We start from the raw sequence: 72,089 nt of genomic DNA, 5'->3' as shown, positions 1-72,089 counted from the left end.
CTTATAAGAGAGGACTGAGAGCCTGTCTGCACTTCTAATCACGGGATAGGATATATGGAGCTCCTGGTCTTATTGGCAAGAGAACCTAAAACCATCAGGGCCCGCTGGATTTCCTGCTGTGGTCTGAGATGTTTAGCAAGTCTCAGTTTTTCAGAGGTCGGTAAACATAGCAAACATTCCACACCCCTCAATGCCTCCTTTTCAGTCCTTTTCCAGCTGCCTCCTAACAGAAGTTTATTTGGGAAATTTTGGTGAGGGGGTGAGGTCCATTTTTACCACTTAGGAAGACCAGGGAGTGTTCTGAAGTAGGAGAGGTTCATTTTTAAGGTAGATATCTCCTTAGCAAGGCTTGGATGGGCAGAAGCAACACTGTCCAAGGAAAACAGAGAAACCTTAAAGGAGCTCATTTCTATACAGAACAGAGACAGACAGTGGCGATCCTAGGTCGGCTGACACCTGGAGCGGATCGCCGCTGCGCACCCCCTCCCCCCGGGTGCAGCACGACACCCCCCGGTGAATCAACCTCCCCTTCCAGCGCATGAACTCCCCCCCCCCAGCAAATCAACCCTCCCCCTTCTGGCGCATGAACTTCCCCCCTCGGAGCATCAACACCCCCCTAGCAAATCAACCTCCCCCCTTCCAGCGCATCAACTCACCCCCTCGGCGCACAAACACCCCCCCCCCCCCGGGTGCCTTCTTGGCTGCTAGGGGGGTTGCTGCGTGTCTGTCGTCTCCGTTGGCCCTGCTCCCTCTGCCCCAGAACAGGAAGTAACCTGTTCCGGGGCAGAGAGAGAGCAGGGAACCACGCAGATGACAGGCGCGCAGCACCCCCCCAGCAGCGTGCACCTGGGGCGGACCGCCCCCCCTTGGTACGCCACTGGAGACAGATAGACAGGTGAGGACAGAAAGAAGACTGTTATGTAGACAGGAGCAAAGGAATACAGAGCCTTTCACTTCTAGGACTGGAAGGATCAAGAGATGGACACAGGGATGCAGAGCCTGTTACCTCTAGGACTGGAGGGTTCAGGGGATGAACACAGGGATACAGAGTCTGTTACCTCTAGGACTGAAGGGTTCAGGGGATGGACACAGGGATACAGAGTCTGTTACCTCTAGGACTGAAGGGTTCAGGGGATGGACACAGGGATACAGAGTCTGTTACCTCTAGGACTGAAGGGTTCAGGGGATGGGGCACAAGGATACAGAGCTTTTGACCTCTAGGACTGGAGGGTTCAGGGGATGGACACTGGGATACAGAGTCTGTCACCTCTAGGACTGGAGGGTTCAGAACATGCAGTATGTGTTTATGGAATTTGTAGGCAATTTGTGGTATTAGGTTCTCTTTGAAATGATTCCATAGGGTTCTGGCACTTTTCCCCGGGAAATAACTTGCTAATTATTTTAATTAGAGGATTGAAATACTGGGCTTCCTTCGAGCTTCTGACCCCATCAAGGTCAGCCAGGGTATTTCTGTAGCCTGTTTTTCGATGCTGCCCTGAGTATGGTATGGAAGATTCTGATGGGTAGGCACAGCCCTTCCTCCCACCTCTCCGCACCCACAAGTACTCACGTGTATATGCACACACACACGTGCACACAGGAACACGCATGTATACTCACACACAGGCACCACGTGCATGCACGAATGCATCTTCAGTATTCATACACCATGGAGGAGATGTAGGTTTGGAAGCTCCTGGCGCAGAGGACAGCATTACAGCACTGGGGAAGAATGGAGCTGTGTGTCATTGTTTAGGCGTGAAAAGCTGAATGAATCAGCCTTGCAGCCTGGACATCTGCCACCCCCCCCCCCCCCCCCCACCAAATACTCTCTCCTTTCTGACTCAGTAGCCTCTTTCCATGCTGTCTCACTGAAAAATACCTTCTGGGGAGAAATAACAAACTAGACAACTTCAGATCATAAGAGACCTGCTGAACCGCCTCACAGTGTGTCCATGGACTTATACTGCTGGAGCCTTAAACAGTTTTTACCATGTGTAATGTACACCATAAGAGACATCTCTCCCAGCCCCTAGTAACTTCTATTACACACTATAAGAGACATCTCTCCCAGCCCTTAGTAACTTCTATTACACACTATAAAGAGACATCTCTCCCAGCCCCAATTAACTTCTATTACACACTATAAGAGACATCTCTCCTAGCCCCTATTAACTTCTATTACACACTATAAAGAGACATCTCTCCCAGCCCCTAGTAACTTCTATTACACACTATAAGAGACATATCTCCCAGCCCCTAGTAACTTATATTACACACTATAAAGAGACATCTCTCCCAGCCCCTAGTAACTTCTATTACACACTATAAGAGACATCTCTCCCAGCCCCAATTAACTTCTATTACACACTATAAGAGACATATCTCCCAGCCCCTAGTAACTTCTATTACACACTATAAGAGACATCTCTCCCAGCCCCAATTAACTTCTATTACACACTATAAGAGACATCTCTCCCAGCCCCTATTAACTTCTATTACACACTACAAGAGACATCTCTCCCAGCCCCTATTAACTTCTATTACACACTATAAGAGACATCTCTCCCAGCCCCAATTAACTTCTATTACACACTACAAGAGACATCTCTCCCAGCCCCAATTAACTTCTACTACACACTATAAGAGACATCTCTCCCAGCCCCTATTAACTTCTATTACACACTATGAGACATCTCTCCCAGCCTCTATTATTACACATTATAAGAGACATCTCTCCCAGCCCCTATAATCTTCTATTACACACTATAAGAGACATCTCTTCCAGTTCCTACTAACTTCCATTATACACAGTAAGAGACATCCCTCCCAGCTCTGATTAACTTCCATTCTACATGCTAAGAGACATCCCTTCCTTTCTGTATTAACTTTTGTTATTCAAAATAAGAGACATCATCTCAGAGCCTGTTAACTTCAATTATGCACAGTAGGATACTTTCTCACACTGTGGACTTCCAGTCCTGGAGTCCCATGCCCTCCTCTAAACAGGGCAAGGGCAACCTGCCTCTTCTCCTGATATATGATAGAGAAGAGCTAACCCCGGAGTCCCCTCTCCCCATTCTCCTTTTACTCCCCCCTTGCAAAATAACAGCAAAGTATACCCCTCCCAATCCCTTAAAGCAAGGCATTTCTCTTATGGTAAATGGGGGAGTGGGGGGGTGGGGTCTCACTTCCTTTGGCTCATACCATAGCAATGTGACTTAGATTGGCAACCTGGTGAGAGGGGGGGTCTCTCTGCCCCCACATCTCCAGCTGCTCAGCTGAGGGATGCTCAATGGGAGGGCAGTGATACCAGAATCCTCCTTCCCCAATTACCAACTGGGGGGCGGGGGATACTCAATGGGGACAGTGATCCTGGGGGGGGGGGGGGGGATCCCCTTCCCCACACCATCTCCCAGCTGGGAGGGGGGATACTTAGAGGGGATTCCAGAGATCCTCCCCTCCCTGTCAGTTTTCCAGAGACTCCTGTCTGTGCATCAGCCTCTCCCCCACACCTTTTTTCACAGGAAAGTTTCTGCCTTCTGTGTTTGTACTGACATGTTTCCTCTCTCTTTCCTCTCTGCATCACACCTGATTAAACATTATCCCTGCACGGCACACAGCTCTTTTATTAAACATCTGCTACAGCGATACTTAACCCTTCTAAGGCTCTCTGTAATATTACACTGCAATGGCAAAACCCAGCTCTTTAAAATTGAAGTGAATTCCTTTTTTATTTTTCAAAAATGAGTTCATACCAGAAACAGAATTCTTTTCTAGACGGCCATAAGATGTGTGAAATTTGCACTATAAGGCAGACGATATTCAATGAAAACCAAGGGCTCCTTTTACAAAACTGCACTACCGATTAGGGTGTACTGAGGGGGCCTTTTTAACCAAACTGCGGTAAAAGGGGACCTGCAATGACTGCAGTGGGATAAAAAGGCCAAAGAAAAAAGAAAAGAAATGGCCTTGCAGTAAGTTTGAACTTGCCGTGTGGCCATTTCAGGGGGGAGCACTTACTGCACCTGTTGAGGTGACGGTAAGGGCACCTGCACTAACTCGGCGGTAACCAATTACCACTGGGTAACCCCTTGAGGAAATATGTTTTAAATATTTCTGCTAGCACTGGAAATACTGCCGGCACCTGTGTTGGGCTGGCGGTAGTTCCGGGTTGCCGTGTACCAACCCTTTAGTAAAAGGGCTATTGAATGAGAAGAAGCCTCTGTGAATAGAATGAGACCCAAATATTGATATGTTGGCTAGGATTCTTGAAAATAAAAGCGTGCACAACCAGAGAGTAGCATTTCTTACTTAACAGGTTTTGGAACTTTCAATTGCACTGTGATGTCATCCAAGTATTGTGAAGTGATGTGACTTGATTGCATAGGCAGCCATTGTGATGTCATCCAAGTATTGTGAAGTGATATGACTTGATTGCATAGGCAGCCATTGTGATGTCATCTATGTATTGTGGTGACTTGATTGCATAGGCAGTGGAATGGGTTGAGCAGCCAGGGCCATGGGATAGCCAACCTTTTGCCCCACATGGCACCAGAAATACGAAGTTTGGGGAGCAGAAGAAGATGGTAGGTTTGTGCCCCTCCAGTTAAAAAAGGTGGTCTGCTCCCTCTGCTTAATCAACTGGTTTTATTGTCAGTGGAGAATAAGGAATAGGGAGTAGTTCAATAAGGGGACGGGATTGTGAGCTATTCAGGTAGGAAGAGATGACCCCATTAGGAAAATACACAAACGTAACAAAGAAAATGAGAGAACCAAAGCTACAGGCAGGACTCCTTGAGAGTAACCCAAGGTAAAAGAACTGAAATGTCCCCACTTCGACACATGGCTGTGTCATCCATCTTTTCCCTATGAATCCCAGCTTGAATCCCTTCAGAAAAGAAGTCAGCGCTAAAGAATTCTAGTCCTGTCCTGGTTTTCTTATGTAACTATCCTGTGTACTGTATTCTGAGACTTGTAGTTGAGGAGTCCCCCTCCCCCCTTCCCATAGGATGATCTCTATACACAAAATCTATATCAACCTGGACTAATGATAGCATGACCCAAGGCTGGGGTCAGCTCAAGGGACTCTGGCAACCTGAGACAACTTTTGCACTGGTGCCCCCTCTCCCGTAATCTGGTATTTCTCCCTCTATTCCCCATCTCTCCTCCTGATATCTCACTCTCTCTCAATTATTTATTATTATTATTACTAGCATTTGTATAGCTCTACCAGACGCACGCAGTGCTGAACACCTGATCCAAAGAGACAGTCCCTGCTCAAAAGAGCTTACAATTTAAATAATACAGACAGACAAGACAGTTACGGGGGAGGGTAGTAATGGGTGAGAAGGGAGGAAGGGACAAGGGGAGGGCAATTGTGGCTAGGAGCTAAAAGCAGCAGTGAAAAGGTGGGTTTTCAGCATAGATTTGAAAACAGGTAGAGATGGAGCTAGACGTATAGGTCCAGGAAGTCTATTCCAGGCATAAGGTGCCGCGAGAGAAAAGGAGCGAAGCCTGGAGTTAGCAGTGGAGGAGAAGGAGGACGACAAGAGAGACTTGTCCAGTGAGCGGAGTTCACGGGGAGGAATGTAGGGAGAGATGAGAGTGGAGAGGTAATGGGAGGCTACAGAGTGGATGCATTTAAAGGTCAGTATGAGAAGTTTAAACTGAATGAGGAAGCAGACAAGTTCTCCCCTCTTGCTGGACCAGCCGAGGCAGAGGCTCAGGGCACTGATGATAAAATGTGCAAAAATCCTAGACTGGCATCTATCTCTTTAGGAGTTTGAAAGTAGACCAGACTGGGATTTTGGTGTCCTGGGCCAATGCCTCACCTGGTCCATAGGTTGAGCCAGAGTCATTGCCAGAGAATGTGGTAAAGGTGATTAGCTTAGCGGGGTTTAAAAAAAGGTCTGCATGCCTTCCTAAAGGAAAAGTCCATAGACCATTATTAAATTGACTTGGGGAAAATCCACTGCTTATTTCTGGGATAAGCAGCATAAAATGTATTGAACTTTTTTGGGGGGGGATCTTGCCAGGTATTTGTGACCTGGATTGGCCACTGTTGGAAACAGGATGCTGTCCCTGCTGCCACATCAAAAACTCAGGAATGGAGGCGTTACAGTGTGCTCTGGTAGAAAAAGACTAGTGACACAGAAAATCTGTCACTCCTCAAATGATACCCATACAAAACACCTTCCCAGCCTTAGAGAATGAAAGTGCTCCAGAATTGAGTGGTTCTGTGTATAATTTCCATTAGTCAATTTTCTGTAAGTTACATGAGCACAACATATCACATGTAACTGCGAGGAGGGTGTGGACCTGGAATGGACATGGGAGGCTCAGGGGCACGGCCAGTACTTACACACACAGGCTATATAGTAACATAGTAAATGACGGCAGATAAAGAGACCTGAATGGTCCATCCAGTCTGCCCAACAGTCATACTGATTATAATTCATGATTAAATCAACAATGAATATGACATAAAATATTTGATCATAGTCTTTCTTTGGGGTTTCTGGGACATAAAGTCCGCCCGACCCTGTCCTTAGATTCTAACTACTGAAGTTGCCGTCAAAACCCTCCCAGCCCATCCTAAACCGGGTTGCCATATATGAGACACAGGCCATACCAGTCTGCCCGGCACCGGCCCTAGTTCATTACAGCCAGAGTTGGGGAAGGGAAGAGAAAGGGGACTTGATATACTGCCTTTCTGAGGTTTTTGCAACTACATCCAAAGCGGTTTACATATATTCAGCTACTTATTTTGTACCAGGGGCAATGGAGGGTTAAGTGACTTGCCCAGAGTCACAAGGAGCTGCAGTGGGAATCGAACTCAGTTCCCCAGGATCAAAGTCCACTGCACTAACCACTAGGCTACTCCTCCACTTGCCATCTAAGCGTCACTTGACACATCCACACACATGCAGCCATTTAAGTTTTGTTTTTTAATACCGTCCATTTTCCAATTAGAGATCCTCTGTGTTCATCCCACACCTTTTTGAATTCCACCACTGTTTTTTTCTCCACCACCTCCCTCAGGAGGGCATTTCAGACATCGACCACCATCTCCGTGAAAAAGAATTTTCCCTGACATTACTCCTAAATCTACCACCCTGCAACCCCAATTCATGTCCTTTAGTTTTACCATTTCCCCTTCTCTGGAAAAGATTTGTTTCTATATTAATATCTTTCAAGTATTTAGACATCTATATCGTATCTCCTCTGTCCCTCCTCTAGGGTCTACATATTCAGGTCTTCCAGTCTCTTCTCGTATGTCTTTTGGCGCAAGCCCCATAACTTCTTTGTCGCCTTCTTCTGGACTGCTTTAACTCTTTTCTGAACATAATACTCTGGGTGGGGCCTCATCAATGACTTGTACAGGGGCATCAACACCTCCTTTCTTCTGTTGGTTATGCCTCTGTCTGTGCAGCTTAGCATCCTTCTGGCTATGGCCACTGTCTTGTCGCCTTCAGATCCTCAGTTCTAGAATACTATTAGTTATGAACAAGCATTTACACAAGCCATTGAGTGAGAATAACTGCCCACGCCTAAAGTTAAGAACATAAGAATAGCCATACTGGGTCAGACCAACGGTCCATCTAGCCCAGCATCCTGTTTTCCAAACAGTGGCCAAGCCAGGTCACAAGTACCTGGCAGAAACTTAATTAGCGGCAACATTCCAGAATCCCAAAGAGTAGGAATATTTAGAACCCCAAAGAATAGCAAAATTCTGGAATCCTAAACAGTAACAAGATTCCAGAATCCCTAAGAATAGCAAGATTCCATGTAGAACCCCAAAGAGTAGCAACATTCCATGCTACCAATCCCGGGGCAAGCAGTTGCTTCCCCATGTCTACCTCAATGGCAGACTATGGACTTTTCCTCTAGGAATTTGTCCAAACCTTTTTTTCAAACCCAGATACACTAACCGCTGTTACCACATCCTCCGACAAAAAGTTCCAGAGCTTAACTATTCGTTGAGTGACAAAATATTTCCTCCTATTTGTTTTAAAAGTATTTCTATTTAACTTCCTTGAGTGTATATTAGATCATGGACGTTCTAGAAAATAATTAAATATTTATTGCTTCAGAGTGCAACCTAAAGGGCTCTTTTATTAATGATACATGCTAATGGATATTGGAGTGTGCTAAGAAGTCCATTTTATACCTATGGACTTTTTAGCATTTAGAGTGTGCTCATTCTCTTAGTGGGTCTTTTACAAAGCAGCGATAAATCCATTATGGGCTTACTGCATGCTAAAATGGAACCACTGCCAGGCTGGCATGGCCACCAGCGGTAGTTATGGCTGGAGCGTGCGCCATTCCTGTTGCTTCAGGAAATATTTTTCCCTAGTGTGGTGCTAACCCAGCAGTAATGCAGCATCGCCACACGCTGCCCGGTTACCACTGGGCTACCGTGGGAGCCCTTACCGCCATCTCAATGGGTGATCGTTAGATGGCCACGTGATAAGAGTTATCTTACTCCATGGCCATTTTGGGGGGGAGGGCAGTGGCGTTCCTAGGGGGGGGGTGCGGTCCGCCCCGGGTGCATGCCGCCGGGGGGATGCTGCGCGCACCTGTCCTCTGTTGTTCCATGCTTCTTCTCTGCCCCGGAACAGGTTACTTCCTGTTCCGGGGCAGAGAAGAAGCATGGAACAACGGAGGACAGGCGCGCGTGGCACCCCCCCTGGCGGCGTACACCCGGCGTGGGGGGTTCCTTCGCGGGGTGTCCTTTCGCCGGGGGGGGGGTGTCCGCGCTGCATCGGGGGGGGGGGGGGGCGCTGCACCCGGGGGTGGGGCGCATCGACGATCCGCCCCGGGTGCCAGCCCCCCTAGGAACGCCACTGGGGGAGGGGCATTTTACCAGCTGTGTTAAACAAATAGCTGTGGACTTATACTAGTGTTCTGTAATGGTGACCTTTTGAGATTTATCCCCAACTACATACAATTATTGTGATTTTTAGCTTCGTCCATTTGTAGATTATCTGTCCAACAGTAGACAGATGGAGCCCAAAATGTTTAGACCATGGTCTTGTAACCCTTGTGCAGACGGTTACACTTTTTTGAACGTCTTCTAGAATTTCTGTTGATGGTGGAAGCTGTAGTGAGCTGTTCATGCAGGGAAGCCCTCAAATGTTTTAGAGTTGAAACAGTTCTGTGTAGATCAAAAGAACGGACCCAAATTCCTCAGGGGTTATGTGACAGACTGATGGACAGTTATAGGAAACGTTGCTGAAGGGCTCAGACTTTCCACACAAGGATACTTGTTGTCGAATGAGTCCTTCAAGCATATCCCTTTTGTTGGAATTATTTACCCAGTGGGGTTAACTGGGTTTAGATTAGGATCTAATCATGTTTTTAATATAAATAGCAGTACAACTCAGACCATCCTAGGGAATCAGACTCTTTAAATATCTTGAGTGGGAAAAATCAGGTTATGGTAAATATTTTGCTTTGGGACATTCTACTGGTTATAACCCACCTTCAGAGGACTCTGTCTATTACTGTTATTAACATTTATATAGTGCTACAAGGTGGGCAAATGGAACAGTCCCTGCTCAGTAGAGCTTAATCAACTGATGAACAAGGAGGGCAGAAGAAGGCTGAGAGATGGACACAGTAAGGGGGACACACGGATTAGGGGTATAGTCGGAACAATAGTACTGCATGTCGTCTCTCTCTTATTCTCCATCACCCAAGTCTATAAAGCAAACAAGGGGTCAGTGCACTTGTACGTTACATGGAGGATTCTTAAAGAAAAAGATAACTGCTGTAACAAATAAGCCCCAAAAGGGCCCAGGGAAGAGAGAGACCTCCACCATTATTATTTGTATTGCACAAATCATCCAGCTCCTGAAAATATGTGGGTGCCAAGTTCAACTCAACCATGAGGCAAAACTAGGCAGTTACCCAGGGCTGCAGCTTCTGAAGGTGGCAAAGAGCAGCTGCAGTCAAAGCAAACACAGAAACTCAAAGAACCATCAATATTTACTTTCCCCTGCAGGAAAAACAGGGGCAGTTTTCAAACAGCTCATTTATCTAGACAAACAACTTATGCAAACTGCCCTCATTATTTGTGTGTATTTGATGCACACCTGAGCGTGATAAAGTTTAATATTTTAAAACATGATGTCTTGGGGTTGGGGGGGGGGGGCAGATTGGGGGCCTGAAACTTAATTGAGTTGGGGGTGGGGATCATAAGGCTGAAAAATGTCCTGGGGTACCTGACAAGGTAAGTGCAGACTTTAGCTGACTCTCCTTCTGCTGTTGGAGCCATCCCTCCTGCAGATGCATTAATAGATTCCAGGAAAAGAACACAGCTGGTGCTTCGAGAACAGTGACACTCACACTCTCATCGAGAAGCTCAGAGGTTTTCTTTCTCCATTTTCCTAAAGTGTTGTTAGAGAAATCCAGTGTTTGCACAAGACTCTCCTTATGAGAACCAATAGCACTTTGCCATATAGGAACTCCTGAGGCAGGCCTGAACGGCCGAAACACGACTCGTGTCGAGTCCAGCTTTTTAAGAATAAACTCTTGCTGTGAACTTTTTTCTGAGTCCAGTAGAAGTTTGTTTGGCGTCATCCATCTTGTCACCTTCGCTGTGTTCTTTTCTTGGTTTTTCCATTGCGGAGGTCCGCTTTCTTCTGTGTTTGCCATTTAATAGATTCCAGAGCATCCCCCCTCCGAATCTTGAATGCTCTCTTGGGGTGGGGAGAGGTCATAGGAGTGAGTGGATTGGGTGTTGTTAAAGCCTCATTACCCTCTTCTGGCCACCCAATACTGCACATCAAGAATCCAATGTGCGGTTCCGCCTGACCTGCATCCAACAGATGGCAATACTAGAGAAAAAGGTAAATTAGATAGAAAATTCCAATGAGCTACAGCCATCATTCCATGAACTGTCCTCTCAGAGGCCAGTGGCGTGAGCAGCAGTCCAGAAGTGGTGATGATCTGATGGCTTCATTATTCAAAGCTGATCTGGACTGCTTTATCGCCCATGCTTGCTCATGGCTAAGAATGCCAGCTGCTGAGCTGGGCTGACTTTCACCTTCTGAACATGCCAGCCCAGGCTGCTCATAACTGCTCTGCCCAAGAAGAGTCCATTAAATCCTGAGCACTCAATGAAATGCCTGTCAACAGACTCAATGACTTGATTTGGCACAAGGAGCAAACCTTGCTCAGAAGGGTCATGTATATCATGACATGCCGTTTCCAAGCAAGTGATATCCCCCTCCTGCAAATCTGTGCACCTTACTTGTGATTTTGTGTGTGTAGGTTATAGAGTACTAGCAATTGTGTGTATGATGCCATTAATAAGGCCATAATCGGTGCTAACCATCAATAATGATGTTAATTATAATCTAATGTGTCTGTACACATGAACCTTATTCTACCACAACATTACTGTATTTGTCCATACTGGAATTGGCGAACGCCTTTACGGTACTATGTAAGCCACATTGAGCCTGCAAATAGGTGGGGAAATGTGGGATACAAATGTAACAAATAAAATAAATAAATAAATAAATAAAATCATTTAGGATTTGCTATCATCTTCAAAATCTGCACCTTTGTCCACAAAATTATCTACAACGTAGTCCCAGGACACATGACAGATCTCATAGATCTACCAATCGGAAACAGAATCGGACCATCACGATCATACCCAAACTTACACTACCCAAATTGCAAAGGACTTAAATACAAAACAACTTACGCATCCGGCTTCTCCTACGTAAGTGCACAACTATGGAATGGACTCCCAAAAGCTGTAAAAATAATTTATGACCATCTAAACTTCAGAAAAATCACTAAAAACGAACCTCTTCAAAAAGGCTTACCCCACCGATCCAACGTAAATCCCAACACCCAGCAACACAGCACAACCAATGATCATAATGGACAATATACAATATAAGTACATAAGTACATAAGTAATGCCATACTGGGAAAAGACCAAGGGTCCATCGAGCCCAGCATCCTGTCCACGACAGCGGCCAATCCAGGCCAAGGGCACCTGGCAAGCTTCCCAAACGTACAAACATTCTATACATGTTATTCCTGGAATTTTGGAGTTTTCCAAGTCCATTTAGTAGCGGTTTATCTTCATCCCCTTCGACTTTCAAGGTGCCTGACACACACCTACCTCATTCGACCACAATACAACCTTGTATTTGTTATCAACCGACTGGTGAACGCCTTTACGGTATGATGTAAGCCACATTGAGCCTGCAAATAGGTGGGAAAATGTGGGGTACAAATGTAACAAATAAATAAAATAAATAAATAAATAAATAAATAAATATTCTGCCTTAACTAACTCGTAGATCCAGGAGGACCACAATCCTAAATCAAATATTCCAGAGAAGAACGGAACTACAAGGCACATCATTCATTCAAGAAAAATGAAGACAAAACTTTGTAAAAGAGATAGTGGGTCACACAGGGAGGGAGATTAAGTAAAGGGAGGGAGAAATCGGCAAGGACGGTAAAGTAATGGAAGGCTGGTAGGGTGATAGCAGCTATAGTCCTATGTGGGATGTTTGATGAAAAAGCCAGGTTTTTAAGGTTGACTTAAATTGTTTAAATCAGTGATTTTCAACCTTTTTCATCTCATGGCACACTTACAAGGTACAAACATTGTCAAAGCAGACCACTGTTATCTAACCCATACCAGCCTGTCCCTGCTAAGATCCATTCCATCCCCACCCATACCTGTAATCTTCAGAAGTAGTTATTTCATTTAAATATGCTACTTGATATACATTACAGCACCAATATACCTGAAACAAAATGGACTGTTACAGATTCCTACGCAGAAAGCAGAATCATTTACTTCAGCTGCAAGTACAGAACACGACTCTCACCTGATACAAAATACGGAACCACAAAAAACCATACAGACGCAAACTGAAAGCAGAGATACAGGACTCTGCATGTTGTGCAACCTCCAGAGAAACAATGAAATGCATGTCCTCCTGTACAGTGCAAAATAAAACAGACACATGCAAATTCTCGACACCAACAGAATTCGATCACTAAAACTGAAAATGAAATCATTTTTCCTACCTTTGTAGTCTGGTGATTTTTATTATTCCATCATCTTGTTCCCAATCTTTGGTTCTGCTTTCCTCCGACTGTGCTCTTAACTCTGTTTCCAGGGCCTCTTTTCCATTTGCAATTTCTTTTCTCAGCTCTTGCCCTATGTCTGTTTGGCACTGATTTTTCACGTTCGGCTTTCTTCAATTTCTCTGCCTCCTTCTCAAATTTATCTTGTCTCCCCCCTCTTTTCTTCCCTATAGAGCAGCCTGTCTCCCCCTTTTTTCCTTCCCTTCCTTATCTGTGCAGCCTCGCTCCCTTCTTCCCTTTATGTGCAGCCTCGCTCCCCTCTTTTCTTCCATATCATCCATCTTCCCTTTGTCCCTGTCCAGCCCCCATGTTCAGCATCTCATTTCCCCTTCCCAACATCTCCATTCTGTATCCCTACCCCCCTTTTTCAGCATCCCTACTCTGTGTTGCTATTCCCCCATGCCTAACATCACCCTTTTTTCTGACCATAGGCTCCCTTCTGTGTCCCTAACCACCCCTCCGCCAAGTTCAGCGTTGGTTCTCTGTGTCCCACCCTCTCTCTATCCAGCATTGACCCTTTCTGTCCCTGTCCTTATGCTCCTCCACTATCTCCCTTCTGTGTCCCTATACCTCCCCATGTCCAGCTTCTTCTTTCTCTCTACCCACCATGCCCAACATGCCTCCCCCTTCTTCCCTCCATTTCCACAGACCCACATCTCTCCCCACTATGGCATCTCATCTCCCCCTCTCTCTGGGTCCCCCTGAGTAGTTTTGCATCTTCTCCTCTCTACTACTACTACTAATATAAATCACTTTTATAGCGCTACCAGTCATACACAGCGCTTTACAACTCTGCCTCAGTTGCCCCCTGGTAGTTAATCACAACCCACCTGGGTAGCTTGGCATCTTCCCTCCCTAGTCCCCCTCCATAGTTCATCATTCCCCCCTCCCCTGCAGGTCCAGATTTTCTTTTGCCCCTTCCCCTGCCAGTCTAGCATCTATCCGGCCCTCCCCTCCCCTCACCTAGCCCTGTAGCTCTTCTAACAAAAATTACTGACACTGTCCAGGCTCTACCCGGGCTATGTTTTGCCTATATGTCTTCTTCAGGGGTCACAACTTGGCTGATAAACAAGGGAGCAGGCGCAGCTGTGGTCAGTTATTGAAGGGAGGAAGAGATTACACTTGGACATCTTGAAGAACCCTGGGTAGTAAATATGGAGATATTTACGCTTCAGTCTGGGCTACTGCTGGTGCTCTTACCTGATTACTGTGTGAAAGGAAAACGAGACCCTGTGCTTTACTGTGGAGGTTATTCTCCATTTTGGTTTTGTTTGTCGGCCAAGTTGTGACCCCTGATGTAGCCGAAACATGGCCCGTGTAGGGTCTGGACAGTGCTAGCCATTTTTTGTTGGAGAATAAACTTTGGATTTGAAGATTTTGGATTTCTGGAAGTTCCTGGAACTCTCTTCCACTCTTTTCTTTTCTTTGTCTTATTATGGAAGCATTTTCTTGCTTTGTTTTGATATTTGCCTCTTGCCTTTTTCCCCTAGTGGTTGTATGGGACAGAATTCTCAAGAAAGTGATAGGGAAGGACAAACCCTGTACTGGAATGGAAAAAAATATGGGATGGACACAGAGGATCCTTTGCTCTGGGAGAGTGATGACGGAAGCTTGGGATAAGCACTGAGGAACCTTGAAGGAGGAGCAATGGGAAAAGCCAAAGATTAAGTAGCCTGCAGTTTTTTCAACCATCACACAACTGCCATATCTAGTACTGGGACATAGATGTCCCAGGAAGTAGAGATCCTTGGCTGTGATCCCTGAGCGAGGTAAAGTGAGGTGATGGTGGGGTGTGGGGAGAAGTTCAAGGCTAAAAAAAATGATGGAGAAAACTCGTGTAGATTTGAATGTTTGGCACCATGATCCTAGGGAAAATAAGTCGTGCCATTCTTTTTTAAGATTTACATCAGTGAGTTTCCAGTGTATAAAACCAAAGAAATTACCTTTTCAATTGAAAAAGAAACCCCTAACTAGAGGCACTTCATGGATAAATCGGTGAGCTTCCACCCTCCGAGAAAATCCTTCCGAGCTGATGCACTGTGGATCCTGTGTCAGAACTAAAAGCTGCCGGCTGCAGCGCAAACAGCCGGATCAAAGGATTTGTACCGCTTCCAAAAAAGGAAAAGGGGAACATTTTCCTTCCAGTGTCCCTTGCACGACACCTCTGTGTGTATGTGTTGGGGGTGTGTGTGGAGGGAATGAGGCTCACCATTATCTGGATGTAGCCTTACTTTTTGGGGGGTTTTCCCCTTGTTCGACCGGTAGTGTCCAGCCTTAGTGGAGGAGGAAGGACATTTATCTACCCGTTTCCTCTCCGGTGGCCCAGGAATGTAGTAATTCCCTCAGTTTTGTGAATGACTCTATTCATGGGAGGGCCCGGCCCCGCCTTTTGGAATTATTTGGCTCGCTGCCCACCTTGCTATTGGCCGAGGAGCGTTCCATTGGAACGTTGCCCGGGACAGTGGGCGGGGCCGAGCTGAAGCCGCTATAAGTATGAAGGTGGGCGCGCGGCGGCGAAGCATTGACTATGTGTTTGTCAGTGAGTCTGGGGTAGAACTTTGTTTGTTGTTTACTGTAAATATTGGTGCTCGATTTATTTCGTTTGTTTTCGGAGGTGTGTTTTTCTTCAAAGCTATGGAACATCCAGCTCTGATCATCTGCATGATGATGGCATGGTTTACTCTGGTAAGAAGAGATGAGTCTTGCATCTGGGCAGGGGGGTGATTGGATTTTTGTCCCCTCTCTAAAGCGACTTTTTAAGTAATTGTAAAAACGACACCAGAAATGTACATATATAATAAAACAGTATCGTGAAATAATCTGACAAGAGCTGTGATGGCTGATGTGTGGTGAAGACTTATTTTAGTGCCGGGTATGCGCCTCGCTCTTGGTTTCAGTCTTGGCTGTGACAGTCATGTCATTATAGCTGCGGAAAGGGCCGTGTCTTCAGTGATCTCTTTCCAAAATATTTGCCCTGTCTATTTTAATCGGCAGGTCCCTAGTGTAACTACATGTGCAAGGGCTTTGAAAAATATTTTTGGCCCAGGTCCTGCTGCCGGGAACGGAAAATATTTGGGACTAAGTATAAAGTGACGGGAAGTTTGTTTACTGAAAGATCTGCTTGTATGGTAGACTCTTTTTATTATGTTCATAATTTCTGATCCTTCTCTCCCTGATCAGGTTTCCTGTGATTGCCCCCTGGTGTGTACCTGTCCCTCTGGCCTGCCCCACTGTTCCCCTGGAGTCAGCAGGGTGCTGGACAGTTGTGGCTGCTGCAAAGTGTGTGCCAGACAGTTGAACCAGGACTGTGGTAAGCTGTGGCCCTGTGACCCCCACAAGGGCCTGGAATGTAACTATGGTGCGGACCCTCTGGCTACCAAGGGCATCTGTCGAGGTAAGTTGGGGGGGGGGGAGAGGTGATGATTCCTTGTCATCCAATCATATGAGGGCAAAGAGGTGCTGTTGCTCCTTTCAGGGTGTACCTATACATGCACACACCTAGTTTGCATGGTGTTAGAGGGTCCAGTGTGGCTGACAGCAAACTGCAAAGGCCATAGCTTCAACGCCAACATCCAGGCTTCCCAACCTGTGCTAGTGACCCCATGACCAATCAGGTTTTCAGGATGTCCATTGAGAACAGAAAAATGCTGAGATGTACCAAACAAGCAGAGCTAGAAAAGACACACCATAAAGTCTTTAACAATTATCATAAGACCAAAGTCTGGCACGTTTATCAATGTAGCACATAGAACCCGACACGGCCGTGTTTCAGCTTATCACATTGCCAACCAGATCCTGTGGTTTAAAGTTAATAACCAGACTGATTTTGTTTTCTGTGGAAGGAACTAATATGAGAGTTTACACTTCTAACAGAATCTCTGTGATCTGCTTTATTTCTAATACACCCCTGAAACAGGCGGAAGCCGAAACATGGCCATGCCGGGGTTTATGCATTACATTGATAAATGTGGGAGACTTTGCTCTTATGAGAGTTATTAAAGATTTTGTGGTTCTTGTATCTCTAGTTTTACTTCTTCTGCTTATCCATCCTGAATATGCATGACAAACCCCATGTAGATGTCAATTTCTCTCACATATATATGCAGGGGAGAGATCCTGAAGCCCTGGCTGGCTGTGAGGTCACCGAAACAGATTTTGGAATGCTCTGCCTTAGAAATTGTATGTTCCTCTGAACTGCAATGGGGTTTCTTGGGCATTTTAAATAAGGGATGGGGGTGTGGAGCTTCACCCACTTTTTCAGCTCCAGTTTCAGTGGAATCCACTCCCAAAGGGGAGGGGGCTGGACGGGTAAAATGGTTGCTCAGTCCCCTTTGAGATTGTTAATCTACTTCAGTCCCTTTTGCAGGATGATATGAAGTCTCGGCATTTTTCACTTTGCTGGCCAGGATCAGTCTAAATTGATATTGTGGTAGGGAAGCCTGGGGAGGGGTGGGAAATCAGGTATCGAGGAGAGGGGGGGGGGGTATGTTTCTCAACTGAGGAGCACCAGTCATAGGCTTCTGCCTGATACATGAAAAGATGCTCCCAGACCTAAACAAACACTGTTCCCCTCTGCAAGAGGGATGAAGTAGTGTCAGGTCTGAGGTGGTAATAGAATACCCTGATTAAAAAAAAAATGAACACAAATGGTTTTGCAATCTGATCCACTAATGAAATCAAGCAACAGGGTTGAGGAGCTGTTGGGTATTTAATAGGTGGGGGGATGTCCTCTTCTTCCCCCCCCCCCACCTCCTATAGATCATGGGGCACTTCTAGGTTGCTATCACTTGTGGAATATGCAGAAGGGTAGTTTGACAACTTTCCAGGGGTTAACTCTTTACCTTCTGTGCCCTCTCCAGAGAGGGAGGAGCCTAAGACAGCAAGCTCCTGAAACTAGGGGAAAATGGATACCCCAAAAAGTTTGGCAAGTGCTGTTCTCTAGGCAGATCACCTGGCCTCCTGCTCCATAGGGCAAGGGAAGCTCCCTTCAAGGAGCAGGGGCATGGCTGGTACCAAGTACACGTGTGTTTCTGATGGTGCTTCTTGGCTGCCTGCAGTGGAAAAGCCCAGCGGCTGGATCTCTGTGATTATTTAGGTTGGGCCAAGTCTCTGGACACAGGAGAGGGGTGGAATTTGGAGTCTGTTAAAAGTAAATACAGGAGGGGGCTGGGGAGGGGAGGCAACACAGAAGCCGATTCATATCCCATTTCCTTCAAGGCGACAGCCTCTCGTTTTGAAGTTCTGGGCAGTTTATTTTTGTCTGCCTCACTTCTCTTCCCAGCTGCCCTCCTCCCCCCCTAGACATGTACTTCCCTAAGCTGTCGGAGCCTGGGTGGAGGGGCAGGGATGGGGGGGGGGGGAGAAGGAAAGTGGCGCCTCCTTGGCCCCCTCCCTAATGGGTTGCCTGCGGCACTTAATAACATATATTGATAAATCGTTCACCAGAGGTTAAGAGGTTGTTACTGTGCTGTTTATCACAGAATCTGCACTTGGAGAGGGGGGGTTTATAATAAAGGTGCATATCTATATCTTAATCAAAGAGGCATATAGACCCATAATTTGTAAAAATGAATTCCGTCGAGGGACGGAACAGAGCTGAAACGAACAAGCAAAATACCCTATCAATGTAAAATCCTAACAGCCATGTAACATTTTTTAAAAATTCACTTTTTACTAGTAAAATCTCCAGCTACTGGTTTTGATCTAAACCTGCCAGGGAGAGCATGTGATCGGATTGAGACCTTCCTCTAGCCCAGTACAGCTCTGTAACTAGATAACCTCCCCTCACCCAACTCCTGCATTGGCCCTACTGGGATGTATCCTGTTCTGTTTTATTTAAAGTACTATCGGTGCCTCTTCTGCTTCTCTTCTCTAGACCCTCTGTAGCTTTGGGGGGGGGGGGGAGGTGATTTTAGCCTCTTGTTCTGTTTCTGGAACACACAGTATCTGTCACTTTAACATTTGAGATGAACTGAAGGGAAGAAGAGTTCATTTTGGTCCATGGATGGGAGGGGGTTTCAGGCAGCTTGGGGCTTTCCTCTGCTCCTTGTATCCCCCCCCCCCCACACTACCCATTAGACTGATATTCTGGCTTTATTTACAGCTCTTTTGATGAATTTTGCACACTTGCAGGAACTGGTGGGGGGGGGGGGGGGTGGGGAGGGGTGTTTGGGTTCTGTATGTCCCTTGGTGACAGTTGACTGAAGATCGGCTTGGTCTGTTATCAGGGATATGATCTGTTATTTGGGGAGAGGTTGGAGTTATTTTTGGGGGGGGGTTGATTAATCAGGGGTCTGTATTCTCTTTGCAGCCAGGCAGGAGGGCCGGAGCTGCGAGTACAACGGACGTGTTTACCAGAATGGTGAGAATTTCCAGCCCAGCTGCAAGCACCAGTGTACCTGCATTGACGGCACGGTAGGCTGTGCCCCTCTCTGTCCCCAGGAGCTGCCCCTGGCCTCTCTCAAATGTCCCAACCCCCGCCTGGTGAACGTGCCCGGCCGCTGCTGCCAGAAGTTCATCTGCATCAAAGGGGCAAAGAAGCCCGGCGGGGTGACCTTTGATGATGACTTTGACTGGGATACCAAAGCCAATGACCTTATCTACGTGGGCAAGGAGCAGCACTGGAAGAGTGTGCCAGGTGAGGGTCAGGTGTCACCTGCAACATCACCCCTCCGTCACTTCCCCATAAGGCAGCATGCAGCCCCCCCCCCCCCACTGGGATGGATGGGCCTTGAAATGTGTGGTGGCATGCAGGTTTGATGGATTCTTCCAGAGGAGGGTAGGGGATGTTAAGAGACATAACCACATAAGACTAGCCATACTGGGTCAGACCACTGGTCCATATAGCCTTGTATATTGCTATCAACAGTGGCCAATCCAGTCACAAGTACCTGGCAGAAACCGAAATGGTAACAACATTCCATGTAGAACCCCAAAGAAGAGAAAGATTCTGGAATCCTAAAGAGTAACAAGATTTCATTCAGAATCTCAAAGACTATCAACGTTCCTTGCTATCAATCCCAGTGCAAGCAGTGGCTTCCCCATATCTACCTTAATAAGACTATGGACTTTTTCCTCCCGGAACTTGTCCAAACCTTTTTTTAAACCCAGATACACTAAATGCTATTACCACATCCTCCGGCAGCAAGTTCCAGAGCTTAACTATTTTTTGAGAGAAAACATATTTCCTCTTATTTGTTTTAAAAGTATTTCCATGCAACTTCATTGAGTGTCCCCTAGTCTTTGTACTTTTTGAATTACTAAAAAATAGATTCACTTCTACCCATTCTACACAACTCAGGATTTTGTAGACCTCAATCATATACCTCCCCCCCCCCCCCCCCCAAGCTGAAGAGCCCTAACCGCTGTAGCCTTTTCTCATAGTTCCATCCTCATAATCATTTTGGTCGCTCTTAGTTCAAGTGTACTAATATTTGACTAGCTGCTTTGGATTTTATAGGAAGGTTTTGACATTCTCCTAGTTGAGCACAGTATCCTTTAATTTGTACCCACCTCCCAAGAGATGCAGATTGGTTGTTGAAGTAGGAGTCTAATGTTCCCTGCATCAAATTGAACCTGGGGTGCCACCTGCTGGACGTGGAATGTCCTAACAGCGCCTTGCTTTTGTCCTGCTTCCTTAACAGTTTGGAGTTCCCTTTTTGGCAGCAACACCCTAGATAAGAAGTGCTTAGCCCAGACTACAGAGTGGTCCTCCTGCTCCAAGACCTGTGGGATGGGGGTGTCGACCCGTGTCACCAACGAGAACCCACAGTGCAAACTGGTGAAGGAAACCCGCCTGTGTCTTCTGCGGCCCTGCGCCCGGCCAGACTTCACCAAGCTGAAGGTGAGGAGCAGCTGGGGGGGAGGGGGAGGTGAATGTCCTTCAGGGAAAAGGAGAATTTGGGGGAGGGGGACACACTTAGGGGTGGTATGTCTAGACTTTAGACAGCGTTAAAGCGCTTTGTGGTAAGTTAATGTTTTTGCAGACAAACCACAGATGTAGAAAGAACACCAGAATCCCACGGGGAAGCACGCAGTAGGAAAACAGGATTGGGAAATGGATCCAGGCACTTCAAACAAAGACCAAGGAAAAATAGAAGTGAAAAAAAATACGTCTAAATGATAGTAGACACAAGTGCATGCCTTATCATTTAGAAGTTTAAGTATTTTTTCACTTCTATTTTTCTGGATCCATGAGTTTGTCATTCCTGTGAAGTTTTTAGCAATATGGAGTAAAGGGGATAAGGGTTTTTTTTTTTAATGCCGATGAAGACAGTTGCCCCATGTGATTTCTTCTATACCCTATTTAAAATATATATTGCGTGGAGGTTTGGGCACTGAAGCCTTTCCCCTTTCTCAATAATATTCACAAGAACATATCAAGTAAAATCAAACTCAAACATATCACCACCGTGGAAAGCAGACTGCGGAGTACCACAAGGATCACTGCTATCAGCGATCCTCTTCAACCTAATGATGACCCCACTAGCCAAGTCCTTATCCAGCCAAGGCCTTAACCCTTTCATCTATGCAGACGATGTCACAATATTCATTCCTTACAAATCTAAACTGACAGAAATCACCAACGAAATCAAGATCAGCTTGAACATCATGGACTTTTGGGCAAATGCATTTCAACTAAAACTAAACAGTGTCTCAAAGAAAAAACAGTGTCTCATCCTCTCATCCCTACACAGTGCAGATAAGCCTACAATTATCAACACCCCAGCTTACACCCTCCCTATCTCAGACAGCCTGAAAATCCTCGGTGTTACAATGGACCACAACTTAATACTAGACAGCCAAGTGACATCCACAACAAAGAAAATGTTCCACTCAATGTGGGAACTCAAATGTGTGAAACTATTCTTCCCAGGGGAACATTTCACAACCTGATGCAATCAATGGTACTAAGCCATGTAGACTACTGCAATGGAATTTATGCGCGATGCAAAGAACAAACCTTAAGGAAACTTCAGACCGCTCAAAACACGGCAGCTAGGCTTATCTTCTGAAAAATGCGATTTGAAAGTGCAAAACCCCTTTGCGAAAAACTACACTGGCTTCCAATCAAAGAACGCATTGCTTTCAAAATCTGTTCTCTGGTTCACAAAATTATCTACGGTGAAGCTCCGGGATACATGACAGACTTGATCGACCTACCAACTAGAAACACATCCGAATCAACATGAATGTACCTAAATCTGCTCTACCCAAGCTGCAAAGGACTCAAATACAAATCAACTTAGGCGTCCAGTTTTTCCTACATAAGCACACAACTGTGGAACGCGTTACCAAAAGCCTTGAAAACTATGAACGACCTAAACTTCCGGAAAACACTGAAAACTAACCTGTTTAAAAAGGCATACGCTACCGACCCAACTTAAATGCCTGATCTCTGCAACACAACAAAACTAAAGAACGTAATGGACATAACACAATTCTTCCGTTGTACGATTCCCTAGTGTGGCTGTACCACATGAACTTTATCTTACCACAGCATCACTTTGTATTTGTTTACACCGGAGTCTGTAACGCCTCTCCAGTACTATGTAAGCCACATTGAGCCTACAAATAGGTGGGAAAATGTGGGATATAAATGTAACAAATAAATATTTTTTTTGCACTCCACAGGAATACAGTATTATATGAAGTACTTTGCACCTGACATAAAGAGAGCTTTTTTTGTGCGTTTATATACTAGACTCTCTCATCCTTTTTGTTGATTAAGTTTTGTAACTGTTAATTAATGACACCTTTCATGCACCTCCAGGCAGTGGCGTAGGAAGGGTGGGGCGGTGGGGGCGGTCCGCCCTGGGTGCACGCTGCTGGAGGGTGCACAGAGCAGCTGCACGCCTGTTGGCTCCACTGGTTCCCTGCTCCCTCTGCTGAGGGAGCAGGGAGCCAGTGGAGCCAACAGGCGCACGGCTGCTCTCTGCACCCTCCAGCAGCCAAGAATGCACCCATGGGGGGGGGGGGGGCTTGTTGCACCAAGGAAGGGGGGTGTCATTGCACTGGGGGGGGGGTGTCATGCTGCACCCTGGGGAGACGTACGCCGCTGCACCCGGGGGGGGGGGGGGGGGGGCAGCGGCGATCCGCCCTGGGTGGCAGCCGCCTTAGGATTGCCACTGCCTCCAGGGGCTCTTTAATGTAGAAATAAAATGTGTGGGGCAGATTGATGGTGGGGGGGGGAAGTTAGGGATTAGCAGCGACATTCAGCACTAGGTTCATAAATCTGGGCAAATGAATGGCAGATGTAAATTTCTAAAGCATAATTTTGAAGCTCCTGATGAAAATCTGTCACAAATCTTAGGAACATAAATACATCTTTTTTTTTTTTTTTTTTTTTTTTTTAAAAGATCAGGCCCATTATCTCAAGACTCAAGAACCTGCTTTTTTTTTTTTCTTTCTCTCTTTGCAGAAGGGGAAGAAGTGTCTGAAGACGTCCAAAGCCCATGAACCTGTCCGCTTCACCTACGCCGGCTGCAAGAGCGTCCAGCGTTATCAGCCCAACTACTGCGGCACCTGCGTGGACGGACGCTGTTGTGTTCCTCTGCAGACTCGCACAGCCAGCGTGGCCTTCCGCTGCGAGGATGGCGAGGTCTTATCTCATGATGTCATGATGATCCGTTCCTGCAGCTGCGGCCCCCATTGCGGGCACCTCAATGAGGTGGTAGCACAGCCCCAGCAGCGGCTGGAGGGAGATATGCATAAGTTCACTGAGTGAGGAGGTGGTGGTGGTAGGAAGGGCAGATGGACAACATCCCAGAAGACTGGTTCTGGGTGGGGGTGCAGAAGGAGGAGCTACTGGGACTGTAATGAACTGAGGTGACCCCCCCACACACACACCTTTCTCATAACTTGTACCTGCTACAGCGCTGCTGGCAGCACTGTGGCCCTCCCACCCTCACTGTACCCCTCCCTTACTGCCCAAGCAGGTTTGCCCAGACCTCAACGATTCTTCAAAGCCTTTGTCCCTTCCCCCTACCCCAACCAAGGTGGTGCAATAAGGGACAGTGAGAAGGGACTGAAGTGTATTAAGCTGTGGCCAGGGAGGTTCATACGCAGCATGTCTCAAGGATACTCAATGTGGACATCAGAAAATCTGGATGGGCAGCCACTGCCTTAAAGGAAGATTGGGGAGTGTCCCGTCTTTGGAAAGGAAGGCAGCTTTTATTTTAACTATCTTTTCTTGGATTCTACTTCTGCATATTTCTTTTGCGGAAACATCTTTGAATAGCTTTTTTAAAGTCTGAGGTGGGATAAGGTACGGTCAGCTCTCTCTCTCTCGCTGGTCTAGTGAGGGGCACATTTTTTTTTCGCTGGGTCCTGAAGAACCAGTGACATGGATTGGACTTGTTGAAGACTTGTTTTGGGGGGGGGGGGGGGTGCTGTTTTAACCATATGCAGGCTAGCTTCCCTCCTTGGGCTCTTGTATCTTTGGGGGGGGGGGGGGGGAGGGACACAGGGATTTTTGCACACCATGGCTTCAAGTTGTTGTTATTATTAATTTTTTTTTTTTTTTTTTTGCATGGAGCCTGCTGTTCGTAGCTTCTGATCTGGAGCTGTTTCTCTGTCATTTGCAACAAATGTTTTGAATTTTTTATAAGTCTGTCTAGATGTCCCTATGAGGTTTGTATACAATGTAAAAACTGGTGTTTTTTTTCTCATTTTACAAATGTTCTGTCTATTTAAGTGGATTGCAATATTGATTATGTCAGAAGTTTGGTTTCTGAGGATCATAAGGGTACAAAAACGGGTTTAGAGTGGTGATAGATCTCACCGATATATTTTGGATAATACAGAACTGCTGGATTCCATGGGAACGTGTTTAACTACAGTTAAGTGGGAATGAGGGAGTTTAGAAGCCTAAAAATATAAATAAGGTGAGAGATTCCTCTCCTAGCAAGGGATGTAGTTATCAATATAGTATACTGTTAAGATACGTTAGATAATGTGCTATTTTAGCACAGGACCCATTTTATGCAGTGAGACCTAGTTACTAAAAACTGGGGTTAACAGTAAAATAACATGTCAACAGTAGCCCACGTTGATAACTTCCCTCCTTAATTAAAGAAAAAAGTAATGTCTCTAAAAATCAGAATCACTGCTGTATGTAATAAAAGTGAGCCAAGTATAGGACAATCAAGCCATTGTGACATCACATAAGATTGGCTCAGGCATTGGTGGAATGAGGCATTATGACATCACAAAATCAGAAGTGAGCCAAGTATAGAGCAATCAAGTCATTGTGACATCACTGAGGTTGGCTCTCAGGCATTGTGACATCACTGAGGTTGGCTCTTAGGCATTGGTGGAATGAGGCATTATGACATCACAATATCAGACGTGAGCCAAGTAAAGAGCAATCAAGTCATTGTGACATCACACTATCAGCTCTGGCTACCAGACACAAACTCTTCACACTAAGAGGGGATGTTATCTATATGGGCTACCATTAAGACTGGCTATTTGACCAGTAACCCTTGCTATTTTATGCAGTGAGACCTTGGGGCTGTTTTACAAAGCCATGCTAGTGTTTTTAACGTGTGCTAAAAAATTAGCTTGCGTTAAATGCTGAGATGCCCATAGGAATATAACAGGTGTCTCAGCGTTTAGCGCAAACTGATTTTTAGTATGGCTTTGTAAAAGACCCCCCTAGTTTCTAATGACTGGGGTTCACAGTAAACTAGCCCATCTTAATGGTAGCCCGTGGCGATAACTCAATGAAACTATAGCTTGTGGAATGAAGATTTTTGGTATTGTTCCCAGCAATGATCCCTCTGAGATGTCACTGACTGTAAATCTACAATCTGCCAGATGAAAATGTCATATATCATAACCCTGAGATTTATCCCATGTGTTAAAGTGGCTGTAGCACTTCTCTTCCCTCCCCCCCCAAAAAAAAAAATCAGTTGGTGGGGGGGGGAGGTGAAGCATGTCCTTAATAAAGGGAAAAAAATCCACCCTTTCTCCCCACTTTGAATAAGAAACCCAAACTGCTATAATACAGGGGTCTTGGGCTTTCTCTCCCCCCCCCCCCCCCCACCCAAGGTCCTTCATAGAAATAGAGTTGCAAAGCTTTTCAAACTTTCTTAAGTGTTTGTGTCTCATGTCTGTACAGTTGTGGCAGGCGTTAAGAGTATTTATCAACAGTAGACTGCCTTCAAAAAATTTATTTTGGATATGTGTAGTCTAGTGAGCATCTAATACATATTCACTTTTTAAAAACTCAGAATAAAATTTATTTTATACAAAACAGCCTGCATGTTTAATATTTGGGTGCTGGAAAGTGAAACATGAGGGGGTCACGTGCTAAAGCGGGGAGAATACAGCTGCCAACCGGAGCCAGATTCGCAGAACAGGGTCGTTCTACTCCTGGGTTTACCACGTTGCATGCAGCGACTTACTTTTTCTTAGGGAATGCAATGGGGGTAAACCGGACTGGATTAATCCCTGTCCTACAAATCTGGATCCAGTTGGCAGCCTTAAGGGATGGGTGTCCACAGTCCTCGAGGGCCACAACCCAGTCACGTTTTCCAGATTTCCACAATGAATATGCATGAGAGAGATTTGCATGTGCTGCTTCCATTGTATGCAAATAAATCTCGTGGATATTCCGTGTGGAAATCTGGAAAAGTTGACTGGGTTATGGCCCTTAAGGACCATGACTGCCCATCCCTATGCGAAAGGTTGGCACGGAATAAGTTTTCAGGGGTTAAGGCATGATGACCATTAGTAAATGGATCCCTTAATATTCTGACTTTTTCTCTTTCCCTGGTTTTTGTTTGTAATTTTCCTAATCATGTAACATAGTAGATGATGGCAGAGAAAGACCTGTATGGTCCATCCAGTCTGCCCAACAAGATAAACTTGTATGTGCTACTTTATGTGTATACCTGACCTTGATTTGTATCTGCCATTTTCAGGGCACAGACCGTAGAAGTCTGCCCAGCATTAGCCCCACCTCCCAACCACTAGCCCTGCCTCCCACCACTGGCTCTGCCACCCAATCTCCGCTAAGCTTCTGAGGATCCATTCCTTCTGAACAGGATTCCTTTATGTTTATCCAAGATAACTTTGAAACACTTCAGCTGGCCTGCCTGTTCCGAAATATTGGTGGGCTTGGGGGAACAAGCAGCGGAAAACTGGTTTACAGGGAGGCTAAGCTGTGGTAAACCCTAGAATGCGCCTACTGTAGCTTAAAATGGCGTACCGTGGGATGCGCGCAGGCATTCTGTAGTCATTTTCTAATTGGTACATTCATTTATTTATTGACTGCATTCTGGCCCCACATTTTCCCACCTGGAGTAGGTTCAATCACACCATGTGCTAAAAAACAACTTTTTAAATTTCTGCCAGGGAGGAGGCTTGTTAGGGGGAGCAGAGAGTAGCTTTCCTGTGCTAATTGGTCAGTGTGTCCACGTTATTGTCTGCTAACCAGTTAGCACAGGATTACTACCTACAAACTAGGTGTCGGAAAGTGCTCAAACACTAATTATTATTTTTTTTTTTATTTAAATATATTTTATTGACAACCCAAAGGTAAACAACATAATGTTCTCAATGTATCCAACATGCAAGCAATAAGATATCATGCTGGAACCATACAACGTGTATATGTCCCTTCCCTCCCCCCCCCCCCCCCCCCACCATCCAACCCATTCCCCTCCCCCCCCCCCCCCCCCCACTATTTCCATTGCCTTGGGAACTTGCTTTTTGCTATCCGAGTGGAGTCAAATAAAAACAGTAAGCCCAATAACTCTGTACGCCTGGACAGCCCACATTCTACTAGTCTAGAAAAAGTATCCAGGGACTGGGCTTAGAGTACATGCCCGATCCCCCCCTCCCCCTGCTCCTCGTCTATAAACCTGTACTTCTTCCCATCCATACTATCCTCAACAAGCATTGATAAGCAAACTTCGTCCCCTTGGGCTGAGATTTTGAAGCTATGGCAACAACATTAGATCATGGTCATTACTTCAAAAAAGGGGAAACTGGCTATTTGACTGCTGTGGTAAAACAAATAACCTTGATGTATGGGAAAAAAAAACTCGCAGAAGGGTCTGCTAAGACAAGTTTCTGCTTCAGTTTAGGAAACATCTTTCTTTTAAATTTAGTCCAAAAATGTTACCAAAAAAGTATTTTTCTGTACATCTAAATTCTCTCCAACTCTGTTTGGAGTCTCTCCTGCAGCAGGATTGTCTCTGGAACGAGGTGACCTGCTTTTAATTCTATTTGCACAGGGAAACTGTGTTCCTGGATCCTGAATTGGCTTTTTCTGTGTATGATGGAGAGGTTGGCCCTTCTGTACCCAGTGGGGTTGCTAATCCTTCTTGACCTGTAACCAGTGCATTTTTTTTCTAGTGGAAAAAGGTGCCAGTACTCAAATGCCAGGCCACCCTTCAGGGGTGGGGTGATCACTGAAGGACCCTCCCCACAATAGCCAGCCCCCCTGCAACCAGTCACAGAATCTATGACATGGCAGAATTGGTGTGAAGGGCCTGAGCTTTTTCTTTAAAACTTGGGGACCATGGGTCAATTTTAGCAGACAATGGAAAAGGTGCTGGTACTCGGTACCCCCTAAAAAAAGCCCTGCCTGTAACCCAGAAACCCCCAAGTCTGCAATACAGATGGCTTCCTCTCCTCAGCTCTATAAAAGCCAAGAAAGATACCCTTGCAGTTTTTGATAGGGATGTGCATTCATTAGAAATAACATTTCCCATATCACTTATGATCTAATTTGGTGATGCCGTTTTTGGGTGTGCAGTGCAGGGCACAGCCACCACCAGTAAAGCCAGGCAGTAAGGTACAATGTAAATCAAAAATCTATCTCTCTGAAGAGCTGACCCTATGGGTTTTGGGGCTGATCAGCATATCTTGACATAGACCGGTGCTTAAAGGATGTCAGGTCTCATCCAGTGTAGGGTTAGGAAAACAGATTAATAGGGAAATATTGATGGGATTATGTGTGCTATGGTAATGATCCAGCTGGTATTTGTCATGCTTATAAAACAAAGCGTAAGCACTTCTACCAATGCACCTCACTCCTGCCCTGCTGCACCCCTGCTATTCCAGTACTGAGACCCTCACACACAGCTCTGCTAATGCACCTCCCTCCTGCCCTACTGCACCCCCTGCTATTCCAGTACCGAGACCCTCATACACACAAAGCTCTTCCAATGCACCTCATTCCTGCCCTGCAGCACCCTCTGCTATTCCAGTACTGAGAGCCTCACACACATAGAACTCTGCCAATGCACCTCATTCCTGTCCTGCTGTTCCAGTACTGATGCCCTCACACACAGCTCTGCTAATGCACCTCCCTCCTGCCCTACTGCACTCCCTGCTATTCCAGTACTGAGACCTTCACACACATAGAACTCTGCCAATGCACCTCATTCCTGTCCTGCTGTTCCAGTACTGATGCCCTCACACACAGCTCTGCTAATGCACCTCCCTCCTGCCCTACTGCACCCCCTGCTATTCCAGTACTGAGACCCTCATCTGCTAATGCACCTCCCTCCTGCCCTACTGCACCCCCTGCTATTCCAGTACTGAGGCCTTCACACACGCACAGAGCTCTGCCAATGCACCTCATTCCTGCCCTGCAGCACCCTCTGCTATTCCAGTACTGAGAGCCTCACACACATAGAACTCTGCCAATGCACCTCATTCCTGTCCTGCTGTTCCAGTACTGATGCCCTCACACACAGCTCTGCTAATGCACCTCCCTCCTGCCCTACTGCACCCCCTGCTATTCCAGTACTGAGACCCTCACACACAGCTCTGCTAATGCACCTCCCTCCTGCCCTACTGCACCCCCTGCTATTCCAGTACTGAGACCTTCACACACATAGAACTCTGCCAATGCACCTCATTCCTGTCCTGCTGTTCCAGTACTGATGCCCTCACACACAGCTCTGCTAATGCACCTCCCTCCTGCCCTACTGTACCCCCTGCTATTCCAGTACTGAGACCCTCATCTGCTAATGCACCTCCCTCCTGCCCTACTGCACCCCCTGCTATTCCAGTACTGAGACCCTCACACACAGCTCTGCTAATGCACCTCCTTCCTTCCGTAATGCAAACCCTGCTATTCCAGTACTGAAGCTCTCTATGGATGAATCTCATTCCTATTTCAGTACCGAGACCCTCATAGACACGCACACTAACTAGACCAGTCCTAGAGAATCTCCTACTTCAGACTTACACATGTGATAGATGTATTTGACCCTTTAAAGAGTGAAATTCTCTGTAAGTACAGCCCTGAAGGGCTCTCCACCCCACTCCTGATCCATTCTTCCTTTTCTCCAGTGGTGTATTGGGGAGTGTGAAGGAGGGGCATGGTCAGTCTGTGTCATGTACCCTAACTCAACGCAAACAGCTTCCTCAGGCTGTGCGGGGTCACACACATTTGACTGGCACACAGCCCTGAGCCATGTGTGTATAGTACTCTCTGGGTTTGTTCAGAGAGAGATGGTTGCAGGCTCCTTAATTGCTTTGCTTCCATGCACCTGTTTCTGCTCTCTCTGCCTGGCTTCTCTTGCTTCTCTCCTATTGGTCTTCTGGTTCTTCCTTCCCCTGCTCTTGTACTATGGCTGTGCCCCTTCTCCCTGCCGATGTCAGAGGCCAGCACTTTATCATCTGAGCTCTCCCTGGACTCCATGCTTCGACTTCTACTTTGGTAGGAGTTTCTAACTCTGTAGTCTGCTTCTTATCTACTGGTCCCTCGTTGCTGACTTTGCCTGTACCTAGATTACCCTTCTGCCTGCCGCCTGCCTACTGACTTGCCTATACCTGGATTACTCTCTTGCCTGCCTACTGACTTTTGCCTGCATCTGGATTACTCTCTTGCCTGCCTACTGACTTTCGCCTGCATCTGGATTACTCTCTTGCCTGCTGCCTGCCTACTGACTTTCGCCTGTTCCTGGATTACTCTCTTGCCTGCCTACTGACTTTCGCCTGTACCTGGATTACTCTCTTGCCTGCCGCCTGCCTACTGACTTTCGCCTGTACCTGGATTACCCTTCTGCCTGCTGCCTGCCTATTGACTGTCGCTTGTACCTGGATTACTCTCTTGACCTGCTGCCTGCCTGGCCAATACATTCATCACCCCACTTCCAGCTCCGACCTGAAGTCCTGCAGGCTGCCCGCACCTAGGGGCTCAACCTCTGGGGAACGGCGGTCAGTGCAGGTGAAACCCGCCGTTGTCCAGGCCCCAAACAGAACCTGGTCTGAGTACCGGGCTCAGCAGCGCTCTACTTGGTACAAGAACTCACAAGTCTGACAGTCTGAGGGGGATCAAGGGAGGAGGAGGAGCACAGGGCATGTGTGTGTGCCTGTTAGAGATTCATGGGTCTACCACAGCTTGCATTCATCACCTGTTAAACTTTTTCAGTGGTCCTGGTAAAATCACTGGCAGCAGAGAATTTAATTGCTCTTTTCTAAAACAATCCTCTCCCCCCAGCTGAGCAAGGATGGGGTGTGGCAGTGACTAAACAAAGAGCCCTAGAGAAAGGGGCAGCAGGGGGTAATGTGAATGAAGAAATGCTAGTGGGGAGCTCTGGTCTGGCAAACCTCTCCCAGGGTCTGTGAGGGGGCTGGAAAGGGGAGGTGGATGAGGAAGGATGGGAGTAAAACGAGTGCAGGAATGAAGACTGCAAAACTGTAGGGAAAAGAGCCACAAAAGGAGATGAGGCCTGGGACTGTTTACAATCACGGTCAGACATTGAGGCTCATTTTCAAAGCACTTAGCCTCCCAAAGTTCCATAGAAACCTATGGAACTTAGCCTCCCAAAGTGCTTTGAAAATATGCCTCTTAGGGGCCCTTTTACTAAAGGTTTAGTGCCTGGAAAATAATGCGTCAAAGCATTGCATGGAATTTTGGCTGTTTGTGTGCACTGAAGGTGCATTAGCTATTTGTGAAAATATTTCTTTGATGGAAGAGTTAGCCAGGCTTTCGCGTTTACCTGCCCACAAATTATTTTTTTGCAGCTGCATTGTGCCACTACTGGGAACATTAAAAAAAAACAGAAAAAGAAAATGCCTGACTTTTATGCTGTGGTAAATCTGGGCTTAGCATGCGGGGAAGCTTTTACCACATCTTAGTAAGAGGACACCTTACAATCTGCACTTCTGCCCCTCAGCCCCCTGCCCGAGGTTCTGCATTCTGCACTTCTGCCCCACAGAACCCTGGTACGAGGTCCTGCATTTTGCACATCTGCCCCCCAAACCCCTGCCCGAGGTTCTGCATTCTGCACATCTGCCCCCTGCCCAAGGGCCTGCATTCTGCACATCTGCCCCACAGCCCCCTGCCCGAGGTCCTGCATTCTGCCCACCTGCCCCCACAGACCCCTGGTACAAGGTCCTGCATTCTGCACATCTGCCCCCCAAACCCCTGCCCGAGGTCCTGCATTCTGCACATCTGCCCCCTGCCCAAGGTCCTGCATTCTGCACATCTGCCCCCCAAACCCCTGCCCGAGGTCCTGCATTCTGCACATCTGCCCCCTGCCCAAGGTCCTGCATTCTGCACATCTGCCCCACAGCCCCCTGCCCGAGGTCCTGCATTCTGCCCACCTGCCCCCACAGACCCCTGGTACGAGGTCCTGCATTCTGCACTTCTGCCCCACAGACCCCTGCCCGAGGTCATACATTCTGCACATCTGCCCCCCAAACCCCTGCCTGAGGTCCTGCATTCTGCACATCTGCCCCCTGCCCAAGGTCCTGCATTCTGCCCATCTGCCCCCACAGCAAGCCCCCTGGTACGAGGTCCTGCATTCTGCATTTCTGCCCCACAGACCCCTGCCTGAGGTCATACATTCTGCACATCTGCCCCCCAAACCCCTGCCCGAGGTCTTGCATTCTGCACATCTGCCCCCTGCCCAAGGTCCTGCATTCTGCACATCTGCTCCACAGCCCCCTGCCAGAGGTCCTGCATTCTGCCCCACCATAATGTCTTGTTTGATGAGAGATCTGTGCACACAGCTGCCTCTGGTTTTACTGTGTAGGAAATGCTTTAGAAAGCCTCAGGGACCAATGAACTAAATGTTTAGGGCTGATTTGTTTTTCGACTGCTGCGGTAAATCTTTACTTTACTTCAACATAATAAGACAATGACTTACACAGCGCACAATAGTTAAAACCGTGCTCTGATTCGCCAGCTAGACATGGAAGTCTAGTATAAATCGCACCCCTAACCACTGGAGGTGTTTCCATTCCCGAGTGACCCTGTACACCAAGACAGAGAGTCCCAAGCATACCACTGTTCATGTACTCCAACATTCAGCCACTCTCCTGGGACCTACCTGTAAACTGGATTCTCCTGTCTGGTCTTCTGACCTTTGTAAAATGAGCTACTAACTTGTCACCAGTGTTCATGTTTACCCTAATCTTTAAAATTAAATTTTATTTATAATTTTATTTTTTAATATTTTTGGTGCTCAGTGTAAATAAGTGCATATACCACATGAGATGCAATCACCATTTACCTCACTATTGGGTCTTTTCACTAAGGTGTGCTGAAAAATGGCCTGCGCTGTTGTAGGGGCATGTATTGGACGTGCGCAGGTCCAATTTTCAGCGCGCCTGCAAAAAAGGCCTTTTTTCTGGCTGAAAATGGACGTGTGGCAAAATAAAAATTGGCACTCGTCCATTTTGGGCCTGAGACCTTACCACAACCCATTGACTTAGCGGTAAGGTCTCATGTGTTAACCAGGTGGTAATCGTCAGCATGTGTACACTCCTGATTACCGCCCGGTTAACACCACGCAGTAGAAAATAAAAAATATTTTCAGATGCACGTAAAAAATGGAATTACTGCCCGGGCCTCACAGTAGTTCCAAATTGATGCGCGTTGGACATGAATATACGCCTACGCTCCTTAGTAAAAGGGGCCATTTGTAATCCATCATTGCACCACCCCCCTACCTCCCATCTCTTACCAGACTATCTGCTGTTATTTTTAAGATTTTCTTGCTGATGTTTTCAATAAATCAGTTATTTAAAAATAGACATGTCACTTCCTTAGTTCACCTTTATACTTCAGAAGAAATTCTCTCATAACATTAAACGTTCTCAATGCGGTGCCACGTTTCGCCTTCCAATGCCGTCTTCAGGAGAACGGCAATCTAAAATACAATATCCCAATTAATATTTCTTAAGTTCTCGTTCTTTCAAAACATTTAACCTTACTCAACATTTATTATCTTATTTTTTTAATATTATCTACTGTCGTAGCTTATTTGCATAAATGTCTCTTCAGCTTCCTCTCTACTGCCGGAAAATGCTGACACATGTGTTGTAGTTTGTGTTTCTTTCTGCTTACAACTTTTAAATACTCAAGCCCTGATTGGTTCAAGCTTGTTGTCTGTCATTTAGGTTATCCATTCAATTTCTTTATATAAACCACTGGGGGCAACCGTTGCCCAATCATAGATCAAATGTTCCTTTTGTATCATCTAGCTGACACGTCACATCCCCTACCCCCCCCCCCCCCCCTAATTTAAACTAATTCTAGACAGTACTACAAATCGTAATTCATGGTCCAAATGATTGTGCGATGTCCAATGATCCACCAGCGGAGCATCTTTTTTATGATTTCGCAAATTTCTAAGATGCTCCCCTATCTGTTGTTTGATTTTGCAGGGAGTCTATCCAATATACCATTTCGATCAAGGACATTGTATTCCATACACAACTTGATCTGATTCATAATTTGTATTGCACATAAGTATTGCTACACTGGGACAGACCGAAGGTCCATCAAGTCCAGCATCCTGTTTCCAACAGTAGCCAATCCAGGTAACAAGTCCCTGGCAAAATCCCAAAAGAGTACAATACATTTTGTGCTGCTTATCCTAGAAATAAGCAGTGGATTTTCCCCAAGTCCATTTTAATGATAGTCTATGGACTTTTCCTTTAGGAAGCCATCCAAACCTTTTTTAAACCCTGCTAAGCTAACTGCTTTTACTACATTGCCTGGCAACGAATTTCAGAGTTAAACTACACACTACTTTGTAGCTTCATTGTGTGCCCCCTAGTCCTAGTATTTTTGGAAAGAGTAAACAAGCGATTCATGCCTACCCATTTCACTCTACTCAAATACTTTACCCGTTCTTGGGTGAATTACGGCTCAAGTAACCATAGCATACCGGCAGTATACACAATATTGGCAACTAGCGTGTCCACCTATTATCTAAACCCGTTGGTTTTCTTGTCTATTATTAGACCAAAGATCCCCCAGATTGTTAGGCCTAGTATATGGTATCCGGAGTTGCTCAGAGAACTGTTTATAATATTGAAGTATAGACCAATGCTTCCGGATAATATGTGTCCATGCTGCCCCCAGGTACTAAAAGGGAGGATGTATTGTATAGCTGATTCTTGTTTCTGTCGATCAGAGATATCTTTGATCAACCAACATCTAAGGGCATTGCTGACCCGTTTGTAAGCTGAACGAATCACTTTTTTAGGATACCCTCTCTGTTCGAACCTCTCTGTTAACTTGCAAGCTTGCGCATTAAGGGCCTCTTTTACTAAGCCGCGTAAGCATCTATGCGCACCTAACGCACGCCAAAATGGAGTTACCACCCGACTACCACATGGCTCTTGCAGTAATTTCACTTTTGGCGCACGTCTGATACACACATCTGAAACAATTTTTTATTTTCGGATGCACGCCGTGGCATTTGACGCGCGTAGGTCATTACCAGCCAGATTCTTTGCCGCTAGGTCAACGGCTGTCGGTAAGGTCTCAGACCCAAAATGGACGCGCGGCAATTTTGATTTTGCTGCACGTCCATTTTCGGCAAAAAAAGAGGCCTTTTTTTAGAAGCACGCAAAAAAAAAAAGGATCGGTGCATGCCCAAAACCCACGCCTCCACTACCGCCAGCCATTTTTTCAGCACGCCTAAAGGAGTCTCTTGTGCTGCACAACCGTTGAAGTCTCAAAAATTGACCTACAGGAATGCTGTCCTTTAAAACTTTCAGATGATGACTTTTATAATGCAGGACAGCATACATAGTAATATAGTAGATGACGGCAGAAAAAGACCTGCATGGTCCATCTAGTCTGCCCAAGATAAACTCATATCTTGAATTTGTACCTGTCTTTTTCAGGGCACAGACCGTATAAGTCTGCCCAGCAGTATTTCCCGTCTCTCATCACCGGCTCTGGTACAGACCGTATAAGTCTGCCCTCCCCTATCCTAGCCTCCCAACCACCAACCCCTCTTCCCCCCACCTGCTCCGCCACCCAATTTCAGCTAAGCTTCTGAGGATCCATTCCTGCTGCACAGGATTCCTTTATGCATATCCCACACATGTTTGAATTCCGTTACTGTTTTCATCTCCACCACCTCCCGCGGGAGGGCATTCCAAGCATCCACCACCCTCTCCGTGAAAAAATACTTCCTGACATCTTTTTTGAGTCTGCCCCCCTTCAATCTCATTTCATGTCCTCTCGTTCTACCGCCTTCCCATCTCCGGAAAAGATTTTTTTGCGGATTAATACCTTTCAAGTATTTGAACGTCTGTATCATATCACCCCTGTTACTCCTTTCCTCCAGGGTATACATGTTCAGGTCAGCAAGTCTTTGGTCATACGTCTTGGAACGCAAATCCCATACCATTCTCGTAGCTTTTCTTTGCACCGCTTCCATTTTTTTAACATCCTTCGCAAGGTACGGCCTCCAAAACTGAACACAATACTCCAGGTGGGGCCTCACCAATGACTTGTACAGGGGCATCAACACTTCCTTTCTTCTGCTGGTCATACCTCTCTCTATACAGCCTAGCAACCTTCTTACTACGGCCACTGCCTTGACACACTGTTTTGTCGCCTTCAGATCCTCGGATACTATCACCCCAAGATCCCTCTCCCCCTCAGTACCTATCAGACTCTCCCCGCCTAACACATACGTCTCTCGTGGGTTTCTACTCCCTAGAGACGTATGTGTTAGGCGGGGAGACAGCATTCCTGTCTGTCAACTTTCTAAAAACCTCTGCTGCCTAGGGTTACATGAACATCTTAAAAAAAAAAAAATCAATTTGGCTCCCTGCTATATATGTTGAAAAAGTTATATTAGTATAATATGAAATGAGGTTGAAGAATTCAGCCGACCTAGCAGAATTTTAAAAATGGCTGGTGGGGCAGAAAGGAAGACGCATTAAACAGGAGTCCTGTAGACTTGGGGTGGGGGAGGGGGTGTGTGGTAGGGTGGTGGGCTTCAGCAATGGGAGACCACACTGGGGCAGGGAATAGGGGATAGGGAGTGGACATAAAAGGGTTAGGGGGCTTTTGGACTCCTGAACTTGTTTAGTTGAACTACATTTCAGACACAATATGTGACCTGCTGAGCAAATAGATACCAAAAGCAGGCTTAGAAATAACAGAGATAAAGGCTATAAAAGTTTGGATGGGTACATTTGAGCAACTTTCATAAGTTCTGTGTACTACGGGGTCAGTAGAATAGGGCAATGCAATTTTATTCAGAGCTTTGATGTTTTTCATTTTCTACAGCCTAAAAACTGCATCTGCCTGAAAGGTCCCTAAAATGAGAGTATGTGATTTCTAGGATTAGTTACTTTTTAATTGATAAACATTACTCATTTTTAAAGACACAATTTAGCCCATACCTGAGGCTATAATTTCACAGGATTACGCAGTTCATATCCCCCTATCTCTTGTGGTATAAACAAGTCACATACCCAACTTGCATGCAAAGTGCACGAAATTTTGCTCACTTCTACAAGTCTTACTTAGTGCTTAGGTTTGAGCACAAAAACCCTTCCTACCATGTCTTATCACTATCATGTTACCAAAAATCCTGCTGTAACACTATTTTCCTAATATACTTCCATTACTCACAATGTATTGTAAGCCACATTGAGCCTGCAAAGAGGTGGGAAAATGTGGGATACAAATGCAATAAATAATAATAATAGCATGCAAATTATATGGTTCCCAAGAATTGATGGTGTACTGGTCAGAGTCCCAAGCTCACAGCCAAGAAAGCGTGGTTTAAATCCCACTGCTACTCCTTATGATTTCGGACAAGTCACCTTCCATTGCTTCAAGTACAAATTTATTGTAAGCCCTCAAGATACAGGAAAAATACCTACTGTACCTAAATGTAACTCCCCTTGAGTTACTATTGAGAAAGGTGTGAGCTAAATCCAAATAAATAAACCAATGTAATATGATTATCCAATAATGAATACTTTGCTGCCATCTAGTGAACACGCTGAGTATTAACATCCTCTTATAAAAAATTCAAATGGAACATAATGCTGATAAGAACATAAATGTTGCCATACTGGGACAGATCAAAGGTCCATCAAGCCCAGTATCCTGTTTCCACCAGTGGCCAATCCAGGTCACAAGTACCTGTCAAGATCCCAGAACAGTAAAACAGATTTTATGCTGTTTATCCTAGAAATAAGCAGTGGATTTCTCCCAAGCCCATCTTAATAATGGCTTATGGCCTTTCTTTTAGGAAGTTATCCAAGCCTTTTTAAAACCCTGCTAGGCTGATTTTACCATATTCTCTGGTAACAAATTCCAGAGTTTAATTACACATTGAGTGAAGAAATATTTTCTGTGGTTTGTTTTAAGTTTACTACTTAGTAGCTTCTTTGCATGCCCCCTACTTCTAGAATTTTTGGAAAGAGTAAACAAGTGATTCATATCTGCCTGCTCCATTCCACTCATTATTTTATAGATCTCTATCATATCTCCCCTCAGCAGTCTGCTGTCCAAGCTGAAGAGCCCTAGTGGCTTTAGCCTTTCTTCACAGGGAAGTTGTCCCATCCCTTTTAGCATTTTTGTCCTCTTTCTCCGTACCTTTTGTAATTTATGGTAGGGTGCTCTGCCTGATACAGGGACTAGAAACAGCCTCACAGCATTCACCAGAAGGATCCCACCTGTGGAGTTAGGAGGGGTACCAGGGTTTGTGTGTGTGAATAATATAAGAATAAATAGAAATTTTGCACACACAACTCTGGTGTGTGTAGATGTTTGTATGAGCTTATGGTAGTCCGATATGATACCTCTTTTATTTTCTACACTATTTCTTTTTAGCATTTTATCTACTTTAAAATGTTTTGCTCATAAAAATGTTATAAATAAGTAAATAAAATGAGGGAGTGTCAGGTATTTAGTGTGTTTAGGAGATGCAAGGAGTGTCAGGAACTGTATATCAGTGAAGAATCTGGTGCTTCATGTTAAAAAAACATAATTGTTATGATGGGTCAGCGCACTTGGGCCCTGTATCTTGTTTCTGACAGTATGTAATCTGGACCACTTGAGATACCCGCAGCTAGGACCTCTCTCACTTCAATCAAGGTAACAGCCCTTAGGCAGAATCCAGGAGAAATGTTTTACCCAAAGCACAACCCTGCCTACACATACTTCAGCTTCTGTTTCAGTTAAACTGTGCAGCGAAAGGTAAAGCTTATTGAAGGTCTGGTGACTGAAGCTTGATAGGATTAACCAGAAGGATCTTAAGAGCAGTGGCGTACCAAGGGGGGGGGGGGAGCGGTGGGTGTGGTCCGCCCCGGGTGCACGCCGCTGGGGGGGTGCTGCACGCCTGTTGGCTCTTCGTTTTCATGCTCCCTCCCAGAGGGAGCATGAAAACGAAGAGCCGGCAGGCGCGCGGCACCCCCCCCAGCGGCGTGCACCCAGGGGGGGTTCTTTTGCTGGGGGATCGGGGGGGGGGGGGTTTTCGCCGGTGGGGGGTGTCACGCTGTTCCAGGGGGGGGCGCTGCACCTGGGGGGTGGGGCACATCGGCGATCCACCCTGGGTGTCAGCCCCCCTAGGAACGCCACTGCTTAAGAGAACTCTGGAATTTATTTATTTATTTATTGCATTTGTATCCCACATTTTCCCACCTCTTTGCAGGCTCAATGTGGCTTACAATACATCATGGATAGTGGAAATAAGAAGAGAATAGATGTCACCTTCTCTGCCTGGACAGACATCAGATCCAGCTGCTGGTCTCTATTTTATTTCCATAACATGTATGGAGAATTTGGGAATGTAGTTTTCATTACTCCACCCTTCCTGCCTCGTCTTCTTGCTATGCTCAACTGTCAGCAGGTGGAGCCAGAGGATTTCATAATGATCACCTTTCTCTTACTGCCTTCCTGGATTTTAGGGGCTGGAGGGGGTTTATCATTGTGATTATTTAATATTCAAGCAGGCAATATCCTCTTAACATCCTCAACTTGATTCAGAAAGTGATTGTCTTTCCACGGAGACATTCCACTAGAAAGGGATGCAGGGTGGGACAGAAATCATTTGAGGAGAAGGCAGAACAGAGATTGTGGTAACACAGCCAGGAGAGAGAGCAGGCAGATTTGGTGGCTCTGGAGGTCTTCACCATCCTCACTGCACATAAAGGCCCAGTTCAGCTATTGCATCCAAGCTAAATGTTCACACTTCAGTAAGGCAGCTCATAGTTGATGGCCTAGAATCCATTGTTTTTGTTACTCTATCAATCCATCGCATTGTGGGTCTTCCTCTTTAGCACTAACTTTCAAACTTACCAAGTACGATGTCTTTCTCTAATGATCTTTGTCTTCCCATTATGTGTCTGAAGTATAAAAGTCAAAGTTTTGTCATGTGAACTTCTAAGGAAAGCTTAGATTTGATCTCCTCCAGTACTGATTGATTTGTTCTTCGGGCAATACACAGTATATGCAGTAATATGGTACTATAATTGAAAGGTATCGATGTTCTTCCTGTCCTGCTTCTTCACTGTCCAACTTTTGCATCCACATGAGGCTATTGGAATATTTAATTTCTTTATAAAACTTACACCCCGCTTAAACCTAAGCGGTTCACGGCACAACATATATAATAATAAAAAATTAAAACAAAAACATACAATATAATCAACATTATCCCTCTTAAAAATCACACCTTTCCTACAGTTTGGACAAATTGAATCTTTGTAAGCAAAGATACATCTTTGCACGTGAAGATCTGACATGTATCTTGGCATACAAAGATTTGACTTGTCCAAGTCATGGTATTTTCGATAATGTCATGTGGATACAAAAGTTGGACAGTGAATAAGAAAGACAATTGTTACCATGGAATTACATGTTCAAGAAAACCATGAATTGTCCAAAGAACAAATCAATCAGTATTGGAGAAGCTCAAATAAAACTTTGACTTTCATACTTGGGACGCATTGTGTGAAGAGAGGTCATCAGAGAAAGACATCATGCTTGGCAAGGTTGAAAGTCAACACAAAAGAGGAAGATCAGTAATGCAATGGAATGATTCAATAACAGCAGTTATGGATGATGCCACTCGAACCATGATTAACTACCTGACTGAAGACCAAACAGAGTGCAGAGCAATTATTCAGAGGGTCGCCATGAGTCAACACAGACTTGACGGCATTTAACATCAACAGCCCAGATGCGGTTTGGAGAGCTATAATTCTGATTCACCCTTTGGTTTGTCCTATGAAAATCAGAACTAGAAATCCAGGCATGTAATGGTAACCAGGACAGGATCAGCTTGTTCAGTTGACCTGGGGTGAGACCTCAACCCTACCTCATCCCTAAGCAACAGCCCAGTCATAGGACCAGGGGCCACCTAAGAATGCAGCTACTTCTGGGCATTTGCCTTTTGCTAGCTGAATGTACTCCCCTCTGTTTTTTTATTTCTATCTTAAGCCCCTGATGCAGGAAAGGACTTCCTGTCCTCCTCAAGTGGTCCAATAACCTTTTATTTCACCCAGGCTTATTCCATAGATAATTTGACCCCATTTGCAGCGCCCAGCTTTGAGTTTTGCATCATTGTTTGTCTTGATATGCCAAGTAATAAAAGGAGGACTTTTATTACTTACCATCTGTTAGGTCATTTTATGAATAAACATGATAAGACCTCGATTATAACGGTGACTTCCTTTTGCCTCTCCTGAGCCTGTTTTCTCCCCTAGAGTTTGATTTTCAGTTTGTAAAACATTATTTATTTATTTATTGCATTTGTATCCCACATTATCCCACCTCTTTGCAGGCCCAATGTGGCTTACAATACATCATGAATAGTGGAAGCATTTAAAAAGATATACATTTAGCATTATAGAAGGATCTTGAGTACATGAAAAAGATAGAACATACTAGTAGTTTAACAAGCAAATATTGTAAGGCAGTTCAGGATATTTATATTTGAGTTCATATTTGTTGGTCTTTGTGGTATGCCTTGGTAAAGAGATGAGTTTTCAGTAGTTTGCGGAAGTTGGTTAGTTCATAGAGCATTTTTAAGTTGCGCGGCAGCGTGTTCCAGAATTGTGTGCTCACGTAGGAAAAGGTTGAGTCATGCATTAGTTTGTATTTTAGACCTTTGCAGTTGGGGAAGTGAAGATTAAGGAATGTGAGGGATGATTTTTTGGCGTTCCTGCGTGGAAGGTCTATCAGGTCTGACATGTAGGCTGGGGCGTCTCCGTGGGTGATTTTGTGAACTAGGGTACATATTTTGAATGTGATGCGTTCTTTGAGTGGGAGCCAATGTAGCTTTTCTCGTAGGGGTTTAGCACTTTCATATTTTGATTTGCCGAATATGAGTCTAGCTGCAGTGTTCTGAGCTGTCTGAAGTTTCTTGATTATTTGCTCTTTGCAGCCAGCGTAGAGTGCATTGCAGTAATCTAAATGACTGAGTACCATTGATTGTACCAGGTTGCGGAAGACGGTCCTTGGGAAGAAAGGTCTTACTCTTTTTAATTTCCACATTGAGTGGAACATCTTCTTGGTAGTGTTTTTCGCGTGATTCTCAAGTGTTAGGTGTCAGTCCATGGCAACTCCAAGAATTTTTAGGGTGTCCGAAATTGGAAGATTCAATTTTGGTGTGTTAATGGTGGTGAATTTGTTCGTGTTATGTTGCGAGGTGAGTATTAGGCATTGGGTTTTTTCTGCATTGAGTTTCAGTTGAAATGCGTCCGCCGATGTGTGCATGATATGTAGGCTTTGGTTGATGTCATTGGAAATTTCCTTTAAATCTTGTTTGAATGGGATGTAGATCGTTACATTGTCTGCGTATATGTATGGGTTGAGGTTTTGGTTTGATAGTAGTTTCGCCAAGGGTATCATCATTAAGTTGAATAAGGTCGGTGAGAGGGGGGATCCCTGTGGGACTCCGCATTCAGGTGTCCATGTAGCTGAAGTAGTTGAATTAGATGTCACTTGGTACAATCATGTGGTTAGGAACCCCTTGAACCAATTGAGAACGTTGCCTCCAATTCCGAAATACTCGAGAATATATAGTTGTATTCCGTGATCAACCATGTCGAAGGCGCTAGACATATCAAATATCAAGATGTTACAATAGCATATAAAAAAGATGAAATGTGAAATCAGGTGTGTATGTGTGTGTGTGTGTGGTGGGGGGGGGGGGGGGGGGGGGGGGGGCGACAAGGCATACAACAGAACTGGAAGACCACTGGTACCAAGGCTCATGTCCTTACTACAGGAGACATGGAGAAAGCAGGAAGTGATGAGAGACAGAGACAGAGAGACTGACAGGCAGAGGGGAGAAGGTGACAGCTAGAGAGAAGGTGCAGGACACAGATGGGAGGAAGGGAAAGACAGAAAGATGAGAGGGAGACACAGACTGAGTGATGAGACAGGCAGGAGATGGGAGACAGAAAGAAATGGACCCAGATGGATATGCAGTGATGGTTTGGGTGTTTTCTGAGTGTGGAGAATCAGGGCGGTCTCTACTTCCCTAAAGTTTTTTCTGGGGGAGGAGGGGGCTTTGCCTGTTTGGGATTGCAATCAACAGATTTTGACCCATTCTAACTGCCACAGGGCAGAGTGCCAAGCAGCCCTTAAAGTGGAACTGGCAAGCAGCTCTGTTTCTCTGGCAACCAGACTGGCACAGGAAAGAGCAAGTTACTAATGCCTGGAAGGGCAGATGACTGTATGAGAAAGACCAGGGAGGAGAGGGGGGAAGACGGGAGGACGATGGACACCCACCTCACTCAGCTCCATGGTGGCAGAACCCGGAGATCTCATTGGGGAAAATGTAGATCATGCAAGAGCTAAAAATACAGAGGAGAACTGGGCAAAATGCAGAGAGCGAAGTGGCTGAATATACTGGTCAGAGACTCCAGCAAAATGCAGTGAGAGAGAGAGAGAGAGAGAGTAGGAAGAAAGCTACTGGAGGAAGCAAAACGTAGAGCAAACTGGGGATGAAAATACCCGAGGACCCCCCCCCCCCCCCCCCCCCCCCCCCACACACACACACACACACAAACAAATGCAGAGAGCACACGGGCTGAAAATACTGGAGAGAAATTCCAGGAAACTATCGAGAGAACAGGGGATAAAAATGTAGAGAGCGCAGGTGGCTGAAAATGCTGGACAGAGACTCCAAGAAAATACAGAGACAGCAGGAGCATAAACTTCTGGCGGCAGCAAAATGTAGGGTAAGCAAGGGATGAAAATACCAGGGGACCCCCCCCCCCAAAAAAAAAAAAAAAAAATTCAGAGAGCACAAAGGCTGAAAATACTGGACGGAGAGTGGCAAAAAACAAACAAACAAAAACCCAGCCTGAGTGCAAATAAGGGAGCAGACTGTAGCAAAATCCCTGTTTGTGTATAATCTCAGCGTGAGTCACTTTTATGTAACCCCCTCCCCCACGCCTGAGTTGTGCGCCTAAAACTGATATGCGCACCCTTTCTTGTTTTCAGAAGCTGTTTTGTCTGGATAGCACAGAGGAGTTGGGTGTATCTGCACGTGAGCCGATCTAGTATTCCGCGAGAGTATCAGAGCCAAATTGGTGGGCTCAGCCTTGGCAGTGATATGGTTAACCAGCCCCCTACTTCCAGCCTGCCCATTTCCCTTCTCCCCCCACCCAGCCCCTGCTGCATTAAGCAGCTGTTGCCGGGAGAGGGGCTGAGCCCGCCCCACTGCCCGTGTGAATGGGAGAGAGGGCATGACATCAGCTTTTAAAAAGCCGAGCTGGGCCCTGATTGGCTGGGAATAGAGGGTGTGGGGTGCTGAGGCTGCTGCCTCCCAATGTTCCCAGCTCTCTGGTGGAGGAGGAACACACGCCCTGTGCAGGAGGAAGCAGCAGAAACAAAGCCCGCTGTGCTCCAGTCCCAGCTCCTGGTCCTGGGCCTCCGTCTCCCCTCCCCCAGCCCAGCTGTGTGCACACATCTGCATAGCACAAGACAGGTAGGACATGGGCTCTCTTACCTAGGAATGGGGGGTGGGTGGGGGATGGCTTAGATCTGCTACTCCTGGGGTAGATAATGCCCTTTTGTCCTGCTTCTGGGTATCACAGCCTCCTTGGGTGGGTGATGGGCTGGTGGCAGGTGCAGCAGCAGGGGGTCGACACTGGAGACCTCGCCAGGGCATCCTCCAGGTTATCCCAAAATAATTTAACCCCCCCCCCCCACACACACACATATACACATAAGCAGAGGAGAACACTCGTATAAAAAGCAGAGAACATGGGACACACATATGCACATAGAGAGAAAGACAGATCCAGGCATGGGGACACGCGGCAAAGAGAGCGACACGCACAGACTGAGAAATACAGAGACAACCAGCCAGACGCACAGCTGCAACAAGACCCCCCAGATGCACAAAGAGACACACAGACGTGGTGCCCCAGAGAGAGACACACAGGGCGGGGTGTCCTGCAGTGGATCTGAGATCTGGGGGTGAACAGCTGCAGGATCGGCCTTCCCTGCTTCCCCCCCTTCCTCTCCTGGCCAGGAGCCGAGACTGTTCCCTGGACAGCGCCTGGGTTTCTATGGTTACGACTGAGGGCTGGTTATGCCCCCCCTCCCCCGCCAAAAAAAAAAAACAAGGAGGCGTGAAGATCATGGAAATCTCTGACTTCCTATGTTAGGGACGGGGGCTGTGGTGTCTTTATTCCTCTTAGCTTTTCATTGGAATTTCAAATCTACCTCAAATTCAAAAACAGAATATAATAATTGGAATACAGTAGTTATTGTTTGTTCATTGTGAAATTTTCTCTCTGATGTTATTTCTCTCTATTGTAGAGTTGTCTTCATATGTAAACCAACCTGAATCCTTTTTTTTTTTTTTTTTTTTGGAAAATAGGCAGTATATAAGACTCCAGTAGAATAGAATATTTATACAAGACCCAGAAGGGATCACCACCTCCCCCAGATCATCCTAGATCACCCTGGTGCTTGTTGGGGGGGGGGGGGGGGGAGGTACCAATCTAGGACTACCTAACCTTGGTGAGGTGGCAAAATCTAGTCCCTGCTTCTCTTCCACCTCCATTCATTTGTTCCTGGCTGATGAAAGATTGCAGAATCCATCCCGCAGGATTCCTCCTTCCCATGAGAGGGGAGAGGGGGATGTTGGCAGTTAGGAATCATCGAAATAAATTGATACCAGTGGGATTTGGTTTCTGAGGCAGAGGACACCCCCTTCCAACGCTGGCTTGGCATAGCTGGTCACCTGCATGTTAGGCTGCCTGGGATTATGATGTATTGGTCTGGACACCACATGGTCCTTTTGTCTTATATTTGCGATTTGTTGTACAATTTTTTGGTTTGGAATCTACCTTGGTTATTTTTTGCTGGGTGCACTGTTCATGTCAATAATTAAAAAGTACAGTAGAGGTGATATTGGTGTTGCTGCCCTGTGTTATCTGGGAGGGATGCTAGGTGTAGCATTGAAAATGTTCTCTGTGCCCTGTGATGGACAGACTATTTGCATGACTAAGCTGTGTTGACCGCCATCCTGCATCTAGGGCATGTGTCTTGTTTTTCCAGTTTGTAAAGATTTGTTTCAAGTTTATTTTATTTATTTTGTTTAATGTGCAGTGTATTGTATGTTAAGATATTTGTAGCTTCCTTGACGCATGTGAATGAAGCCTGAAAAAAATTCAAATAGGTAGGATGCTCCCAGGTAGGAGGGGGAAAGGGGAGAGAGAGCAGCCAATGTCTGGTATTTTCGGAGTGACGTTCAGCAGACAGCAGCCGCTCCAGAAGAACACAAAGAAAGCCACAATCCTTTAACAAAATTTGCTGCCAGTGAAAGAAAATTATTATGATATCTTTCCCCCATCTTCAGGCTATTTTTATGTTGATTTTTTTTTTTTAATTTTGCTTTGGGAGGAAGAAAAACTCACATGTGTAAATTTTTGATAAAGCCCTTCATACTCTGCTGATCTCCTCCCACCCTCTACCAGTATGAATGTGGAAATTGGGTGGTGTTGCTGTGCTGATTGTCATCAGACTCCCTCCTTCCCCTCCATTAGGCAAGCATCACATTGATACATCTACAGCAGGAATACAGCATAGACAGCTGAAGAGAGAATCTTCTTCAGAGTCAGGTGTCTTGCTGATATTTCTACATCCAGGCCATCATACTTCTCTGGTGTCTTGACTCCTTACACCCCTGCCTGGTCTGTACATCCACCAGGAGTCTCCTGCTCCAGGTTCACAAAAGCTGACAAAACTTTGATCTAGCTTGTGAGAATGGCTCTGGCCCTGCCAGCCTGCCCTTTTCCTTTGTCTTTACTACATTCCTGTTCCTCTTCTTCAGGCTGCCTTTGTAATTTTTTTTCTCTCACTGGCCTGATTAGCTGTCTTGCCTTTAAACCACTTTGCTATGCTTTTGGCTCAAAGGGAGGTACAATACATATTTACAAATAAATACACATATAACATGAATACAGCACAGACAGCTGAAGAGTGGATCTTTATCAGAGTTGGTGGCAGTGATGCATGTGGGAAAGAGGAACCTGAACTATAGCTACATGATGCGAGGTTTCACATTAGGAGTCACCCACTAGGAAAAGGATCTAGGTGTCATTGTTGATGATACATTGAAACCTTCTGCTCAGTATGCGGCGGTGGCTAAGAAAGCAAATAGAATGTTAGGTATTATTAGGAAAGGAATGGAAAACAAAAATGAGGATGTTATAATGCCTTTGTATCGCTCCATGGTGCGTCCGCACCTCGAATACTGTGTGCAGTCCTGGTCACTGCATCTCAAAAAAGATATAGTGGAATTAGAAAAGGTACAGAGAAAGGTGACAAAAATATTAGAGGGGGTGGGACAACTTCTCTATGAGGAAAGGCTAAAACAGCTAGGGCTCTTCAGCTTGGAGAAAAAACGGCTGAGGGGAGATAGGATAGAGGTCTATAAAATACTGAGAGGAGTGGAACGGGTAGACGTGAATTGCCTGTTTACTCTTTTCAAAAATGCTAGGATTAGGGGGCACGCAATGAAGCTGCAAAGTAGTAAATTTAAAACAAATCGGAGAAAATATATCATAGTAACATAGTAAATGACGGCAGAAAAAGACCTGCATGGTCCATCCAGTCTGCCCAACAAGACAAACTCATATGTGCTACTTTTTGTGTATACCCTACTTTGATTTGTACCTGTCCTCTTCAGGGCACAGACCGTATAAGTCTGTCCAGCACTATCCCCGCCTCCCAACCACCAGCCCTGCCTCCCACCACTGGTTCTGGCACAGACCCTATAAGTCTGCCCAGCACTATCCTCACCTCCAACCACCGGCTGGCTCTGCCACCCAATCTCGGCTAAGCTCCTTAGGATCCTTTCCTTCTGAATAGGATTCCTTTATGTTTATCCCACGCATGTTTGAATTCTGTTACCGTTTTCATTTCCACCACCTCCCGCGGGAGGGCATTCCAAGCATCCACTACTCTCTCCGTGAAAAAATACTTCCTGACATTTTTCTTGAGTCTGCCCCCCTTCAATCTCATTTCATGTCCTCTCGTTCTACTGCCTTCGCACCTCCGGAAAAGGTTCGTTTGTGGATTAATACTTTTCAAATATTTGAACGTCTGTATCATATCACCCCTGTTTCTCCTTTCTTCCAGAGTATACATGTTCAGGTCATCAAGTCTCTCCTCATACGTCTTGTAACGCAAATCCCTTACCATTCTCGTAGCTTTTCTTTGCACCGCTTCAATTCTTTTTACATCCTTCGCAAGGTACGGCCTCCAAAATCTTCACTCAACGTGTAATTAAACTCTGGAATTCATTGCCAGAGAATGTGGTAAAAGCAGTTAGCTTAGCCGGGTTTAAAAAAAGAAAAGACCATAAGCCATTATTAACATGGACTTGAGGAAAATCCACTGCTTATTTCTAGGATAAGCAGCGTAAAGTGCATTGTACTGTTTTGGGTACTTGTAACTTGGATTGGCCACTGTTGGAAATAGGATGTTGGGCAATGCTAAAAAAAAAAAAAAAAAGACACTAAGACACAAAAAACATGAATACAGCACAGAAAAATGAGGCGTAGTTCATACTTAGAGCCCCATGGCAGGCAGCATATGACAGGTAAAGCATGAATACAGCACAGACATTGGCTACCAATCAAAGAACGTATCACTTTCAAAATCTGTTCATAAAATAATTTATGGCGAGGCACCGGGATACATGACAGACCTCATCGACCTGCCAATCAGAAACATGATAAAATCTGCACGATCATACCTAAACCTCCACTACCCAAACAACAAAGGACTCAAATACAAATCTACCTATGCATCCAGCTTTTCCTACTTAAGTGCACAACTATGGATCGCACTGCCAAAAGCAGTAAAAACTACGTTCAACCATCTAAACTTCCGGAAAGCACTAAAGACAGACCTGTTCAGAAGAGCATACCCCACGACCCAACATAAAAATACCTGGATACCTGCGACACAATTGTAACCAAAGACCGTAATGGACACAACCGGACTCTTCCTCCCCCTCTCTAATTTCACCCCCAACTGTACCTACCTTACATGTACCTCACTCTATTACAGTATCACCTTGTATTGTTCACACCTTGTTATTTGTTTCAGACCGGATTCGGTTAACGCCGTTAACGGTACTATGTAAGCCACATTGAGCCTGCAAAAAGGTGGGAAAATGTGGGATACAAAAGTAACAAATAAATAAATAAAAGGCATAGATCATCAGAGCTCTGTGCAAGCGTCACTTTGAACTCATGAAACAATGCTCAGTTAGGGTTGCGGAATGTGTTGCCAAAGATTGTGATGAAACCCAGTAGCATAGCTAAGTTTACAGACAATCTGGAAAAGTTTCTGAAGAACAGGTCCATAAATAGTTATGAGCCAGAGGGACTTGGGCAGGTGCTACTGCAACGTAAATGAATGTCCAGCTTTTCCAAATGAGCCATTCTGCCCACTGTCAGTGATAGGATTTTGGGCTCAAAGGACCCCGGGCCTGGACTGACCCATGATGGTATTCTCATGAAGACAGCACAGATACCTGAAGTCAGACCTCCATCAGAGTTGTACTCATTGTCCTGCCTCCCTGGTTATGTAATGTTTGTCGCTCCCTTCCCCCTGGCTCTGGAACTGGATTTCCTAGCTTGGGGAGGACGGTACCAGCACAGGCTGGGCGTGCCCCTAACCTGCTCCTGGCTTTGCCCACATTTCATTTTTCCCTATGAAGCAGATCCCTGGTGACCCTACCCTCCCCCACCAGCTGGGCAGGGCAACACACTTCTTTCTCTGCAGATCTTTGGCCATCCAGCTGCCATCAGGGCATTGCCTCACTGGCAGTACTGTTGGGCTGGGATCCCTCTTTAAAGACATGTGTGGACACAGGAAAGAGTTAAACCCTGCCATCCCATCACTCTGCTCCACCTGTCCCCTGCTTATCTGAATCAGGTTATGGGTCTGAGTTACTGGGGTGGAGGGGGAGGGAGGGAGAAAATCCCCTAAATCAGGCCCTGTGTGTTTCTGTTTGGAGGTACATACTGTCCTCATATGTGACATAGTAACATAGTAAATGACAGCAGATAAAGACCTGAACGGTCCATCCAGTCTGCCCAACAAGATAAACTCATTTTACATGGTATGTGATACTTTATACCCGAGTTTGATTTGTCCTTGCCTTTCTCAGGGCACAGAGTGTGAAAGTCTGCCCAGCCCTGTACTGTTCTTGTACTAAGTTCTGAAGCTAACGTCGAAGCCCCTTAAAATTTACACTCCAGCCCATCCACATCTATTCAATGACGATCAGGGCGTACACCATAGAAGTCTGCCCAGCTCCCGTTTTGCTTCCCAATTACTGGCGTCCCCATCCAATCTCCGCTAAGATTCCATGGAACCATTCCTTCTAAACAGGATTCCTTTGTGTTTATCCCACGCATGTTTGAATTCCATTACCGTTTTCATCGCCACCACCTCCTGCGGAAGGGCATTCCACATATCTACCACCCTCTCCGTGAAAAAATACTTCCTGACATTACTCCTGAGTTTGCCCCCTCAATTCATGTCCTCTAGTTCTTACCACCTTCCTGTCTCCGGAAAAGGTTTGTATGCGGATTAATACCTTTAAAATATTTGAACGTCTGTATGTCACCCCTGTTTCTCCTTTCCTCCAAGGTATACATGTTCAGGTCAGCAAGTCTCTCCTCGTATGGTTTGCAACACAAATCCCATACCATTTTTGTAGCTTTTCTTTGCACCGCTTCCAGTCTTTTTACATTTTTAGCAAGATATGGCCTCCAAAACTGAACACAATACTCCAAGTGGGGCCTCACCAATGATTTGTAGAGGGGCATCGACGCCTCCTTTCTTCTGCTGGTTATACCCCTCTCTATGCAGCCTAACATCCTTCTGGCCATGGCCGTCGCCTTGTTTCTTCACCTTTAGATCCTCAGACACCAACCCCCCAAAGTCTCTCTCTTGAGTCGAGCTTACTAATCTCTCTCCTCCTATCCGGTATCTCTCTTTTGGGTTTCTGCACCCCAAGTGCATCACTCTACACTTTTTTGGCATTAAATTTTAACTATTCAAACTACTGTGTTTCCTATGAAAGCCGGTTTCTAGTATCACAACTGATGAACTGTATCAGAAACCAAAATAATGATTACCATATTAGTATCAAAAGAAAAAAAGATAAGTAAACATTTTGGTGTATTACAGTAACTCGAAGACTCGAGAGGTATAAAGACACCTTACTGACATCATTGTAAACCCTGCCACCAGCCTAATCGTAGCAAATAGAAATTTTTATGTATCTTTTTTCCTTTTGATACTAATATGGTAATCATTATTTTGGTTTCTGATTAAATTTTAACTGCCAGACCCTCGACCGTTCTTGTAACGTTCGGAGATCCCTTCTCATCGTTTCTACTCCCTCCAGGGACCTTACTGGTCGTGAGCAAGTTCACAACAAGCACATCTTCTTAGAAATGCTTTCAGCAAGTCCAACACTCAGAAGACAGGGGATGGGGAAAAAGGGCAGAGAGAGAGAGAGAGAGAGAGAGAGAGAGAGAGAGAGAGAGAGAGAGAGAGAGAGAGAAGAGGATGAACAGGCAACAGTGGAGTAACTGGCTCAGGGGACACTGGAGGTATCTCTCAATTGCCCCTGTCCAAACCAGTGTTAACACAATCCCACTTTTTCCCCTCATCACATCTTCTCTGTTTTCTCTTCCCCTCCCCTCCCCTCCTGCCCCACAGTGTCGATCTGCGGTTACGTATCAAAGCTTTTGCTCTCGCCACTTACTGGCGTAAAAGCAGACACCTAAACGCGGAAGTTGGGCACGAGAACGGAACAGTTCTATAAAGTGTGCACAGGAATAGTCAAGACGCCCCTGACATGCCCATCCTCCCCCATGTAAACACCCCCTTCGCACTAGCGCGTGAGAGGAGTTAGGCGCACTGTTATAGAATGGGGTAAGTCTGTTACACACATCAAATCAGTGTCAATTACTGGTATTTATCAGAGTTTTAGTGAATAGAGTATTTTACTATTTGGCTGAATACAAATACATTAAAAATATTATTTGGCCGAATACGAATAATGGGCATCGAGCTTTAAGATAACAAATAAAAGAAGCAACTGAAATCAGAGATTTGGGTAGGATATAGCACAGTAGAGCCCTGGATTATTCGTATTCGCATTTAAATCAATGGGAGGAAAGGAGAAACCGGGGCGATATGATACAGACGTTCAAATATTTGAAAGGTATTAATCCGCAAACGAACCTTTTCCGGAGACGGGAAGGTGCTAGAACTACAGGTCGAAAGGGGGCCGACTCAGGAGTAATGTTAGGAAGTATTTTTTTCACGGACAGGGTGGTAGATACCTGGAATGCCCTCCCATGGGAAGCGGTGGAGATGAAAACGGTAACGGAATCCAAAAAATGCATGGGACAAACACAAAGGAATCCTGTTTAGAAGGATTCGTTCCAAGGAAGCGGAGATTAGGTAGCAGCACCGCTAATTGGGAAGCAAAACCAGTGCTGGGCAAGACTTCTACGGTCTGTGTCCTGATCGAGGCTGAATAGATTCGGATGGGCTGCAGCGGAGCTTTTTAGGGGCTTTGACAACTTCAGAAGTTTTAGAACAAGGCCAGTGCCGGCCAGACTTCTACAGTCTGTGCCCTGAAAATGCCAAGGATAAATCAAGATCACCTATAGATATGAAGGATCACATCGTACCATATGTAATGAGTTTATGTTGTTGGGTAGACTGGAAGGACCGTACAGGTCGTTCTCTGCCGTCATCTACAATGTTACTATCCAGCTCATTTTTGAAAGAGAAGGGCGCCCATCTTCCGACACAAATTGGGAGATGGGCGTCCTCTCAGGGTCGGCCAAATCGGCATAATCGAAAGCCGATTTTGGCCGTCCTCAACTGCTTTCCTTCGCAGGGACGGCCAAAGTTAAAGGGGGCGTGTTGGTAGTGTACCGAAAGCGGGACGGGGCGTGGTTAAGAGATGGGCGTCCTTGGCCGATAATGGAAAAAAGAAGGGCGTCCCTGACGAGCATTTGGCCGACTTTACTTGGTCCCTTTTTGTTCACGACCAAGCCTCGAAAAGGTGCCCGAACTGAGCAGATGACCACTGGAGGGAATCGGGGATGACCTCCCCTTACTCCCCCAGTGGTCACTAACCCCCTCCCACCCAAAAAAACTAATTAAAAAAACATTTTTTTCCAGCCTCTATGCCAGCCTCAAATGTCATACCCAGCTCCATCACAGCAGTATGCAGGTCCCTGGAGCAGTTTTTAGGGGGTACTGCAGTGCACTTCAGGCAGGCGGACCCAGGCCCATCCCCCCCCCCCCCCCACCTTTTACATTTGTGATGGTAAATGGGAGCCCTCCAAAAACCCACCTGAAACCCACGGTACCCACATCTAGGTGCCCCCTGTTACCCTTTAAGGGCTATGGTAGTGTTGTACAGTTGTGGGTAGTGGGGGTTGGGGGGCTCAGCACCCAAGGTAAGGGAGCTATGCACCTGGGAGCAATTTGTCAGACTCACAGAAACAGAAGCCTGCGCTGCTGCGTTGCTGATCTGCAAGGGCAGGCTTCTACATGGAATGTTGCTAGTGGAATAGCAACATTCCATGTAGAATCTCAAATAGTAGCAACAGAATTTCAATAGTAGGAACATTCCATCTAGAATCTCCAATACCGTAGTAGCAACATTCCATGTAGAATCTCCAATAGTAGCAACAGAATCTCCAATAGTAGCAACATTCCATGCAGAATCTCAAATAGGGAAGGGGAAATGGGACTTGATATACCGCCTTTCTGAGGTTTTTGCAACTACGTTCAAAGCGGTTTACATATATTCAGGTACTTATTTTGTACCAGGGGCAATGGAGGGTTAAGTGACTTGCCCAGAGTCACAAGGAGCTGCTCCCAAGGCCCTAATTTTATATCATCAGATTCTTCCAATTTCTATTTCCAAATCACAGTACATAAGAATAACCATACTGGGTCAGACCAATGGTCCATCTAGCCCAGTATCCTGCTTCCAACAGTGGCCAATCCAGGTCACAAGTACCTGGCAGAAACCCACTTAGTAGCAACATTCCATGCTACCAATCCCAGGGCAAGCAGTGGCTTCCCCATGTCTATCTCTCAATAGCAGACTATGGACTTTTCCTCCAGGAACTTGTCCAAACCTTTTTTAAACCCAGATTCGCTAACCAATGTTACCACATCCTCTGGTGACGACTCGCAGAGCTTAACTATTCTTTGAGGGAAAAAATATTTCCATGTAATTTCACTGAGTGTCCCCCCTGGTCTTTGTACTTTTTGAAAGAGTGAAATTTTTCACTCTTTCAAAAAGTACAAAGACACTTTTACCCATTCTACACCACTCAGGATTTTATGTATCTCGACCATATTCCCCCTCATCCGTCTGTTTTCCAAGCTGAAGAGCCCTAACTTCTTTAGCATTTCCTCATACGAGAGGCGTTCCATCCCCTTTATCATTTTGGTCACTCTTTTTTGAAACTTTCGAATTCCGCTATATCTTTTTTTGAGATACAACGACCAGTATTGAACACAATACTCAAGGTAATTCCACTATATCTTTTCCAGTTTTTTCTCTCCGTTTTTTATTATGTATGTTTGATTGTACTCTGCTTAGTTTTTAGGCGGAATAGAAAATGGTAAAATAAATAAATACATGACCTGTCATTTCAGCCCTTTCATTGCTATATCTGGTGCATTTGTAATCTCACTGTCTTATCAGTTTGGATTCTGACGTCTAATACTACTTTTGCATTTTCAGTGACTTTATCTTTAATTTCGTGTTCCCAATAATTTTTTGCCACACTGAAAGCATATTTTTTCCATAAGTCCCAGTGAATTTATCTGGCAATGTGTCGTTTCATTTCCTGTATTCAGTTTGGGCAGTTTTGCTGCTGTCACTGATAATGTGGTGCACAGTTTCCTCTTTTCTTTACATTTATTGTCATTGCTAATTTTTAAAAAAGTTTTTATCTTCATGACATTTGTTTGATTTGCTTCTTCTTGAGCAGCAAAACTTACTGCTTCTGTTTCTTTCTTTACACTTCCATGCCATATTTTGATCAGTAGTTGGTACCCCCCCCCCCCCCACACACCCCCACCTGCCAGAGGGGTGCAGTATTTGGGGAGGTGCAGATGTCCTTGGGACTTTAGACTCTGCATTCTTTTCCTAACAGACAAAGCCTATAGACTCAGGAATCAATCCCACTACTGACACCAATCTCACTGTGTGACTTCAATAAGCAGCTTATCTCATTCTGCCCACGTTTCTTGAAACTGGAAGCTGTTCCAGGTGATCTCATCTGTGTAGGACTCTCTGTGCCAGTGGTTAATACAATTCCCTGGCACAGGGGTATGGCTATTAAATGTCTTTTTTTTTTTTGTAAAGCTGCTCCAGAGGAGGAAATCCCCTGGCAAAGGGAAGGCGCTGAAGTCACAAGAAAACAGAGTCTGTATCTGGCACAGATACTTCAGTATCAGGGTGCTACCTTGGAGAAGATGCTCTGCATGCAATAGTGCACTTAAAATGCAGGGGGTGGGGGGACAGGGGATGTTGCTCTTCAGCTCTCCCTGCTGTATTTGGCTTTATGTGATGCAATGTGACACCTGCATGGGGGAGAGGAATGCCTGAGGCTTAGTACAGTAGCACCCACACATTAATAAGGTACTTTTGGTTTAGGTCACACCTTTCTGTGACTAAACTTGTCTGGCCCATGCTTTCCCTGCTGATCCCTGCATCCTCCTGGGTGCTTAAAAAAAAATCAGACCTTCATATAACCTCTCTCTGCAGCTGTTTGGCAGAACATTAATACCTTCTCCTAGGAGAAAGATGATGTGTCAGCCACATGTAGGTGCTGACATCCATCACTCGTCACATGTGGCTGACTTATCCTGCGGTCCAGGGAGAACCCACATTACAGGTAAGTAACTACGGCTTTCACTCTGACCTCCCGCCACTGCCTTGTGAAAATGGAATATAATTCCTAGGGTGTGTGTTCTCTCCCTCTGGGAATTTTGTCAGACAAAACAGGGCAGTGTCTAAATAGGTTGTCTAATTGCCTGATTACGTAAACTAGTGAGAGACAGCCCAAGCTTTGAAGTATATTTTCTCAGTGCAGTATTTATGTGTACTCAACATACTTCATCTGCAGGGATCATAGTTTCATGGTGCCTTAGCGTAGTAGAGATGCTCTGTGGGTTTCTGCCTGCTGCTCAATAATATTCCCAGTAAACTTTTCAACAGTGTCCTCAGCACAGAGCCCTGACTATGCACTTGGACCAGAGCCAAAAAAAAGAAACTGAGAATAAGTTCCCAGGAAAATACCCGTTTCACTTTGAATAGATTTCCTCTCTCAGGACATTCTGTGCTAGAATTATGTTACTAGGTAGGTAGCCAGCTCTGGTTTCACCCCTCCTCCCTCTTCCAGTGCATGCTGGGACTTGTAGTCTCTTCTTCCCTTGAATGTATTTGTTCTCATTCAGGACTGCTGGGTTTCTGTAGTGTTTTATACTAATGTGGCTCTGTAAACTGCTCTAATGTGTCATTATGTTTGAATAAATGACTAATGGTTTGGTCATGCAATGATGTATGGTGCTTGGGCTTCTCATGGTAGCCCTCTTAGTCCACCTTAAGGGTAATAGAAATAGAACAAAAGAAAAGAAAGGAAAATAAGAGTGATACCTTTTTGTATTGGACTAACAATATATTTTAGACAATCTCTGGAAGGCACGGTCTCCTTCTTCAGGTCGGTCATGAGTAAAAGATGACAAAATCACAAAATATTAAATCAAAACAAATCAGTTCTTGTATACTGCTAAAATTCCCTTTTTCAGGGTTCACTGCAGTGTACATTATGGGTGTGACGAGGCAAAAAAACCTTTTAAAGTGTATACCTGAGCCAAAGGAACTTAATTGGGAAGACTGGCGGATATGAGAAGGCAGATGTAATAATGGTTTGCTATGCAGCATTCTTTTTGGAAAAGAGAGGTTTTTTAGCCTCCTACGGAAACTAAGGTATTTATTATCTGTTCCGATGGCCAGAGGTAGAGAGTTCCATGTTTTAACTCTGAGTACAGTGTACAGAGAGCTGAAAATCTTCTGATATCGGATTGCCTTATGAAACGGTGTCGCTAGCATCATTTGTTTTTTTGGTCTGTTGGACTGGACCAGGCACAGTGAAGCAACTCTTCGTAATATCCTATAAGATTTGAAAAACTAAGCAGGCAGCTTAGGACTCAAGTACAAATCAATTTATGCAACCAGCTTCTCCTAAATAAGCACGCAACTGTGGAATGCAGTACCAAAAGCCGTGAAAGCAACGTACGACCACCTTAACTTCCGGAAATCACTAAAGACCAACCTGTTCGAAAAGGCATACCCTACCGACCCAACTTAAGTGCCTGAACCCTATGACACAATGAAACCAAAGCTCGTAATGAACACTATATAACTCTTCTCCTCTGCGATTCCCTAATGTGTCTGTAACACATGACTGTCATTCGACCATAACATCAGCCTGCAAAAAGGTGGGAAAATGTGGGTACGAATGTAACAAATAAACAAACAAACCTTATTCTTTCTGATAAGGGAAGCCAGTGTAGTTGAATAAGGTAAGATGATACAGTAGAATATCTAGTCAACACACACACACACACACACACACACACACACACACACACACACACACACACACACACACACACACACACACACACACACACACACACACACACACACACACACACACACACACACACACACACACACACACACACACACACACACACACACACACACACACAGCAAAATGAAAAGCGTTCTAGGGATGGGGGAGGGGTGACAGGGAGAAACAGGCCCCCGGATTCTCGATAGGTCACTCAAAGTTGGATGCCCAGGGCAGATGCGCACAAAGTAATTAGTTCATGAGGCGTCAGAAATACTTAATTTTTATCAGTTTGGGGTTGCATGCACATCTGAGTGGAGGAGTGGCCAAGTGGTTAGAGTGGTGGACTTTGGTCCTAGGGAACTGAGGAACTGAGTTCAATTCCCACTTCAGGCACAGGCAGCTCCTTGCGACTCTGGGCAAGTCACTTAACCCTCCATTGCCCCATGTAAGCCGCATTGAGCCTGCCATGAGTGGGAAATAAAATAGATACTATTGGAGATTCTAGATGGAATGTTGCTATTCCACTAGCAACATTCCATGTAGAAGGCTGCGCAGGCTTCTGTTTCTGTGAGTCTGACGTCCTGTCAGACTCACAGAAGCAGAAGCCTGCGCAGCCACATTGGTGATCTGCAAGGGCCGACTTCTACATGGAATGTTGGAATAGCAACATTCCATGTGTAGAATCTCAAATAGTAGCAACAGTGGAGGAGTGGCCTAGTGGTTAGGGTTGTGGACTCTGGTCCTGGGGAACTGAGTTCGATTCCCACTTCAGGCACAGGCAGCTCCTTGTGACTCTGGGCAAGTCACTTAACCCTCCATTGCCCCATGTAAGCCGCATTGAGCCTGCCATGAGTGGGAAAGCGCGGGGTACAAATGTAACAAAAATAAAAAATCTGCCCCTAAATTTTATAGCATGCAGCTCCAAAGGGGAGCATGGGTGGATCGGGGGGCATTCCCAGAAGTTAGGTGCAAGATTAAAGATATTATAAGATGTTCATCCAACTTCCGTGATTGGGTGCCAGCATTTACACCTGGTTTCAGCAGCGCAAAATCCGCGCTAAGGTGGTATTCCGCAAAGAGTGTTCTGCATGGACTGCCTTTTGCTGGATACTGTCTTAGCGCTGATCTTTCTGAGTCCTACGTTTTGGGTACTATGCACTGAATCTGTCCCAGGGAGAAGTGGATGGGTGATCAGAAGGCGACAAAGCAGGCATCATTTTATATAGTAACATAGTAGATGACGGCAGAAAAAGACCTGCATGGTCCATCCAGTCTGCCCAAGACAAACTCATATGTGTATACCTTACCTTGAATTGAATTTGTACCTGTCCTTTTCAGGGCATAAGTACATAAGTACATAAGTACATAAGTAGTGCCATACTGGGAAAGACCAAAGGTCCATCTAGCCCAGCATCCTGTCACCGACAGTGGCCAATCCAGGTCAAGGGCACCTGGCACGCTCCCCAAACGTAAAAACATTCCAGACAAGTTATACCATATAAGTCTGCCCAGCAGTATTTCCCGCCTCCCAACCACCAGTCCCGCCTCCCAGCACCGGCTCTGGTACAGACCGTATAAGTCTGCCCTCCCCTATCCTCGCTTCCCAACCACCACCTCCTCTTTCCCCCACCTGCTCCGCCACCCAATTTCAGCTAAGCTTCTGAGGATCCATTCCTTCTGCACAGGATTCCTCTATGCATATCCCACGCATGTTTGAACTCCGTTACCGTTTTCATTTTATAGTTTGTAATGTGATAGGAAAGCCAGATACCTGTTAAGTTTTTCTCAGGTGCGCGTCAAAGTATGTCAACAACTTAACTTCGAAGGTCTTAGGTTTCTCGATTGTTTTAAAAGTTACAATTCTGACCAAAAGGTTGAAAACATAGGCACCAGCTCTGTGGGTGCTTAAGCACCCTCAATATTGGACAAACTCGCTGTGTCCAGGGAGAGGCCATTTCCATTGAGTTTAGCACCCCTCAATAATTTTGAAAATGCTTCATCTAAGGAGGCGTCACCTTTATTTGCATTGTGGTTTCTGTGTGAGTTGATTGGGGTCTATAGAGCAATAAAGCATAATTTTGGCAGTGAAAAGAGCGGCCTGGCCTCCTGTGGCCAGCACAGGGCAGGGAGGTTACCCACCCCATCCCCCTATCCTGATACCAGTCTCCTAAGAAAATGCTGGTCCTACATTCTGTCTCTCAGAGCTGACAAGTGCATGCCAGGATCCCAAAATGTAGGTCGGGGGGGGGGAGGGGGGGCAAGACGAAAGCTTATTCCTCTGTTCCTGCTGTATCTGATTATTATAAAGTGCAGTGTGTCAGTCTGGGGTTCTGATTAACAAAGAAACAGAGAATAGAGTACCCCCACCCCATTAAAGATTACCATTAATCAAAGACTTTAGTGAAACATTTTGTAGCAAAAGCCATGCTACTATGAGGACAGATGGGAAGTAAAACTTTGCACCCCTGCAAGGAGTTGGGGCATGGGGAGAAGATGAGTCTTATGACCAGGGACCCTCTCCTCATCAGCCCAGGGCTGTTTTATATTCCCTCCTAATTTCTCTTAGGAGATTCAGGATTACACATTTAGCATGTGTGGGGCTCAACCGGGACTGGATTCAACCTGTCCTGAATACATGGTGGGGGGGGGGGGGGGGGGGCAGCCACTGAAATCAGGCACTTCAGGACAGAAAGCTGTAAATTCTCTGCTCAGTAGCTGCCACCTTGATCTCACTCCTAGGTCTTTGCTTCCAATAGAATTTGTTTTGCTACTGTAACGTCAAATGGGGGCGGGCCCAAGAGAAAAGGAGAGACGCGAAGACTGGGCGAAGAGGCATCAGCTGTTCTTTCTGCCCGTGCAGCGCCTTCACACAGAGCTGAGAGGCGCTGTGCGGGCCCGGTAAGAAGGAGGGGGGCCCGGTGGAGGGGGGGAGCGGCGGCAACGACCTCGGGGGGGGGGGGGGTTGCGGGGGTGTGAGGCGGAGCTGGGAAAGAGAGGAAGGGAGGGGGGCCGGGGCAGCCTTAAGTTTAGATTTTTGTTTTGATGCGGGGGGAAGTGGGGAGCAGCGGCAAACTCGGGGGGGGGGGGGGCAAGGCCATCCGTGAAGGACGCTCCTGACGAGTGCCTTTGCTCCCTCCCGAGCTTGCCATCATATAAGGTTTGTTTGTTTTTTATTTTTCCAAGCCCACACAGCCACAACGAGAGGTCCAGACCTCTTGTTAGATTTCACGGCGTTTCGTTCGGTTTTCTTGCGTTAAACCAATTGGAAAAGATTAGTGCATCTCGTTACAATACACAAATTGCTCATCTGCATTCCGTTTTCGTTAGCTGCTACCGTCGTCGGAAAATGGGCTTTAGTGCATGCAACGATTAAAAAATTCTTCGTTAAAGGCTCATTTAAGGCTCGTTAAAGTTTAGTGCATCTGGCCCTCTGTCTCTAGACCCCTTTTGGAAGATGCAAGGATTCTCCCAGGTGAGACTTGCTCCCTTCTCCTCCCCATTCCTTTCATGCAACCTGACCTCCACCCTGTATGACATATTGTAATCTTATTTTTATTCTTCTTCCCGGAGAGGCAGTACTAGCAGGAAAACCTAGCCCTCCCTGCATCCCATCCGGAGTCAGAGTGAGAGATTGCCACTGAAAGGGAGTCAGCTTCGCCACTGCAACACTTCACACCCGCTGCTCTCTGGCTGGGCCCTTTTGGACAGGGAGAGGATCTTTTATCAGGAAGGTACAGGGAACCATTAATGTGGTACTGGGAATGGGGTGTGAAATGAATGAGAGAGAAACTCCCTGCCTAGACACATTGCACTGGGAAAGGTGTGTGTGAGACAGCTCTGTGTTTCTGGGGGGTGCAAACACACTGCACTTTTGGCCCAGTGCTCAGAACTCCCGCGGTAAGCTGACAGCGCTGAAAAAAATACCGCCGGAACAGAGCAGAAAATTAGCTCGCCGTCGCTCAGAGGAAATGGCATGCAAATTATATACCTGCTGTTAAAGCGAAAGCAAGGAGGGGGAGACGTGCTTGGCCCATGCGCAGAAGAGTTTCACGGTAAGCTCAGCTCCTGTGCGCATGCACCGGGCAAACCTGAACTTGAAGCGCACACCTGGCGTCTGTTTTCTGTGCCTTTAAGAATAAGCTTTTCAATGTTTGCTTTTATTTGGAAGGGTTTATATTTAAATGCAGGAAACAGGCACCAATGTGTGCTTTCACTTTCGAGTTTGCTCGGACTCTTGCACCTTTGTTTTTCACTACTAGAGCTTAGGGGCTTGCACGGACTTCCTTTTGCTTCAAAATGAAAGAAAAACCGGCAGATTTTAAAAGAAAGAAAGAAAGAATTGTGAGAAATCCTTTCTTCAAACACCCTAACGCCTGTTCCGAGCTGGTGTTATTATTTTTTCAGCGGTAAAGCGGCTTCATTTTGTGCGCTGTTCTCTGAACATTGGGAAGGAATAGGAAATGACCTCATTAATATCCATTGAACTACATTAGCATGCTGTTTGCGCTAATCTTTGGCACGATCATTGTTTCCTGCTCTAGAGCCTCTGAGCATTCTGCTGTTCACTAATGTGGGCGGTAGTCCGGTGCTAATGGATTTTAGCCTCCTGCGTTTGCTTCTGAGCACTGGGGCCTTCGTCCCTTGCATCCTTAACACCCACATCTTTCCAATTTTTATGGTGCTGTCGTCCATTTTGCAAGCAGATTGGAACAGCCAACCGTCCTTATTAACAACCCTGTCTCAGCCAAAAAAGAGCCATTACACCATACTGTAGAACTGTAAATACAAAACACTAGCCTGTGCTCAGTTTAACAATTGAAAACATATGAGTCTTAATGGCGGACAAGATATGCTCTGAATTGTGGGAAAAGGCCAGACCCTTATATAGGGAATTTGGCATCCTGAACACAAAAGGATCAAAGGAATACATAAAAGAAAAGATTCATCATTACAGGAGCACATTAGCCTCTCTGATAGATTTCTTCACTCCTTGACCATCAGATTACACATTATATACTGGGATCATAAATTGCCCCTAAGTAAAGATACAAATGACCTATACAATGTTTTTCCATTCCTAAAGGTCCCTGGGTCACTTATCACTCTGGTTCTTTCTAGTTAAACAGTGAGGTAATAGACATTCAGAGAGTGGGTCATACTTACTAAATTCTAGCCTCCTATTAAAATATATTTCAAAGGTAGAATTTCTTTTTTTTTTTTTCACAATAGCAGCGCAGCTGAAAGAACGAAATTTTGCATCTAAAGGACTATGATGGGAATCGAAATGGGATGAGGATGAATACTTTCTTCTTAACATGAAAAAGTAGATGATGTGGTAGCTGGGACCTGTTCGGTCTATCCGTCTGCTGAAGTGTTGCCTGTCTGCTTGTTGCCTTTTCTTTTTAAACGTGTTATAGGAAAAGGAGTCACAAAAGGATGAGAGAGCTCAGAGACCTTTGGGTTTATAAAGTTCCAGTTCACTTTTTTTTTTTTAAACCTTAGTCTTTGTCTTCTCCTTGCTTTTATCTGGGCTGCTAATTGTTCCTCTCTTTTCCTCACTGTACAAGCCCTGAGGATTGGGTTTAGGATTTCTAGATATGTTGAGCCAAATGCAAAAATAGAAATTCCTGCCCTGCATCTATAGTGTGAACCTCGCTGCTTAGCTGGAAACCCAAAAAGCAGAACATAGGTGGGGAGGGAGAGGAAGCTTCCAGATGGGATCCAAACCCCAAACCCAATTTTTCCTAACTACTTCCTCCTGTATCTCGCTCCCATTCCACATCAGCTCCATCTGGGGGAGGTGGACAGGATGCAGGGCCTGTGAACCATTCTCCTCTGACACAGGGGGAGGGGGTTTGAAGACTGGATCACCAGGGCCCTGCAGCTGGTGCAGTCAGACACAAAATCTTCCCTGCAGAGCTAGGAGTTCTATTCATTTATGCTAATCCTGCCTGCTTAATAAAATGACAAAAGAGAGAATGGCAGGACCTCTGGAGGTACCAGCAGTCCAGGGCACTGATGAGACTCTCATACAGAGCCACATTCTTTAATCTCCCCTTGGAGTGGTATGATGGGGGGGGGGGGGCAGGGGATATAGTCATGTTTTTTTTGGTGAAATGAGCAGGGTATCGCTCTTAAGTTGGCAGCAGTGATAAACTCTGTGCACACTGATGCATCAGACTCCTACCCGCCTTCTGCCTAAGCTTTGGTAGCTGTGCTCCTGAAATAACAGATGCTCAGTGGGACATGGAGCACCCCCAGTATCAAGCACACTCCTCCACTGTGTCCAACAAGGAGCAGTTTGTTTTGAGTCTACCATCCCCCCCCCCACCCCCAATTCCTGCTTCCTGGAGAGCACGTCTGACTTGTGTGTGTGTGCCTGTGCTTAGTGTATCTTTTGGGATTTAAATGGGCAGGAGTAGCTTGTGTGGGGCTAGCGAGAGGTGATCCCTGCCATAAGAACATACGCGTTGCCATACTGGGTCCATCAAGCCCAGCATCCTGTTTCCAACAGTGGCCAATCCAGGTTACAAGTACCTGGCAAGATCTCGAAACAGTATAATATATTTTATGCTGCTTATCATAGAAATAAGCAGTGGATTTTCCCCATTTTAATAATGGCTTATGGACTTTTCTTTTAGAAAGTTATCCAAACCTTTTTAAACCCCGATAAGCTAACGGCTTTTACCTCATTCTTTGGCAACGAATTCCACAATGAGTGAAAAACTATTTTCTCTGATTTGTTTTACTACTCTGTACCTTCATTGTGTGTCCCCTGGTCCTAGTATTTTTGGAAAGAGTAAACAAGCAATTCACGTCTACCCGTTCCACTCCACTAACTGCCTAAGCCGAAACTGCCTATTTTGTGAGTTGTTCGGGGGGGGGGGGGGGGGGGGGGGGAGGTGGGGGGGGTGGGGGGGGCTGAGTCACCATTTAACTGCCTAAGGTACTGGATAAATGGGACTGCATTAAAAAAACACAGCCCTATCTTTGTTTGGTTTAGCTTATGTGGTTAAGTCCTGAATATCACACTTTTTATGTGTTATCACACAGGTTAAGTGCTAGCCAGCTTCACATAACTGGATATTTATAATGCCAGCGGCAGCCAAAAAATTGCTTCTAAAGTCTGCATGCTAGCCACTGCTCTCCTTTGTACACGGGACTGTATGTCATGCAAGTTCAGATCCTAGCAAGGAATCCCCTCCATGCCCAGCTGCAAGAGGAGGGATGAGGCTAAGGAAGTAGATGAGTTGTTTCCTGGTGTATTTTGGGATGGGAACAGCTGTGAAAGGGGCACTGAACCCCACTGTGCCTGGAAGGTGCGATGTTAAATTAGGGTGGGGGTGGGGAGGGCCATAAGTGATATACATTTAAGAATGCCCCTTGACTTCACCTCCTATGTTTTACCCCATGGCATGCTGGGAGTTGTAGTTCTAATTTAGCCCATTACTTTTTGGCAAAGAAGATCAGAAATACAAACTCCCTGCACGCTATGGAGTGGGAAGGGGTGGGGGGGGGGTGGGGGGATGAGAGGGGACTAGATCGGCCTGTTCCTGATGACATTGCATCAGGTTGCAACCTTGTACAACAGGAGCCCAATCCCCCAATCCTTCCCGTGCCAGGAGTCAGGACCATCCATCCCAATCGCAGGAGAGGTCTTCTCTAGACTGATTATATCTAGGGGAAAACATTGTCCCTTAGATTCAAAAGGCACAGGGATACATTCATTTCATTTAGAAGCATCAAATAGGGGTACTTTAATAATTAGATCGACCATCTTGCATTGAAAGCAAGAATCTGTATAACTGACCTTGACTTGTGGGTTTACAGTCTAGCTGCTTCTGTTTAATATTTTCATTCTTCTCTTTCATAGGCAATAACAAGATCTTTTCCTGCTGTTTCTGAGGTGTCATGGACGAGACTCCCTGCCAAGGTCCAGTGTCTGTACCAGATGTACTCAGCGAGATGAACTCTGCCACCCCCAGCCCAGACGGTGTGAGTCCGGCAGAGGCAGCCGTCCCTGGGAATGGGGTGAATGGACCAGTTAAGGGGAAAGTGGCTGCAGCTAATCCTAAATTGCCCAAGAATTCACCACGAGAACCCCAGCGGGCGGTACAGAGCCCAGGATTAGACAGACGAACGATGCCCCACACCAGACCAGCCCCAGGAAGCAGAGACTCCAGCAGGGCCCTTGCCAACAGTACCATCAGGAAAGTGGATGTGTCAGAAAAGGGGTCTCCCAAGGTTGGCATCAGAGGCTCCCCCAGGGCAAAGCCAACTGACAGACTAACTGGTGGTTCCACCCCAGCTAATGGTGTCAAGCCCCTGGAAAAGAAGAGTGGGATGGACCGAGGTAGCCAGTCGCCAACGAAACCAACTGGTAGACTGACTGGTGGCAGGTCCACCCCAGTTGATTGCATCAAGCCCCTGGAAAAGAAGAGTGGGATGGACCGAGGTAGCCAGTCGCCAACGAAACCAACTGGTAGACTGACTGGTGGCAGGTCCACCCCAGTTGATTGCATCAAGCCCCTGGAAAAGAAGAGTGGGATGGACCGAGGTAGCCAGTCGCCACCAAAGCCAACTGGTAGACTGACTGGTGACAATTCCACCCCAGCCAATGGCATCAAGCCCCTGGAAAAGAAGAGTGGGATGGACCGAGGTAGCCAGTCACCACCAAAGCCAGTACGAAAGCCAATCATAAGATCAGTGGTGGGTGTCTCCAAGCAATCCACAGGTAGGTAGAGCCTAAGGGGCCAAACTCATTAGGAGAGAAATGCCATGTTTTTCAGATTCACTCCCTTCTTCTTATGTTGAAATGGTTCAGTCTTGGGGGAAAATCTCAGGCTCCAGAAAATGTCCTCAGCATTCTGAACTACAGATGGGCAGCCGGAACATTTTGCATTGCTTCCATTTGGAATTTGTTTTCAACGAATGCCATTAATACTGTGCCCACTTCTTAAACAGTACGAATTATGGGGGTAATTCTCTATAGATAGTCTGAAGTTAGGTGCTGGGGTGATGTGTTCTAAGGGCAGACTCTGGAATGGTAATCGCCACTGTAGAATACTGACAGAAGTCCACACTGACGCTAGCTCAGTGGCTGTAGGCAGTTAGGTACATCACTGATACTGGAACTGGAACTGAAAAGCACACCCCTGACCTGCCCATGCCCCTCCTAAGTCTACGCTCTGACCATCCCATGCCCTTCCTAAGTCTGTGCTCTAGCCTTCCCGTGCCCATCCTAAGTCTACGCTCTGACCTTCCCATGCCCCTCTTGTCTACACTCTGACCTTCCCATGCCCTTCCTAAGTCTCCACTCTGACCTTCCCATGCCCCTCCTGTCTACGCTCTGACCTTCCCATGCCCCTCCTAAGTCTAGGTTCTGACCTCCTCGTGCCTCTCCTAAGTCTACGCTCTGACCTTCCCATGCCTCTCCTAAGTCTACGTTCTGACCTCCTCGTGCCTCTCTTGTCTACGTTCTGACCTCCTCGTGCCTCTCCTAAGTCTACGCTCTGACCTTCTCATGCCCCACCTAAGTTTACGCTCTGACCTTCCCATGCCCCTCTTAAGTCTACGCTCTGGCCTTCCCATGCCCTTCCTAAGACTACGCTCTGACCTTCCCATGCCCCTCCTAAATCTACGCTCTGACCTTCTCATGCCCCTCCTAAGTCTACGCTCTGACCTTCCCATGCCCCTCCTAAGTCTACTCTCTGACCTTCCCATGCCCCTCCTAAGTCTACGCTCTGACCTCCTCGTACCTCTCCTAAGTCAACGCTCTGACCTTCCCATGCTCCTTCTAAGTCTACACTCTGACCTTCTCATGCCCCTCTTAAGTCTACGCTCTGGCCTTCCCATGCCCCTCCTAAGTCTACGCTCTGACCTTCCCATGCCCCTCCTAAGTCTACACTCTGACCTTCTCATGTCCCTCCTAAGTCTACGCTCTGACCTTCCCATGCCTCTCCTAAGTCTGCGTTCTGACCTCCTCGTACCTCTCCTAAGTCTACGCTCTGACCTTCTCATGCCCCACCTAAGTTTACGCTCTGACCTTCCCATGCCCCTCTTAAGTCTACGCTCTGGCCTTCCCATGCCCTTCCTAAGACTACGCTCTGACCTTCCCATGCCCCTCCTAAGTCTACGCTCTGACTTTCTCATGCCCCTCCTAAATCTACACTCTGACCTTCTCATGCCCCTCCTAAGTCTACGCTCTGACCTTCCCATGCCCCTCCTAAGTCTACACTCTGACCTTCCCATGCCCCTCCTAAGTCTACGCTCTGACCTTCTCATGTCCCTCCTAAGTCTACACTCTGACCTTCCCATGCCCCTCCTAAGTCTACGCTCTGACCTTCTCATGTCCCTCCTAAGTCTACGCTCTGACCTCCTCGTACCTCTCCTAAGTCAACGCTCTGACCTTCCCATGCTCCTTCTAAGTCTACACTCTGACCTTCTCATGCCCTTCCTAAGTCTATGTCTACCGTTCCACTCTACTCATTATTTTCTAGACCTCTATCAAATCTCCCCTCAGTCGCCTTTTCTCTAAGCTGAAGAGCCCTAGACGCTTCAGCCTTTCCTCATAGGGAAGTCTTCCCATCCCCTTTATCATTTTTGTCGTCCTTCTCTGTACCTTTTCTAATTCCACTGGCGCACTCAAGGTTTCACATCATTACCCTTCCTGTCTCTCCACGTTTCTAAGATGGTGGGGGTGCATGTGAGGAAAATAGCGATAAGTTCATATGGGGATGCAGCTAAATCCTTGAGGTTCAAAATGGCCAAGATTCCATGGCAAACCACAGAAAGCAAGGCCCCAGCCCCAAATACGCCAAAATCATCAGTTAAACGCAGTTTGGAAGGGGAGTGAAAATGAGAGAGGCTATGAAAAAATATTTGTTTCCCATCTTCTTCTACTATCATTTGTATTTTGTGTCATCTAAGAAGGTATGCAATTTGGTAAAACAAAATTGATGTTTTGCTAGGATTTTATGTCACTTTGGATGGGAGATGACACATAAAGAAAGCCGACAGTGATTTTAAAATGATACTTTGTGCAAATTGCACTGTCCCTTTCCTCCACCCTCAGTCCAACATTAAATTTAGTTTCTTTCTTTCCTTGAAAGTTTCAAAGCCTGCAGGGGAGTCACCTACAAGTGCCAAATCATCAGTGCCAATGCCAGAGAGACCAGCAATGAGAAAACCCATCAACAGGTATCGGATAAAATCATACAGGGCTTGACTGTAGACCCAGGTAAAACCCCCAAATGTTACAGAAAGTCACATACAAGAAGGCAACTTTCAAAGGCGCTTACTCGGGAGAGTGGTTGCTTTAAAGTGAGGCATATCTGTAGGCATTTAGCTTGGGGGAAGAACAGCATGTGTACGAGTTTTGAAAGAGAAGCTACTATACACATTTGAAAATTTTCAAAGCATATGTGTTAAAACCAGCCTTCTGCTTAACTCTACATGAGTTATTTGAAAATTTTCCCATCCCTGACAGATATCTGCTGTTCAGCTGTCCGTGCTGTATTCATTCTTTACGTGTTGCAGTAATCTTCCGTTCTCTGTGCTGGGTTGATGATATTTGTGCTTTATAATTGTGGGTTTGCCTTTAAGGACTTCCAAACATCTATAATCATGCTCTTTATAACGTGCTTTTGGGGAAGAGGGTGCATGTAACTTTAATTTTCAGAAATGTTGACAATGTGTATAATTAATGCCCGCTTTGCAATGGGCTTAGAGTGTTTTAATAAGGGGACTTTCCTGAACACTAAGACCATTGTTAACACTACAGTAAAATAAGACATTTTTTTTTTAGTTACATTTGTACCCTGCACTTTCCCACTCATGGCAGGCTCAGTGCAGCAGGCAATGGAGGGTTAAGTGACTTGCCCAGAGTCACAAGGAGCTGCCTGTACCGGGAATCGAACTCAGTTCCTCAGGACCAAAGTCCACCACCCTAACCACTAGGCCACTCCTCCACTGCATTTTTCTTTTACAAGTCCTGTGCACATTTTTCCATTAGCATTCGAGACCTTTACAAAAAATGAACACTTTGCACTGACCCGTTAGCATGAGCTAATCAGAATGCAGTAGCTGGTTAACGCCCTCTTCCCAAAAATACTTAAAAAAATTCATTAATGCACATTTAACGTGCAGAAAATGCAAAGCTACTGCAAACCGCTTTAACGCATTTTGCGATAAAGCATTTTCCCACGTGCTAAGGTGAATGAAAACTTGAGAAGAACACAGTATAATAAAGGAAAAAGCCATGTCTTTATTTTGGTACTTTTGGAGTTTCTTTCATTCACAGCCGCTTTAAGAAGCTGTGTACGGCTGTTGTTCAATATATTTCTTTTGCAAAATTATGTGTACGCATTTAGCCTCATCGTAACCCTACAGTCAAAGATGACATATGCAGGTGTCTTGTATTTGAGAATCAGGTTGGTTGGTGCAGGTTTAATGACAGAAGCACAGCTTTGTAGCTGAGTGCACTAATGAGACTTTACCCGGATATATTTCCCCCCTTCTAGGCCTTTATCTTCCACAGGGCTTCCCCCTTCCAATCGCCCTGCTGCTCCGGCCAGAGTCCCACTCACAGAGAGAACTCTGGCTGCCAAGCCCAAGGTTTCAGCACCATCTAGTGTCCGAGATGCAGCATTGCCACTGAGAAAAGCTACAGACAACTCTACAAAGAAAGGTAGGGGAGAACCACCAGACTGCCATTCTGTCAGCTGATGCTTGGGATTTGCTATTTCAGAGGGTACCTAATACTTTTCTGCCAAAGCATTTCTGGGCCTTAATGTGCATAAGAGAACTTGATAATGTTCTTTCCTTCCATAGCACAGTCCTGCTGGTAAAAAGGCGGCTGCTTCACCAGGACACTTTGGTTTTCAAGTTCTAAAAACAGGTGGTGAATCTCCAGTAAGAGTCATGTCTTACTTTGCTAGCAAGGCTGAGTCCATGCTGCAGCACTATAGTGAACCTCACCCACCCAAGTACCTTAAAATCATCTCTGCTCCAGTCTTTGTCCAGACAGCAGCAGTGGCAATCATAGCCTGCCTACAGCCTGCACTGGGACTTCCTCTTTGAACCATCCCACAAAACAGGAAGTTGTGCCAGATGGGGAAGGACGGTTCAGAGTGGAAGTCCCGGTGCAAGCTGCAGGCAGCCTATGAACGCCGCTGCTGCTGTTGCCTGGGGCGAAGATTGGAGGAGAGATGATTTTAAGGTATGGGCAGGGGGCTGAGTCTTACAGGGGGTGCATACACAACGCATGCTCCTTGAATAAATTTGCTGAGGGTCTATCTGTGTTTTGTGTGTGTGAAAAAGATGCCATATTCTGCTAGTATGTAGTTTCTGTGTAGAGACAAGTCTTGCGATAAGAGCTGCAAAATCTCACAGGTCTTATTGTGAGACTGGTCCTACAGCATCAGGAGATGATGTTTTATTAAGGCATCTCCTGCAGCCAGCGAGGAGGGGGGGCCTTGTTGGTGCTGTGGCTGGCAGAATTTTGGTGAACCAGG

General features: G+C 45.9%; 1 protein-coding gene and 1 long non-coding RNA gene across 2 annotated transcripts; one reads left to right on the top strand and one right to left on the bottom strand.

Annotated features, from left to right (window-relative positions):
• The first annotated feature begins 15,768 nt into the window (after positions 1-15,768).
• LOC115464924 (CCN family member 1-like) lies at positions 15,769-24,528 on the top strand. Its single transcript, XM_030195305.1, has 5 exons — positions 15,769-15,819; positions 16,315-16,528; positions 19,445-19,771; positions 20,778-20,977; positions 23,555-24,528. Exons 1-5 carry the CDS (start codon positions 15,769-15,771, stop codon positions 23,858-23,860), a joined length of 1,098 nt encoding a protein of 365 aa, XP_030051165.1. The 3' UTR covers positions 23,861-24,528.
• A 5,498-nt stretch (positions 24,529-30,026) lies between these two features.
• Positions 30,027-44,401, bottom strand: LOC115464923. The gene is made up of 3 exons (XR_003941289.1): positions 44,388-44,401; positions 31,162-31,165; positions 30,027-30,114 (listed from the first exon to the last, which is right to left on the bottom strand). It is a non-coding gene; the product is annotated as an uncharacterized LOC115464923 (long non-coding RNA).
• Between the last annotated feature and the right edge of the window lie 27,688 nt (positions 44,402-72,089).

This window comes from Microcaecilia unicolor, chromosome 3, assembly GCF_901765095.1.
Source record: "Microcaecilia unicolor chromosome 3, aMicUni1.1, whole genome shotgun sequence".
NCBI classification, from domain to species: Eukaryota; Metazoa; Chordata; class Amphibia; order Gymnophiona; family Siphonopidae; genus Microcaecilia; species Microcaecilia unicolor.
The sequence above is the reverse complement of the archived record's forward strand: the minus strand, read 5'-3'. Positions and strand labels throughout refer to the sequence as shown.

What these genes read in the sequence shown, in the direction of transcription:
- LOC115464924 (XM_030195305.1), top strand. Translation starts at nt 15,769, where the DNA reads ATGGAACATCCAGCTCTGATCATCTGCATGATGATGGCATGGTTTACT. An exon ending in TACCAAGGGCATCTGTCGAG is followed by an intron (nt 16,529 to 19,444) that starts GTAAGTTGGGGG and finishes TTCTCTTTGCAG; the next exon opens with CCAGGCAGGAGGGCCGGAGC. An exon ending in CAGACTTCACCAAGCTGAAG is followed by an intron (nt 20,978 to 23,554) that starts GTGAGGAGCAGC and finishes CTCTCTTTGCAG; the next exon opens with AAGGGGAAGAAGTGTCTGAA.